Source organism: Phalacrocorax carbo, chromosome 3, assembly GCF_963921805.1.
Source record: "Phalacrocorax carbo chromosome 3, bPhaCar2.1, whole genome shotgun sequence".
Classification (NCBI taxonomy): Eukaryota; Metazoa; Chordata; class Aves; order Suliformes; family Phalacrocoracidae; genus Phalacrocorax; species Phalacrocorax carbo.
Genome location: NC_087515.1, coordinates 40,748,226 through 40,820,314, shown reverse-complemented (window position 1 = coordinate 40,820,314; position 72,089 = coordinate 40,748,226).

Here is a 72,089-nt window from a genome sequence, read left to right as displayed (position 1 = left end):
TGAACAAAGAAATTAAATTTATATGTATCACCTAAATTATTTCAGATTCATGGTTCAGCAAAGAGTTCAGATCCTAATCAAATATGTAGTTTGCATGGGCACTACACCTTTTCTCAATAATAATATGGCAGTTCTATTTACAATGCTTGACTAGATTTTGTAATAATGCTTTTACTGAAATTTACCTTTTGTTTTTTCTGCTGCAGTCTTGGATACCCATTTAGACATGTGCACCCTTAGAGCAAGGATGATGATTGCAAGTAACTTTTCTAGAGAGAAAGGGTGAGAGAGATATCAGGGCTCCTGTAAAATATTCCTACCCCTCAGACTTCTCCAGTGACTACCAAAATACCTGCTGATATATAGGCATCTAGATCTGTATTCTGTGTTGAAAGGAACAGTTTGGATATTAAGGTGGTGAGAAATTATCTGAAAAGCTGTCTTGCTAGAATCACACCAACTAGTGCCTTATCAACATCACTGCCTCTACTGTAGCATGAAGGAGAAAAACATCAACAGAAGATGTAGAGGAGAAGAAAGGAAAGAAGTGAGAGGAATAACAGGTTATTGGAGCTGAGCCTGTGGGAGGATAAGGTAGAGGAGCATCCTTCTTTCACCTGCTGCTTCTGGCCAAGGAGGGAGGAGGTTCCGAAGTGCTTTTTGCTCTTGGCCTGTGCATCAGTCCATCAACAGATTTTGGGATATTCTACAAGATGATTTCCTACAAATTAGGAATGTAGAGGCAATTAATAAGCAACCTTTCCCTGCTTTGTTTTGCAGTGGACCCCAGCTTCCCCACTTGCCCCTGAACAGAGCCTGAATCTGTGAGAATTTGAGTGACTGTGTCATGACCAGTGGAATATAAGCAGCCCTGCTGCAGTGGTACTGCACTGGAGCTGGGTCACGGAGGACTGCATTTCAGTCATGCCTGACCATTACAGGTCATGCTTGCCTAACACACAGTACATGTTCTAGAGTTGAGATTTTTGGATGGCAAGGGAAATATCAGTTCCCATGTTCCTAAGGTGTTGCTATTGCTGGATGCAGCCTTGGCCTTCTTCCTGTCTCTCAACATAAAATACACTTAAAGTTGGGTATGTAAATGCTTCAGCCTGTGTGAGGAAATTGGCCAAGTTTGCTCAGTAAAATCATTGATGCTGATGTGTATTCACAGATGTGCCATCTGATGGAAGCCCAACTTGAGTCCCTCCATGGGCTTTGAAAGAGACCCAGATCTTTACTCAGTCCATATTCAGTACATACCCACGGCTACTAGGATGGTGTCTGAAGCATCCTTAGGATGGGGATTATGAAAGTGCATTGCTGGAGTAGCTAGAGTGAGGGCGTGCATGTGTGAGTGCATATGGTTGTGAGCAAAGAGGTCTGGGATTTTGGAGAAAGTCTAGGCAACATGAGAATTACTCTTGGTTTTGTTTTTCTGCACTGGGGATCATTGTCTTGTGCTGAATGGTTTTGTGCTAAACCCTGAGGTCAAATCCTGTAAGAGATGTTTTGTTATTGGGTTTTTTGTTTGTGTTTGGTTTTTTTAAAGACAAAAGAAAAAAAAGAAAAATTCCTGCTTAAATGCCCATGCCACTTTGAAAGAAACATTGTGCCTTATCTTGGCCCTTTACTCAGAATAGGTTCCAGGTTGTCCTGTTCAGTGATTTCCATCCAGTATTGCACACCCCAAGCCTGCTTCATGCTACAACTACTTTTTCTTAAAGAGCTCTAATTTTGCTTGTTATGTGGGACATGCTCTCTAGGCATGCCTGTAGATCTGAAAAAAAGACAAAGTTGTTTCCTAATGGAGGCGTTTCCTCCTTCTCCAGCCCTTGTTGGGAGGAAATGGCAAACCCAGAGGGGTTTTTCCCAGACCTAAGATCCCAAGTGGCAGAGGCTGAGCTGTGATGATGCGAACAGAGAGGCTGTGAAGAAGTGCACCAGGGACTGCATAGAGGATTTGGATCGCATATCTTACAGCAAAGAGAGTAGAGATCTCTGTTAGCTATACATCAATAGGTACAGGAATGCAATTAAGCACCAAAAAAGGAAAATGCTGGGTTGGTAAATAGAGAGTTTTCTGTCCAGAGGTGCATCTTTGAAAAATCCCTGGCTTGTTCAAACTTTGATCTCATTGATCAGATGTTAGCATCAGGTAATTAAATGATGAAATAGAAAAGGAAGGTCCAATAGAAGCTCTTTTTTTGTTAATGATGATGAACTTAACTTTCTCGTGGCTGTTTTCAAGGGAGAAGAATTACATTTGGTATCCAGTCAATAGCGCATTTGCTTATTAATAGAATGAATGATTTAAAATTAAACAAATGACCCCTCAGATGTTTATTAGTAGGCATGAAAATGCCTCTAGTTCTAATATGGTGCTTAATTTCTTTTAAAAAGTAACTTTCTCCTACTTCTTAATGGTTCCAGTAATGGTTCCTGGCAGTTGTTGCTTTACTGGGAGAAGGAACAGTAAAGGCTTCACAGCCCCATCCACCTTATGCATTGCCTGCTTGGTTTGGCACAAGATGGCCTTTTCTTGTACCATGCCACCATCCCCATACTGGAGGAAAGAAAAAAAAAATTTGAATCTTGGGAAGGGGTTTCTAGAGAGGAAGTGAATAGGAGGCACAAAGACCCCAAACCATTAGTTTTTCTAGGTGTGGGGCCCAGAAGAAGAAAAATACATGTGGCTTCTGGGAATGCTCAATTGAAGCAAGATCAAAAAGATAAATACTGGTCACCCACAGACTGAGATAATTTTTGCGGGGTTAATGGTGCAGCTGGTGGCAAGCTGAGAGGGGAGGGGGCCCAAGGTGCTCGGCAGTGGTGCAAGGGCATACAAAGCACTTTACAATTCTGAGAACCTTTAAACTCTCTTGCTCTTGTATAGGTGCTTGGACAGTGCTGTACCATGACTCTTTCACCGATGTTGAGAGGCTTGCTGGAAACAAATGCTAAGAAAGCACTTAGGAGTGTCCTGTGTGGAGGTAGGAGTGCAAAGCAGTAGAAGTAATACAGGGAAGTTAAGTGAAAAGCTTTTTAGGTGGAGTCGCTGGGCTGAATGGCCCTCTGACACAAGGTGGTGTGATTCTGTTAAAGGAGACAGTGCTGCAGGGACTGGGTCATGCCAAAAAGAATGATTCCCTCTTTTGCCTCTCCTGGTTGTGTGCTGGTTCCCCTTGGTGTCTCTGCCCTGACCCTTGGAAGCCCCAGGATGGGCTTTCCTCTCCTGTAGAATGTGACCGACCCTTTCAGCAAGTGCCATGGAAGGAGTTAAGGATGCAAGTTCAGCCTGAAGCTCAGTTTCCTGGATTATGTTGGTTGTTGCCAAAATCTTAATGTTGTTTTAATGCATTTTTGTGTGCGTGAATCCATTTTCCAGAGCTGCCGATTGCACACACTAACCCTTTTTATGTGACTAAAAGCCAGCTGTAGTATCCTTGAAGAATCAAATGCTCTCATAGTTCTGGAAATTGCTCTGGGTGTGCATGCATGTTTATTTGTGCGTCAGCTCTTTTAATCTTTCTACTGAAAACGTAATATATTGTAACTGGGACATTTTCAAAAAAGAACACTTCAAAACAATTCTAAATATAAATGAAATCCATTTCCAAATGGCTTGTTAAAAAAAATGCAGATGGTTTATATTTATTATATCATTTTTTTTTGTTTTATCACCTTGCAAAATTTTACAGCATAGAATCTTATTTAATGCAGGGGCATTTTAGGCAGCAATATTAGACAGCTGTGTGTGCGTCATACTAAGAGATTTTTACAGGATATTAAAATTGGTTCTGATGTAACCTAGTGTTTTGAGAAGCATAGATTAGGCATTTCCCACATTTGTAATTTTTTTTTTTTGTTAAAAGTAGGTGCTTTTTTCTTCCCTCCTCCCTGCCCACCCTTCAGTGTTTGATTCCAATTGTTCTCAAGGTGTAAGGAAATTCAGGCTAGACGATTGAGAAACTGTTCTCTGAGATTATACGAATAACAAAGCATGGCCCAGATGAGATTATCTGAAATTAGGTATAATTAGACTCTATAGCAAATGATATACACCATTAAAATAAATAACAAAGCACAATGTTCATATTCTGGCAATTTAGTTTTTCTCCCCCTAGTTCTGTTTGCCTTTACAATTTTTCCATTGCAATCAACATGAGAATATGCTGGGTAGCAGCAGCTGAGTAAGTGCCAGCCCATAATTTTTTTCTCAGCCTCCAACAGGCACGGGCAGGTTTAATGTTAACTGAACTCAACTATAGCTCCTCTGCTGGTTCTCACACCCTCCAGGTCAGAGCTAAATCCCCTATTAATTAAACAGAAATTATATCCGAAATAAATCACTTGGTGCAAGAAACCCACTGTGGAATTTTTTGAAAGATGTTTGCAATAATTAAACATTCTGTGACTGGTGACACTTTAAATAACTCTTAAAATGCCGACCTGCGATGATATTTAAAATAGACTCTTCAGTGGAAAGGCAGTGATTCCCATTGAGCAAATAATATAAACAACGTCATCGTACAAGAAGGAAAAAAAAAAAAATCATTCATTAAAAAACCTGCTCCTTACTGTTTTCATATGGCAAGAGTCTTGAAAGAGCTTTGAAGATACAGGTTGGGGGATACACAGTTCTGCAGCTGCTTGTGAAGGAAGAGCTGATAAACTTGCAATATCTGCTAATTCCATCCTGGGATGTTGCGTGGGTATGAGGCCGTCTCACTGGATCACGGGCACGGGTGCAGGAACAGAGCAGGTCATGACTTTTGGCTGGTCTTTTAGGACTTTGCTGCCTGTTTGTCATTTGCTACCTCCTGTACCACACATTTCCTCCTGACCCGGTAATTTCAGGGGTGTTTTGCACAGTCAAGTAGAAGCCCAAGTTTTTTGTCAAGCGTCCTCGGGCAATGTGCCACTCGGGCAGATGAGAGCTTGCAGCAGTGTTGCTGCATGCTTGCATGGTCTTGCCTCAGCCTGTGCCCATAGGCTTTGGAAAGAAATACAAACAAAAGAAATATACCACCTCCACCAAAAAAAAAACCAAAACAAAGATAAACCAAACCAATAAAAACCCACAAAAAAAAACCCCAAAACAAAAAACCCCACCCCGTGTGTCCCTTCCCTGAGTGAATGTTGGGAAATAATATTGAGTCTTGCCTGTGTGCAGGAGAAGAGGAGGTAGGGGCATGGTGAAAAAGAAACTCTCTATCTTGTGGGTGATGGATGACCTTTTTGGCCAGGTGGGAACAGTTCAGTGCAATGCCTCTTGCAGTCTGGAGAGTGGGAGAGATTTGGGTGTCTTGCAACAGCTGAGTTGGGGATCAGCGCATATGTGCTTCTCTCTGGTGACACCATTAACCCTGATGGCCTAAGTGACCACAGCTGCAACTGGGAGGAGGCAGAGAAGAGCAGCCATGCTCTCTGCCTTGAGAAGGCATTTCTGCTGAGAGTTCATCCAGAGCTGGATGCCTCCAGGCCTGTCCTCCTTCTGCCCTGGTCTTGTGGGAGCTCCTGCAGTGGGCAGGGGTGCCTTAAGGTTAAGGTGCAAAACCAGGGTGGGGATGAGAACTGTCTTAGTGCATGAAGTGCAGCCATCTCACGTGGGTGTACTTTCACATTTCCATCGAAGATGTAATGAATTATGGAAGCAGGCTGTATTTACACAGTGACTGAAGACTACCACTGCGTAGTCTCTTAGCTCAGCTGCCCATTGCTCCCTATCTATGTGGACTGCGCCCCTCACCTGTAATCTCTGCTTAACAAGGATTCTGTGTGCAGCCTAACCCAGAACTGACCTGGGTTTTATAGCACGCAATTTCAGCGAGAGGCACAGGGATCCAGGAGTCTGGCGTGTCTTCATTTGAGGAAAAATTGTCTTTTGTACTGCTGCAGCAGCCTGCTGGCTCTATGTCTGGAGTTTCTTTGCTTTTTGCCGGAGCTTCTCTCCCGGCTGCTCACACGGAGTGCAGCCAAGGAGGGTGCATGGCCAAGTAACATGGGCAGCATGGTACTCATTTGGAACAGTCGGGTGGCAGCTCAGACGAGTGGTTCATACCTATGGGTTGATTTATGTGTGTTTGGGAAACCACAGCTATTCTGCTTCTACCAAACCCAGGGCTTTGCCAGGCTAATCCCATTTTTATGCTTGAAGGCTTAGTTGCTAAGATTGGGAAGAATCCTTCTGGGGGAAGAAGAGTAAGCAAATACAACTGTCCTTTGGAACAAGGACTAAGAAGATAAATGCGAAGTGCTAACCTAGACTGATCTAATCACCAAACTGTAGTTCAGGGACATGGGCCATGAAGCTGAGGCTGGACTCTAGAGATGCATGGGCAGGTAAAATACAATACCTTCTCACTGTGCCAACAAATGTGTGTCCTCCTCCTGGTTTAAGGCCTGAAGGTCTGGCAGTTGACAGCTAGTGACTGAGGTTACAATGAACATAATCCCTCTGACACCTGTGGCTCCAAGTCACTGGCAATCTGGCCCCCAGCTCCCTGGCAGAGTGCTTGAGGGAGGGTTTTGAGGGTCCAGCTCCGCTGCCTGGACTTCGTCCTGGCCGTAACACCCCTCCTGCCAGAGGACATGGGCTGGGGACATGTGGTCTCTGGTGCCCATCAAGGTGACTTTCTACTGCTTGCTTAATTATTGGTGTAGGCAAATGTAAATTATTGCTTGTCCCAGTCGCTTGATGCATTTCTGTTGGGGTTTAGTGCTGTGACCTGAGTGACAGTGTGGTGTGTTATCACTTTTTAGTATCAATTATTCTGAAAGGATTTGTTAGGCTAGCGCTGTGAGCGCTACGGAAGAAGGGCCGTGGCTGTGACAGCAGGACTTCCTCCCTCTCCGTGGGCGGCGGGGCCGGTGCTCGAACCGGCAGCCGTCCCCTGCTTCCGGCCGGCGGCGGCCAGCAGAGGGCGCTGAGACCCCAGGCACGGCGGGGCGGGGCGGCCCCGGGGGCGGTGGCGGAGGCGGTGGGGGGTGCCCTCCCTCAGGGCCCGGGGCCGCCCCTGACCCACAGCCGGGGGTACGGCTGGGGCACCTCCTCCTGCTCCTCCCCCTGTGCGCCCTATGGGCATGCTGCAAGATAAAGTCAAAAAAGGAGGGGGGCGGGAGGGAGAAGAAAAAGTTCCATACTTTATCCAGACCGAACCGTCTTCCCCCCCGTGAAGAGCGGCGTGAGGAGGGCTGAAGCGCGCGGCTTCGTGACTGCGGAGCTGGCTGCCTGGGCTGGGGTGCATAAAAACGGTCCTCGCCACTGCTGAAGACAAGAACGCGCAGTAAGCGCTCACGATCGTATATTTTTGTTGGACCAGGTTTTTGGCACGTCAGGGCGCTTTAAACTTGAGCGGATTCATGTACAAATCAATTTGGAATTGGGAAACGATCGCTTCCCTTATGTATGCATCTCTCCTGCGTTACCAGTTTTCCAGCTGGGAAGGCTGGCAGGCAGACGGCTTCAGAGGCAGCTGCCAATGCTGATTCATGACCCAACCCACAAAGGATATTAATATGGTACCATAAGAACATTTTCCCCTCAAAGACAATGAATGTGTAACTTCTGTGATGCAAGTGGAGGTCAGTCTGATGCTGCTCTCCTGCCAGTAAGTTATACAATAAGTTTATAAGCATACTTGTTGGACAGAGCCAAAACCTCAGAATCCATTTCGAAGCCAGGTTTTTACCCCATTTGGTTTACTGTGAGCCCACGGGTTTTGGCCAGCTATAGTCATACTATAAATTAATTTCATTCTGCAACTTTAGAAGGCACTGTAAGGTTTAAGAATATTTTTTTCCAGTTGTCACGTTTCTAAATATGCTTTTTTTTGCCGTAGCCAATGCCAAAAAGCACAGCTTAGGAATGTAGTAGGAACATAGGAATTGCCACAACAGTCCATCTTGTCAGTCTCCTGTCTCCGTCGGCTGCTGGTGCCAGATGCAAATTCTTGAAGCAACTACGTAAAAAGTTCTCCTAAAAAAAAAAAAAATACCGAGGCGTGGCAGGAGGGAAGGAAAGTAAGAGTGGCTAGAAAGGAGAGACTGGGCAGAAAGCCGTTTTACTTATTTAATTTATTTATTCCAGCTACTTACAGATTTGTTTTATAGAACTTAAGGCTGACTTTAGTTTTTCCTTCTCTTGCTGAGTAGCCCTCAATGGTGCCACATATGGGAAGCAGCAAAAAGAGAGATGGGAGCTTCTTATAAGTTCTGTTTCAGGAGAGGGCTTTAAAAGGTGAAAACGATGTGCCAAAGATCCTGGGGAGAGGCAGCAGATCATTTAGCAGAGGCAACAGTGAGGATGCCTTGTGGAGTGCAGTGTTGGAAAGCAGTACATGCTGAATATCCTTAGAGCAAGTTTATCTAGCCTGTCTAATGGCTAGTTATTGTTTGAAATGCTTGCATGAAAGCACAGCACCATGTGAGTGCTAGAAAATTCAGTGGTACAAGGGAGTTATTTAGCTTACGCCCTTGAGATTAATCACAGGCTTGATAACTCCAGAGTGATATCTTTCTGCCATAATGTGACTTACGGGGATCAGATAGCAGCTGAGCAGCCAAGGACTGGGCAGTTTGCAAAAATCACTATGTCAAATATTTTGACGTCAAACTATTTTGATGTCAAGTGGAATCCACAGTTTACGATGCACAGCTTTGCAGCCAGCGCAGTGGCAATACTCCCTCGCTGCGTTGGTTTATCTGCTGGAAAGCAGTATTCGTGTTGCCCTTGGGAGCCTGTCTTGGTTCAGTGTCGACGAGGCACAACAGGGAGAGAGCTGGAGCAGGTACAGATCTCAGGGGCACCACTGTGAGTTGTGAACATTCCCACTGCTGTCTGTGGGATCATTTTCCATGCTACAAATTAGAGTGAAATATACTCCAGGTGTTTGGTGTTCAGGATTGTGATCTGATCTTTTAGCGGGTTCATTAGCTGGCAGAAGTGGACTCTCGCTAACTGCGTTTCCTGATGCTTTCATGTGTAGGAAGCTTACTGGAGAGTTAAGAAGAGCATATTCAGTGTGAAAGGGTACAGAAAATGCAGTGGATTAGAAGAGGCTTGTGTATAGAAGCTACTAACCCTATGATGGATCATATTCATAAAGGATTTTAGGGGTCAACATACTCCTTGCTCAAGAATCTTTCTATCTTAACCAATAAGTGTATTGGATGAAGGCCATCATTAATTTAAATGAACGTCTTGCGCTTATGTCTGAAGCTTACTCAACATGGACCTCGTTCACTGACAATGAAAATAAATGCTTTTTTTTCTTCTGTTCATTGCTGCTCTGTGTGGCGTGGGCCACCTACATACATGGAGGGTTTTTTCCCATGTGGATGTCCCCCCAAAATGTCACCCTAAATGATCAAGAGGAGAAAAAAAAGGACATTTCACATACATAAAATATGTAATTAAAATGATGAATTATTGTAAGATAGAATATTAGCCTTTTGACATTTTAATCTGAGCGGGAGAGAGTGAGAGAGTGCATTCACAGCCGCTCAATTAAATTTAGAATTTTTTCTCCTCCATTGTTATGAATAAATAGAAAGATTCTGTAGCAGTCTGCGGAATTATTAATTGCAAGTACTGTAGAAGGTGCATGCACCGTATCATGAAATGGAGTATCATTGTTAGTGACTATATTTCTTGGTAATTAAGGCCCAGACTAATGATGCAAGTTTTCTTCAGCATGATTTTCATCTGATTATGAGGCTGCTTCATTAAGAGCACTCAGACTAACGAGCTGTAGCTGTAATAAAGTAATTTTCTGTCTTGTGCTCTGATTGATAAAGAGTTTCTATAGCTAAAAGGAATTGAAAATATAATTATAATTAGAAATGGTTGAATAAAGTTATTACAGGATTGCTGAAGGGTAGTGCAATTGACACCATAATGTTTTTTGGAAGTGTGCATCTTAAAATTAGACTTTATAAAAGGAAGGAGAAAAAAAAAAAGTAACCCACAACCCCAAACCCTCCATGCTAATAAATGGGCAGAATGTTGCTGCTTCCATAAAATGAACTGTTAGATTAAAGTAAAATGAGGTTTTCCCACATTGTTCGGAACAAGAAAAACATATGCAGGAAGAATGCTGTTGCCTTTCTTCCCAGCATTCCTCTTAAGTGAAGTAAAGCTTATGAAAATGCTTTTTACTCCATTTATAAAAATTTTCATGCTGCCATATGTTACAAAAAAGATCTTTTTGATTAAGCTGATGTGTTTTGAAGCATACAATGTAATTTTGGAGTTTCCCTTTAAAAATGTGCAGAGTTGTGTGAGTCTTTTCTATATATTTGCATATGTTAACTAGTGGTCTTTAAATAAATTTTTAGAACAGAGAGGTTTCCTTTCTCTCCCTCTCTTTCTGTCTTTTTTTTTAATCTTCTTGCATTGGCCAATATCAAAATATAACTGGGTCAAATACAAGGTCTCCCTTTTTTCTCGAGGGTAAGAAAATCAACTTTTTATCCCAGCAACCTTATTCTTTTTTATGATGTTCATATTACAAACAGTGCAAACTCTGTTAGAGCAATCCTTTGTGCGTATGTCATAGGATATATATGCCGTATTGATATAAAAATCTATAATAAGGGTTTTATTTAGAATTAGCTGATGCACTTTAGTACTCAGAAGTTGTTTGACTTATTCAGTTTAGAGGCTTTTCGTATTGCTGAATCTCCCTCTTTGGAAGTCATGCATATATTTTAAAGCTACAGTTATGCACATTTGGTTATGTAAATCTGTCCTATGCAGACTCAGAGGAACTTTATTGTATTGGATTGAACCAAACAGTAGATCATCTAGATGTATATTTATGCTAATTAACTTAAAGCCATCATTTTGCATTGATTGCTCAGTCATAATGCATTTTGGAAGATTTTTAGAATTTTTGAAAATCATTCTTAACGCATTATATGGTGATAAAAGCGTGTTATTGGAATACCATTAGCAGGAATAAAAAAAGAGCAGAATTTTATTGGTTGTTCATTGAAAATGTTAGCTGTGATTAGTTACATAATCCTACATTAACCTGTAAATTAAAATTCCTTGGTGCAATTTGATGGCTGATTTAATTTTGTCTTTCTTTGTTTGCCGCAGGCTAATTCCATTATGAATTCTTTATACAGCCTTTTCCCTCAATGATTAGCAGCTTCTACTCAAGTTCTGATTACTATTGTACACTTAGCACTACATAAAGCTGGGGATTAATATTCCCCTGAAGAATTGTTGCTATGGATCTGCTCTATTCCTTCTAAGAGATGTTTCTGCAGCTTCAATTGTCCATAAATTATGATCTCTAGTGAATTATCAGTGGGAGTGAACTAAGCTTAACAAGCTGAAGAGAGCACTCTAGTTCTGAAAGAAAAAGGGGGAGAGAGATAAAAAGATTCTCAATTATTAATTGCAAGGTTTCCATAATACAGAAGTGGTGATATTTTCCCTATCTTCATTCCTGTGAGCATGTAAGAAATCAGGGTGAGTCAGAAACACTGAAGTCCTAACCCCGTCCAGCACTTCAAGATAAAACCTACCGGAGGATCTTAATTACGTGTAGACAGAGGTGGAAAAAACAGCCCCGTTGCCCTGGGTTTTTTGTGTATTTTGGCTCTTCTCATTTCTGTTTCACCATCTCTGTGTTCCTGGTATAGTTTTCAGTCTGTCGATAGCATGATTAGTAGCCTGGCTCAACTGCCTTTAAAGTAGAGTTGGGATTAATAGGGGATTTAATTGCAGATGTCTGAGGATCTTTCATATTTGGAGAGGATTTATTAAGAGACAGCTATTCTAGTTCAAGTTTGTGAGCACTTTGCTCTGCTCCCATCTGGTCCCCTTTGTTGGGACTTTAAAGTCGTATTTCTCCTTCTGATTCGTGGCTGTTTTCCTTCTCCTCCCTTGAAAATCTGTTTTGAAGGCTGGACTGCAGCATTATTCTTTCTTGCCGGGTACGTTAGATTTTCTTAACTGAGATGATTGTGTCCTTCTGCCTTCCAGCCCAAAGCCAAGCGAGCTCTTGCTCAAACTTTAGACTGCAGAGTGTTGGGGATAAGACTGCCGCAGATGTGCTTTGCACATACCTCCTTTTCAGGAAAGTCCTTGGGTGGCACAAAGCTGGCTCTGCAACAAACGCGCCTGGCTTCTGCGATGTGGGAGGCAAGGAGCCAGGGAGGAGGTATTGTCCTTGCATCACCGACCAGCAGATGCAGGGCTACCCTGAATTTACTCAATGTACTGGATCAGAATGTCTTGAGCTATTCCATGCCAAAGGGAATATAAATCAGGTGTGGGGTGGTTTGGGTTGGTGGTGGGTTGTGTGGTGTTTTTTTTGTTTTTTGTTTTTTTTTAAATCAGACTTTGCTGCCTTACTTTCAGGCATTGCTATGGCTGTAGTTGAGCTAGGGCCGAAGTGTGTTTGAGGCTGTCCTGAGATATTTTTTTGGATGTTCTTTAGGCTAAAGCACTGCCAGACTGCATCTGCTAGGCTACCTCATGCATTGTGGTACACTATCTGTAGTGATAGATCATGTGTAGCAACATACAAAGTTAGGAGGACTCGGTAACTCTAGGAATTACTGTACTTTCTTGAGGGTTGGCAAGTGACCTGCCCTAGCCCATAAGAGTTGTTTAGGCGCTGGAGCTGACAGTGTTCCAGCCCTACTCCAAGAGAAACAAATAACTTTTAAAGTGTGACTAATAGAAGGTAGGGGTTTTTTTTGCCTCTCTTTCGAAACCCTGCTCGATAATATTCAGAAAATCTGTATATGATTTGAATTAAAACCAGCGGCCGATTCTAACTGGTGTTTTGTGCTTGGAGCTAGTGATGGAAAGAACAAAGGTGGGTTAGTTAAATTACTGGATCTGAATTCTCTGGTCTGCTTGGTCTACTTTGTGGTGCTTACTGAAACTGCTGGAGATTCCCATCAAACAATTCCCTGTGGAGCCACAGTGTTGCCTATTGTCTCGGCCCATAGCACAACCAACAGAAGATGACGTATATAGAGCAGTCAGGACTTTGATTATCCCCAAATGCTAGTTGTTGTGGCTGGGAAAATTGAGGAGATATTATAGTAGTCCCTGCAGAAGGGCAAACAAACTGGGTATTCATGGTTTGGGTTTTTTTTTTCTTTCCCACCTATGTGTTCTCTGCAGTGCTCAGAAGCTCAGTGTAATGGACAATTTGACCTTATAGCTTACATTCAGACTGTCATGTTGAATAACAACTAACATGTTATTCTTGAAGAACCTGATCTTTTTTTCTCCCAACCCACTATATTGTCTTTACAGCACCCTTTTGCAGTGCCTTCATCAATTTAGTTGAAAGCTGTTGAAATTTTACTACCTTTTTTTTTTTAGGATTTTAATCTGCCTAGTGTCTTTGGGTGTTCTGGTGCTCTGTTGTGAAAAATAGGGTCTTGCATATTTACCTCTGTGTCTCCTTAACTATTTTAAAGGTCTCATTGCTATGCCTCCTTTAGATAGCTATTTTCTACCATGAAGATTACTGCCTTCCTACCCTGAGTGTCTCCTCCTATGATCAGAAGCTGATCTTTCTTCTTTATTCCTTCCCGGTTCTGTTGCAGTTTTTTTCAGAGGGAGCAATCGGAACTTCCCACAGTACTCCAGACATGGATGAGTTGTTTGTCATAATCGCATTATCTTGCATTTATTGACATTTTATTGCCCAGTCACCTAGTGCTGAACAAGTTCAGATGGGGTACTCCTAATATTTGCTCTCATGTGCAGACAAGGATCCTTCTGTAACTCCTGCTAAATTGGCAGTGAAGACAATAGGTTGAATGCAAAAATTCCTTCTTATGAGTGTTTACTTGTGTTAGTTGATGCTAAGGTTGCTACAGTAAGTGTCTTGTCTTATGCCCCAGGTGTGTCTGTTGAATTTTTTACCAACAACAGTGGTGTACTAGGCTGTGATGGCCACTACTTCTTTTTTTTATTTACATTGAGTGATGCTAATCATCATTTTCCTGACTTCTCTGTTTTCCAGCTGAGATCCTAGTTCTAGGATCGGCTTTAGCATTCATCTTGCACGTCACTGATTAAATAATCAGGGAAGTGAGATATTAATTGCTCTTATTCCTTTTTTGGGTTAGGGTCTAGCTGTGACTGAAGCTGCTCTGCTCCAGTTTGAATTTAGTAGGACTTTTACCAAGATTCCGACCAGTAGAATAGAGGAAGTCCTGGTCTGAGGTTGTTTTCAGTTCAAGTTTAGTTCTCTGGCAGGGATAAATCCCATAAGCCCTAGGTCTCTGATCGGTCCTGTCTAGCCATCTCAATTTGAGTGCCTGATGTCTCTCCAATGTTATTACTACCTCTCTCCCCCTGTGCTGGCTTCTGTCTCTCTCTGCTTTGTCACATTCAGTGGACTAATTGGTGAAAGAGGGCAGCAGAGATCCTTTTTTATAGCATTTCTACCTTAGCTATGAAGAGGAAAGCTCATAACCAGAGAGGTGTTTGTGAGCAGCCCAGCACGGGGCTGTGGGGGGATGCCTATGCAAACTCCAAGGGAGGAAGTGTGGGGATGGAGAATGGTGCAGCACAGATGCTTGTGTGTGCCTGCGAAGCCATGTTAGTACAAAGCTAGATCAGTCCTTAATTACTCTGCTGTTTCTCAAATGCTTAAGGAAAGGCCTCAGAATCATATTGATGATATAGATAATTCCAAATGGGATGCAGCCGCAGGATGCATGAAACATTCAGGTCTAAAATGTGTGTATGTATTCTATATATGTGCCAAGCCATGCTAGGCACTTATGAAAACAGTGTTCAGTGACTGTTAGTGATCTTTTCCAACCCAAAACATTCCCTGAATATGAAGCTGATGATGACTTAAAAGAGAGGGGAGTATGAATTATGTTGAAGAGAAAGCAGTGAATCCCTTCCCCTTTGTCCCAAAGGATTCCCCTCTAATTCTGTTGACTACAGAATCCATTTGAAATTGGGCTGGAAGGTGTCACTCCCGTGTGTGGATTTACATCAAACCAGGTAGGGTGGATGATTCCTGTGGCATGTTTGCCCAACCCATTCTGAGGGGCAGTCAGTAATGGAGGTTACAAAGCTCCTCATGGCAGTTCTTTCTGGTGCTTCATGATATTTGCTGTAGTCCTTACCTTCTATAAAAGAGTCTTGAGCTTCCCAGAAACTTCATCTCATTGCTGCTCAGTTGCATCCACTCTGGACAAGAAGACATGCTTCTCTTCCAGCGTGCCATAGACGTGTACTATAAGAATGTGAGGGTCGTTTCTTTATTATTTGGTCTCCCTTTTCTTCCCGACACTAAACAAATATAATTTTTTTAATCTTTCCTTGTGGGCTTTGTCTTCTAGACTCATAATTTTTGTTGCTCTCTGGGTTTCTTCTCACTAGTTCCACTTCTTTCTTGAAATGGATACAGTGCTCATTTGAAGCCTTATTGACACTGCAGAGAGCAGGGGAGTTGTTTTGTGTGTTTTGCAGGCTAATGTACCCTGTTTATCTATTCCAGCATTTTTTTTCTTGTCAGCAGAGCCATGTTGACTCTGATCCAGTAACCCCTAAACATGTTTCTGGAGAACTGCTGTTTAGCCACATGCTTCCTGTGTTTGAGCAGTTAAATGCTCCAACATCATTTTATACTTGTCCCTGTTTAATTTTGCCCCATCCTTTTCTGTCTCTCTGGTTTGTCAAGAGCATTGGAATCATCTTCCTTCAGGTCTCTGCTGCTCTGAAACATGCCAAACTTTGTACAAACCAATGTGTTATGGTTTTGCTCTTCCTTGATTTCAAAATAGGGCTGTCAAATCATAATTCCTCTTCTTCTACCATGAGCAGCTGACATATATTGCTCTGTAGAGCCCATTGTCCATGTAACCTTAAAGGAAAATTTTTCTGCCTTTGTTGGTGGCTTTACTTCTTCCTGCTGGAAATAAACCTGGAATTTCAGGGCCAGAGGGCAATTTTTCACATTTAAGCTGTCTTGCTTAATTTGCTGTTTTATTTGTTTCTAAGTCAGATCATGATGACAGTGTGGCATTCTTCATTAAGGGTCTATCTTCTTGTCAGGAAATTCAGGTGACAGTGAAAAGCGGCTCCCTAGAAAACTTCATCTGCACCCTTTACTGACTTCCTCAGGCATTTTTTAGTTCAGAGATTTACTTCACCTCCACTCCTCTCCTGTCCTCCTTTCTAGCAACGTCAATACTTCATGAGGTATCTAGATGTCAGAGGTACTCCTTGAAAGTTCCTAGTTGAGCACCTAAAAATACTTAAGCAATATGACACAACAGTCAGTGCGTTTCTGAGCAATCATTGCACATCTTGCGTATCAGTAAAGGGCATCTTCTGACGGTCTGTAAGCAGCCACCAAGTATCTGAGTGCCTGAGAAGGGCACAGACTTGCTATAAGAACAGTAATAGAGACAAGAAAATGAGAGGATAGAGGCAGCCTAGACAAGATGATTTACAGAGTGTTATGGAAATAAATACACTGCCAACAGCTCGTCACATGTTCCATTCGCGGATCTACTGAACTCTGCAGAAATAGATGTGTTTAATCAAAGAAATGGAACTTTTTAAGATCAGTTGGCAAGTGAACCTCTGCCAGATTTGTTTTCTGGCCATAAAGTTATGTCTGTAGCAGGGTGGAAAATAATCCTTGAGTCAAAGATTTTCAACAGGGATGAATTTACCAGCCAGGTAGATGTTACACCACATTTTTCACATGCATAATACAAAGATTATCTATCTGAGAACAAAACTTCTAAAGTTTGATTCTGAAGTTTTGTGGGCCATATGAATTATCTATTTGGCATAGAGATGTTTACCCAGAGCACCTTTCTCAGAATAGTCCTATTGCCTCTGTTTCCCCATAGCTGGTTTAACCCAGAGGTGAGTACTTCTTTTTGTGGAACAGTACTTCTAAAGGAGAGTGGCTGATTTGGAGTGCATGAAAATATGATAATACTCACGTTAATACCTCTCCTAGATTTGTAGATTCAGTAGCTTCCAAGCTTCTCCGCAGCAGCCCTGATGACCGTGTGGACTCGGTGCTAACTCTCAGTGATTAAAATAGGCTCGGGGCCAACAGTCCTATGTGAATATTTGCAATTCCTGTTAACCTCAGCAGTGCATAGCACACATTAAAGTTACTTCTGGGACCCTCACCATCTTCCCAATTAAATTACTTACCTGTAATGGCTCCATATTAAATGTTAATGTCCTCTGCTCTTTTTTTATTGGGTGTTGTTCACTATTATCTTTCTCCAGTTTTCAGCTTTCTGTCTCTGTATTTTCATATTTAATAATAAACTAAGTAACGATCAGAATCTCAACAGAAACACCAACAGAATAAAAGCCACTGTACTTTTTCAGACCAAAGGTTCAGCAAATCCAGCATCCTGTTCCCAATGATAGCTGTAAATGTGTGTTTGGAGAAGATTAAGCGTGTGTGATGCTTCCTTTCCAATACTCTCCCAGTCCTACAGTACTTTCCAACCAGAGGATTTCCTGCACTGTGTGGTATGTCTAGCCATTAACTCCCAGCAGATCTCTCTTCTAGGTACTTGCATAGTTTTCACCTTGAACCCTTGTAAATATTTTGTAGTCCTAGCATCCTTTGCTAAGGAGCTCTGTGGGTGCCCCCTCATAGAGTGGAGGAGTTAGACCTCCTTTGATTTGTTTTGAATTTCGCTCCCACAAGCTTCATTTGATGACCCTTTGCTCTAGCATTGGAAGATGTGGTTAATAGTCCTTTCCTTCTGTCCTCGTGAGGCTATGTGCAGTTGTTCAGGCTTTGATCACATCCAAAGTAATTTCTCTTGCCAGATTGAAGAGTCTTGGCCTGTTGTATTTTGCGCAGAAATATTGTTCCATCTGCAAGTGTGTGTGTGCAAAACTTAGCTTTCTGGCTGTGGTGGATGCAGATGACTGAGCCTTGTATGAATACGTGTGACTTTGCTGTGGCTTAATCCAAGTTTCATTCATCCTCATACGTATGTCCACTCCAAGCAACTAATTACTGTAATTCCTAAAATATTTCCTGTTCTTCTCCTTAACTGTTCATCACAAGGATTGTTGTTGACCAGTTCTCCAGCACAGAGGCTGAATATTTTGTTCCTGCTGTCTTCCTGCTTTGTGCTAGTGTAGAGGAGTGAATCATGGACAGTTAGCTCTTGCGTGTTGATATGAATCAGCATAGCCCTGTTGATTTCAGCAAAGCAGTAGAGCTGGGTTAGTCAAGTCTTTTGGTGTATATGGGAACTGCTTAGCTTCCTATCATAAAAGTGGTTAAGCATGTGCCTGACTTTAAGCATCTTACAAAGAATTGTGCTGGATGGGAGTTGATGCAATAAACCTTCTCCACAATGCAATATTCCTTCTCCAGTGTTTCGGTATGTGCAGTAGTCAAAATGTTTACACACGCGTTATTATTATAACCCCCAGTGAACTCGTCTCCCCAGCTGGAGCTCAGATATACAAGATAAAGTTAATTGGGCTCCCTTTCAACTGGAGGATTTAGACCTCCTTCTGGCTTCTCAGGTAAAGGAACATGTTTTGGACTGTTGTTATCTCTCACTCCTCCCTTGAGCTATGCTAAGTCAAATACTGTAAACTGATAAACATTATTCTAACATTGGTAACACTTGTATAAACTCTAGTACTGTTCCCTTCTTAACAACTCCCACTTCCTTGCATCCGTGTAAATTCTTCGTCCCGGCATGGTGCACAAAGGTCTGATACGGATCATGTAACATTCCCAATACAATGAACGCTTTCTTTCTGTTTTTGCTGGACTCTGTATCTCTTTTGCTTTACTTCTGTTCAGTGCTGAAACCCAGGCCTGCTTGCCAGTGATTTATTGGGTATTTAGGGCTTCCAGTGATTTACATTTTCCATCTTCCCTCAAAGGTATTTGTGTTGCTTCAGAAGGATGTGGTGGTTCACTTTAATGTAAAATATTCTTTGTAGTGATTTGACTTCTGAATTGAATAAACAGTCCCACCTTCTTCATAAGAATTAAAAGGGGTGCTAGCTAGATTTGGGTCTGAGGAGCAATAAAAAAAAGTTTCTATTTAGAAGCATATTAAAAACTGAATAGTTTTGTTTTGGTTATTCTTTGCTCTGGAAAGAGAGAAAGAAATCTTGGTTTGACTGGCCCTGCTGAATTCATTGGCAATATACAGTGAAGAACGCCTTTTCTTGGTTACTCATCTAATTGGAAGATGCTCTTTCCCTTCTACTCAAGGTCTAGGCAACAAGGGAGAACCCACTCTTCCTTCCCATACATAAGCATTGATGAAGGATCAGCCTTTCTTTTTAGGAGCATTTCTGGGTATATTTATGAAGAGGTTGCGTCCTTTGGTTAAAAAGCAAGACCTACCTATTCCTTTCTCTCCCCCCTGCCCCCCATTCATTTCCATTTTAATGAAAATTGTCGTTTAGCCCTTGGTTCAGGGAACCCCAATATATTTGTTTTAAAGGATTCCCCAGCAACCTGTAAGTCTTGTCTTTCTAAACCTGCCCATAATAGGGTGAGAGGGTCTCTGCCTGCTTCAGGCAGTCAACTGCCAGAAGTAAAATACCCACCCTAAGTAGTACTAGCTTCTTAGGAATGTAAATTAGAGCTTTCTGCTGATGAACTTAAAATCATTTGAGTCCTCCAGCTAGCTGGATGTCTGCAGCACACACCCATCCTTTGTCTGGAAGGTCCAGCTGACCATTTATTTCTATATGCTGGGGAACTAGTGTGCACTGCAGGATATGTGCCTAAGGCTATGCTTCCCTTTCCCCTCTTCTGAGGTGCGGCTTGCCTACAGGCACTGCATGCACAGTGGGAGAAAGACTTATACATTCACTGAGAGAATAAGAGAGCAAAATGGCAGCCATGGCATTAGATTTCAACCCTCCTAAGATGCTGGCAGCCTCCTGGGACTGGCTGTCCTCCCAGGCTTTCTCCCTTTGTAATTTGTGTCTGGAAGAGAGCCCAACCAATCTGTGTTTGGGAGATTTCAGGCACAAAGAGGTATCTTTCAGGGGTGACAACTGCTGCCCTAGCTAAGACTAAAAGGTCAAGTTCTCTGGTGGATTTGATACTACAGTTCAGAGTGGTTCAGCCTCCTGTTTCCTAGTATCCTGTTAGTGGACTTCTGAGTATGGAGGAGAGGGGAAGAAGGAACAGGAAGAAAGGGAGAAGGTGGGAGTTAGTACCATGGGGTAGTACTGCTCCACGGTGGTATTTGTTTTCGTTGTGAATCCAACAGCGCTGAAATGAAACTACATGAGAACATGATTCTTCCTCTGTGATGGTCCACCAATGGTAGTTACAGCAGCTTTCTCTAGCCTCCTGTCTTGAGCAAATGAAAATATCTCTTACGGTGTAATGTCAGTTTGCTTTATTTTGCTCCCACATCCTCTGGCCCAAAGTGAATATCTAAAATCCATCAGACACTATCACTTGTAATATTTTTGAATAAAGCTGTTGAACTTAAGCTCTTGTAAAACCTATATAGCAGTTTGTCTTTCTTTTAATAGCATTGTTGCATGCTATCATTTTAATTGTAATATTCTTTCTTGTAAGGCTTTTAAGGATTACTTCTTGAAAGGTGTTGGAAAGGTGAGAATGATAATTAAATCTTACCTCAAGTGTGATTTTTATGGTTATATCGTACTATTCCCCTGAAGTATGGTTTTGAAATTGTTGTGGGCTGTGAGCAAATCTCTTGGGCATAACTGAGAAGAAAGTGCTAAAACATGTCTCTTTAGCCCAATTATTTTTATGTCTGCATTGGAATGAATTTCCAGCTTCTGGAGCTTCTTTGATCATTCAGCTAGTGTCATTAAGTAATTATATTAAAAGGACTATTCCTATCCTTAAATATTGCTGTGTTTGTCACAGATTTTTGGAAGCTAGAGAGCTGAAAGGATTCTGTCTGAATTCCCAGAACCAAAACATACATGTGTGCACAAATACAGTGACGCCAGTGCTGAGCGTCTTGACTTATTCTTTCTTGGTGTCCCAGTTAGAATTATTTTACTTTTCAGACAAGATTATTCTCAACTCTCCCAAAAGAGAAATGGTAATCCAGTTTTGTGGTTATTGAAATGATTTGCAAGTCTGGATGAAATTCAGATGGTAGTTTGGGCTGTGCAGAAGGATAAAATCTCAGAAGTTTAAAGGAAATGCTTTAATATTTATCTAAATGAAACTTTCTTTACTTTTAATGTTTTTCATTCTTAAATAATATATTGTTTTTAAAATACTTTTGGAGCAATATGACACTTTCTTTCTACCCCAAAAAAGATTTTTGTATTTATTCATTTTTGTGGAGAAAAGGAAATTTGATTTCTAATCATCCTGAACCTATGTATTTTAAAACTTCCTTTCATATTCATGTAGCTGTAGTTAAATCTGCAAGGCTAGATCATGGAGATTATTGAATGAAGGGGAGAATCAGAGGACATTGTCTCTGCAGAAGCTTCTCACAGCGTGGAGCTTGCTTCAGATAAGTCAGTTTGTTAGTTCATGCCTGCACCCAGTTGGATCTTGAGCCAAATCCACCCTGAAGGCCACCCACCTCGAGGTCCTGGCAGTGTCACATCTCTGTTGGTGTCTTCTTCAAGCTGGAGTCAGCATTCATGACCAAGCTGAAGCACCTTCCCATGCACAACCTGCAGGGCAACTTAAAAGCTGAGATTAAGAGAATAACCCAAGTGTAGCAAATGCATACACATCTCTTCAAGAGAGTGGTACTTTTGTAGAGCGATTACCAATGGGAGAACCTTTGTCTTGCTGCAAAGCAACTGTCCAGGAACTAGTAAAGATGTATGGTAAACGTCAGATCCTGATCCCAGAAATAACAGCCTGGCAGAGGCTTACTGGTTTCACCTGAGCACCCGCACAGGCTCAGCCCCCAGCGTCATCCCTCTGAGAGCTGGGGGAAACATTGTGTTTTGGAAGAATTCTGGTTGCACACTTTTAAAGGGTGTAGTGTTAAGTGCTTGCTGTGAGCTTGGCCTGGTCTGGTCCCAAGCAGAAGTGTATTTGGAGAGGCAAAAACCCAGCAATTATTCCTACGCTGCCCCTATGCATGCGTTGCATAGAGAAGAGAAACAAACTGAATGTTTCAGCTAATGATAGTTAAACCTGCATAATATTACATGTTCATCAAAAGCTCATCTAGAATGTAATTTCTTTTGTTACAACTTTTTCCATTTCTTCTTTGTATTTTAGACACTTATATAATTATACTTACTGTCAAAGTGCTTTACAAATCGGGTGTGTGTGTGTGTGTGTGTGTGTGTGTATTTTTTTTTTCTAAGGAGATTTTTAAAAGTTTGTGTAGCTAACTCATGTCTTTTAAAACTTCCTAATGAAATATACATCTAGACAGAGGTTAGTTTTGTAGATATTGGGCCATATTTCTTTTCCTCTTTCAACCTCATAATTGCATGACTTCTCCCTCACATTAGCGGGAGTTACACATTCATAAGGAGAAAGGAGTACATTCCCACCCTCTTGCTTTAAAATGTGTCCAGTAGATAATATGAAAGGCTTTCGAGTCCTAATGATATTTTTTTCCTAATGTTTGTTTTAAAAAAGTGTTCCTCTGCAGGGGGTTGATCCAAAACCCATTGAAGTCAGTGGGAATTTTTCCATAGAATTCAGTGAAGTTTGGATCTGGTCCTTAGACAGCTCCGGGAGGTAGCCTTCTCATTTTTTGCAGCTGTCCTTGGGGGTGTTGGAGGAGAGCTGTTGCTCTGTCAAGTCCACACAGTGCAGAGCATGCTATTGATTATAAAGCAGAACTTCTGCAAAATTTCAGCTGGAAGAGGGCAGGAGGTTCCGCCTAATAATCAATAGCACAATATGGCATTATAGCAAGGAATTGGCTTTTTAACAAACACTTTTAAAGCAACAAAGGAGATGAGATGGTTTTCATTTAAAGGGTGAACTCCCCTCTATTCTTGGGATTCCAGGCAGATTAGCCCTGCTATGTCCTCAAATGCTGTACGGAACATATTAATGATACTTTCTGTTCTCTTTGTAAAAGCAGCACCCAGACTACCTGCCTTTTTAAATGTAGGAGTTAGTCACATGTTTTTGCACCTTACAAAGCAAATTGACAATGGAGTGCCACACAGCAGCCTGCAAGTGAGAAATCTTGAAAAGTTAGAAACAAGATAATTTCAAGGGAAGTAAATTAGAGGAAGGTGATGATCCTGTGTAGTAACTACTTCTTCCAGTTCTATGTTTTCACAGCATTCAGTGACATAGAAGTCCACCACCACTCAAGTTTCGTATCTATACCACTGTTTATATGTTCAATATTTGCTTAAGTGTCTTATGAAGGTGGGTTTGTAAGGACAGGCAGTCCATGTGTACACTTAGAGGATATTAAGGTAATGATCCTGATTCAGCCTCAGCTTTAATCTTGACAAAGACGCTTGGGCCCTTTCTGTTCCTGGAAGCTCCTGTACGTGTTCCTGTCAAGACAAATCTCTGTAAAAGTTTGCATGGAGTGGCTGGCTGCAGAAGTTTACCAGCTGCGTGTAGCCAGATCTCTGTGCTTGCAAGGAGTCCCACTGATTTTTTGCCTTGTAGGCATTGCTCAGCTTCAGCGGTAGTTGTGAGGCGAGGGTAGAGCATGTCTTTGAAGAAATGTGTACTTGCATCTTCTCCCAAATGTTAAATGCATATTTAGGTTGTGGTGTTGTTGGTAATAACGCTATAATTAGTTAGGCACAGGGATAATTTTGTCCAATACAACATTAAAAACCCCTTGCTCCTCAACCAATCTTGTTGATCAGTAATGAAACGCAATTGCATAGGGCCATGATTTTTTACCTTTTCACTATTCATTAAAATACGTAACAAAGGCCCCCGAACCTCTGGATTCTGGTGTTAAGGTGATATGGGAATCTAAGGGTAAACAGTCGTTAGAAGGCAAATGCTCCATCATGATGATTTTCTAGAAATGAGTTATATAAAACATAGTAGTCAGGCAAGGCCATAATTCAGTTCCACTGAGTGCAGTCTTGTCTCAGTCAGTGGGCAACAGTGTATGGAGGGGCAGATTATAAGCACAGGGTGAGCAGATATTTCCTGTAAACGTTCCCGCAGCCTACAGAGGTCTGTTGCGATGGGGCTTCCCAAAGTGCTAGCTTTTACTTAAAATTTGCTGCTGGGGAGTTTTTGTTTCCTCCAGCCCCCTAACTTCTGCGTTCATTTTTTTGGCTGTTAGTGTTGATGCTGTCTTGGGGCAGGACTTCCACCAAGGTAAGCATCTTCCTTTTGTCTTGGACCACTCCCTTCAAAGTTCATTTGGCGTCCGCCAACTCAGGCTTGGAAAAGACTGACCTTCCTCATCACCATCTTCCTGACAAAATTCCTCTCTTTCCAAATCTCTACATGTCAGGAAAGTGGGAGTTACAGGAATGAAGCTGAACCCTTTTACATTTGTATGTTGGCTTGTTCTGAAACAAAGCCATCATTTTGAAATGTTAGTGATTCTAATTACAGAAATCAGTAATGCCTGTGTATTATTAACTTGTACTTTTGTGCTAAAGAAGTTTCCTCTAACCTAAAGCACATTTATTTTTGAAATTTAGTCCTTGGCATTTATTTAGTTTTCACTTAGAAAACTGTAGGTGCATTATTATTGTCATTTTGTTCTCATCTGATAGAAAAATTATCCTATTTTTTTAATGTTCTTATTTATCCCAGTGATATTATGTACAATAGATTTGTTTGGATCTGTTTTGTATTTCTGCTTCTTAGGTCACCCAGTCTTCCATAACCAATTTCAAATTCCTCTAAATGTTCAAAACACTTCTCCTCTCCCTCTTTTATCTGGCTTAGGTGGAAACGGAATAGAGCTGGTTAATGGTTTGGAGGGGTGGGGTGGGGGTTAGGAGAAGGGACTGTGTGAAGCTTCTGATTACTTTAATTCCTTTCCACATAAAAGTGGAAAAAAAATTAAACTAATTCCCAAATATAAAATCAAGAAAGCCACCCTCTCAGAAACAGAAAAGCTACCTGTTGGGTTCTGGGTAGATGGATGCAGGAGGCTGGCTCATCCTGGTGCTCCCCCAGTGGTGTGGTGGGGTGGTCCCAGGTGGTAAAATACACAAGTGAGATCCTTCAGTGGATTGGTGGTGTTCCTGCTGATCACTTACTGATTGACATTTATTTATTAGAGATGGGTTTGATGCTTGGGGCAGAGGAATACAGGTAGATGAGCACAGGTTCTGTGCTGTATCCTTGGTTGAAGGTTACCTGAGAAGCTGCAGCAATGGTTGAAATAATGCTTCCTGCTGCTTTGTGTGTGCTTTAAATCCCAGTGATGATAAAATGGTGCAGGTGTTGAGGAACAGATGTTGGTCGGTGCACCCCAGAGAGCCTGTGGTGCTCAGGGTAAGCTCTTCCCCAGTGACGGGAGGATGGGGTGCTACAGCGCTTCTGAAGGCCTGGTGCCTTCTGCACCGCAGCTGAGAGTGCGTGTGTTGTGCTTCCAGAACGCTGCTTGGTTTCAACATCTATCTTGTGTGTATGACATACCATATTTAATATATGCATGCATCTGTATATACATATATAGTAGTATGTATCTAACAGCTAGATATACAGTATGTTTTTGATTTAGTCTTTACCTTAATTTGTTTCTCTATCATACGCAGCTCTGTTCTGGTATGTTTGGCACAGTTGACCATGTTTCTGTTTCCAATAGATGAGTGTTTTTCACCATCTCTGAGATGTATGAAGGGTCAATGTTTCTGGTTTTGTTCAAATGGATTTAGGGTGCCAGCTGGCATTGCTGATTCTTGAAGCTTGATACATATTTACTTGCACCTATAGATACATTTAAATCTCACTCCTAAGACCTTCTTCCCTCTCTGCTGAAGACATAAATGCTTTCTCTTTTTTCATCAATAGCTCTACAAAAGAAGGAAATTTATATTTAATGAGGGCCTGTCTCCTGGTGTTTACAAATTCCTCCGTGACGAGCCTACAGCACTAGCACATGGAGACATTTATACTCTAATAGGATTTACCTTTACAAATATCTGAAAACCTTTTAAAGCAGAGATTAAATTGTTTAGCTCAATATTTAATCTGTTACTTCCTCTTTAAAGATGCCCAGTGGAATTTGTCATACACTGAGCTGATAACACATAATATTGATCAGTCATAAACATAAAACAGAGAAATCTCAGGAAGTCTTCTGCAATCCTTTTCTTTTTAATTAAATTTTGATCTGAACTGCTTTTGATTAATTTTCTTATTTGTAAGTATGTGAATTCTGGGGGCCAGCAAGTTTCTTAAGTTGCCTGGCATTGGTCTCTGGTGAGTGGCTTAGCTCAGGAACAGTATGATTGCATTTTTATGGTTTTCAGATATTTAATAGCTTCTTCCTGTCATTTTCTGAATGAGTGAATAAGGTTTAGCCCTCTGGGAGCCAGCGCAGCATTGGAGAGTGGAGAAAATGACTCGGATCTGTGTACTTGACTGATTGCCTTAGTCTTAATTGTTCTCTTAATTAGCTGCAGTAGCAACTGCATCTGGGGAGAGATCATGGTATTGGTAAACAGCTCCACCTTGGAGCCCTGTGTAATGCCTTTTGGAAGCATGACAATGAGCTCTATCTCTGCTGAGACACAAACCTGCCAAATCTTCAGCCCCTCAGGTCTTTGGTCTCCTCATGTGATCTGTCACTCTCGTTTTGAGATGCAGGCCCCCAATTGTTTGTTCTTAAACAAATTAAGCTTTAATATGACAAAAGTCACCTTTACGGAGCAGAAGGAGGAAGGGGAAAACAAAAGAGTGTTGGTGCAGGGTTGTTCAGACAACTTGAGGGTGTTTCCCTCTCTCCCACTTCTAATCTGGGATGTGCTTTGGGGAGTCAAGGCAGGCTTGAAATGTTTTACGGGAGGAAACCCAGGCAAACTGAGGTCAGAGAAGATGCCGTGTGTCAGAGCAACCTTTTTGCTGTGGGTGTCCGCTCAAATCATCAGCACAAGGTGCTGGTACAACCCAGCCACGGCCTCCAAAGGGACTTATTTGTCATGGCTGTTGAAAGCAAAAATATTGTTTGGCTGTTGAATTGACCACCAGTCCAGCCTCATTTCCCATCCACTAAGTGACTCTCTCTGAACCAAACTCTGGGACTTGCAAAGAAGGGCACAAGGTTTACGGTTGTGTTAAGATTTGTGTCATTTACTTCAGCTTTGTAATCTAGCCTTGCTACAGTTCAGATAGAGTGAAATTAGGCATGGTGGATTGCTGAAGCTGATAGTTTTAAGAGTCTGCTAATTTCAGGAGCTTTCAGTGCTTAATATCTGTCCCAAGATAAAGCCATCCATTTAGACAGTGAGATTAAACTGAGGTTTTATTCATTACTGCATCCACACGGTGAGCACCTATTTCAGTGCCCATGGCATTTCATGCAACATGGCCCTGGCAGTAGAAAGTGTGAATTAATGTCATTTCTAAGCCTGACTGAGGCAGATTTGGTTCTGGAACCAGACAATGTCCAAAAATATTTGGTTATTTTTAATAAAGTTACTCTTTCTTTTCTTTAATCCTGCAAGCAGATAAGCCTACTGAAATATTACAATATTCCCTTTTCAATAAAGAACATATTCCTTTTTACATGCTTATTCAAAAGAAGAGAATACTGATGCATTGTTTGGTTTTGTTGCTGCCAAAAAGAAAGGCATGGGAAGGCATGAAAAGATTTATTGCTGTCTCTCACCTGGCTTTCAAAAGACATATTTGTAAACTAGTGGGTATCACTTTCTTAAGTGCCATCAGTGCCAGAATTTGTGATTTCTACACCTCACAGAGGTGTAGTTTTATAGTGTTGGCTGTTGTGTTAATGTATTATAACTAAAAACTGATTGCAAGATTACACTTAGTCTACATAGTTAATCTTATCCTTGTTTAGCAAGAATTTGTGGTTATTTTGCATTGCAGCAGTGTTGGTTTTGCAACACTTGACCTACAGGAATCTTTTAGATATCCTTCCTCCCAAAGCTTTTCTGTGCTGAGCTACCCTTCTTAGCCAGTACTGAATTGCGTTTGCCCTAAACTTCTGTTGAACCTCTTGCTGAACTTTTAGCTGTGGAAAGAAGGCAGGTTCAGACGAATAACGATCAGGTGATGTGTATGGGATAAAAAAGGCCATTTAGTCAGGTTTGTAGTAGTTAATTCTGAAATTAGTAGTGATGGTTAAACTACATTTTATTACATTAAGGGCAATAAAATTCTGTAGGGAACTATGTACGCCTGAGTCTAGTATCAGCAGTGGTTAAAGTTTTATGGCAAATTAACCCATCCTATGAAACAAGCAGAAATTAAATCTCGATAGAAAATTCAAGCTATTTAGAATCCTAAGTCTGGCTTTGAGTTTTAATTTCCTGTGGAAAACTGAAAGGACAAATCAGATTTAAAAAAGAATAATATTGAGGTGAAAAAACGAATGTATTCACTGTAACTGTAGTAAGTATCCTTTTTGCTGTTCTGTGAGCAGTGTAAGCATGAAAACCGTTTGCAGCTGCAACAAAGACATGTGAGGTAAGAGGACGTCCAACAGGTCACTTGAGTTTGGAGGAAGGTGGCTCCGAACAAGGTTGTCCTTTGCTTGTTCCTGCTTAGACCCTCTGATAAACCTGTGACAGATGTAGAGGTGATGTGGTATGCACTGAAAGAATAAATGAAGTGTATTCTGTATGTAGGACTCTGAGATTAAGATTAGTTAAGATGTGTAGAATAACAGAGCTGAATAAAATATTGAATTCTGGCTTGGCGGCTTTGGGTTTTGTTTGTTTTGGTTTTGTTTTGCAGTTGGTTATTTTTGTTTGGTTGTTTTTTTTTAAACACACAAACAAACAGAAAAACTACTTAAGTGCTCTGAGTTAACCATTAACCTTCCTCCCAATACAGCAAAGAAGTGTGCTTGGGGATGTGAAAGCTTTAAACAGTGTGATAGCAAATACGTGTTTGCGCGGTGCTTCTGCCATGTGATGCTGGAGGTTGGCTGTTGGCTGCAGAAGGGCTGATGCTGGTGCAGCTCCTGAGAGTGCCCACCCACAGGCAGAGAGCTGTTGCAGCAGGACTGTGCCTTGCCAAGGGGCCCTGTGGCCCAGCTTCTGCTGCTGATTGTTGGAAGGGGCTGCCTTCACAGGGTTTTGCCTTGGCCAACTGAGAAGCCTCATGAGCGGGGTTCCAGCTTCTTTGGGGAACTGTATGACAAAAGTGACCAAATGGGTTTCATGGGGCATGTCTATGCTTTTGATCCTCAGCATGATGTGATTGAGTGGATTATCCTGAGGTGCCAGCAATTACAATGAATCTTAAATTGCTGGATGCCTTGTGTCTTCCCAGCACTGTAGATACATAGCAAGATATGATTTTTATCTAATGCTGTTAGATGAAGATAGTGAAATAAAGGTATATAATAAGGAACTTGTGAGTGTTTGTAAATCAGTGCAGGAAGGTTTTTTGTATATATTCTCAAATACGTTGTACTGCATTTCCCAGATTTACAACATACTTATTTCTATGTGTACGCACTCTTGGAAGATGCTTCTGTCAGCTCATTCTCTCATGATGACTAATGAAAACATTCATACTCTACTATTTAAACCAAACCAAAATCTGAGGAGCCAGTGAGCAGACTACTAGCAATATTGTGCTGGTATAAATCCAGAGTTACCTCCACTGACTTCAGTGAAATTAATAATTGTTGAGGAAAGCTGTAGTGAGATTGCAATATGATCTAATATAAATACTACTATTAAAAGCCTTAGTTAAAAATCATGGGTTACTGAGTAATATGTTCTAAGAGCCATACAGAATTAGCAGCAATATAGCTAAAAAAGCTTCTGCTTTCTAGTTCTTGTTATCAAACTGAATTTACAGTTTGCTTTACATTTGCCCTATATTTAAGCTGATTTGGGCAAATAATGCTTTAAACATCATTTGTCTGGGTGAGTCAAGAAGGCTTTTGCTGGATATAGACACTTGTGCTTATTAGAATAGACATTGCTGATGAATGAAATGGGGAACAGCAGTCATTAATTTATAGTGGGACTGGAGGTGCTTTGTGCAGGGACAGCATTACTAGCCCAAAAAGGTCGTGAACACAGAGGTTGACTCTAAGAAAAGTAAACAGGTTTGGATTGTAGGGTTTTGGGTTTGTAGTTGTGGTTTGTTTTTGTGGCGTTTTTGTTTGTTCGGTTGGTTGGGTTTTTTTGGATAAAGTGAGATGAGGAAATAGTTTGCTGGAGACGTGAGATCTCAGGCTAAATGCAGGCCCTGCGGGGGGAAGCTGGCTGCCTGTGGCCGTGTATTGCAGCTTACCACTCTGCATGTGTGCAGCTGGAGGAGAGCAGAGCCACAGCCCTGCCTCTGTGTGTCTCCTGGCTGGTGGGCCATGACCACCCTGCAGGTGCTGCTTCAGCCCTGGCATAGCCTTTGCTTCATTAGCTGTGTGACTTTCTCACATCTCAAGATGACTCTTCATGTAAAAGAGGTAAAAGATGATGATTCAGAGAAGTTTTATCTTGCTATATAAAGCAGAAAGGAGCAATCCCATGGCACTGTGCCTGCCTGGTTTCCTGGCTTCCCTGAACCCCTTTTGGATGTGCTTCTCTGTGCCGCTGACGTGGAGGTATGTTATTAAATCCATGGTGTTTGGAGACCTCAAGGGCCAAAATCATCCTCTGGCCTCAAGGGAAGCTGGAGTTGCTGCCTGACAGTGTATTCATAGATAATCCAACATAAGAAAAGGGTACTGCTGTTCTCCCCTGCTCAGCCAGTGGGCCAGCATCAAGGTTGCATCCAGAAAAGATGATACAATAGCATCAGAGTAGTAACATAAGGTATTTTTTCTCTTTACCCAGCTTACTGTATGGGGAGGGAAACTGAGGCTTTGAAATCAAAATTTACACTGCCACCTAGTGCAGGAGTTTAGGAGAGGGAGACCTGTGTGTGGTTGTCCTTAAATTGAAGGAGTTTGTCCAGCTGAATTTCACATTCGCATGTTGTTTGTTTAAATGTTACCGTATTAAATGTTAATAGGATTTGGCGTTATGTGTCTAAACTGTGTGACCCATCTAGTTGACATTGTAAGCACATGCTCTGTACATGGCTGAGCATATTGTTCAATAAATAATAAAGTGTTATCAACATCATTAAACTCCTTCCTCTGATTACTAAAATAATCTGAAAGCATAAAGGAAATTACTTTGTGCACCAGTTCCTGTGTCTTGCTGGTGTCAGAAATATTGCTATTAGCAGCTGACTGCCTGCAGCACTTCTGAAAATGCCAGTCTTTGTTAGAAGTTTTGCACTATGGGAAAAATGCAACTCCTGACTGCAGCCTTTCCTCTGGCTGCTCTGAGCAGGGTAGATGCAGATGTCTCTCTTTTGGAGCAGCTAAAAATGGACAAATGGTTTTTGGGCAAATGATGTGTATTGGAAAGAGTGATTTCCATATAAATGGTATTGACTTCACATTCAGCTTTGGAGATTAAGGAGAAAGTGGGGGGAAGAAAAAAGCAGAGTGGATGCAATGATGCCAAAAACAAAGGAAGAGCAAAAGGGGAGGCTAAAAAAACATGAAGGAAGAAGGGGGGAGAGGAGGAGGAGAGCAGAAAAATAGGAGGGGAGTGGGAAAACCCAGTGGGGCAAAAATACACACCCACATCTCTGTGTTAGTTTAGTTTTTGAAAACTCTTTTTGGTAATGTTTATTGCATGAACTTCACTATAGCTGGAAAATAACCGGTTAACTCTTACCAACTTCCGGTAAGATATGCGTGTGTGTGTGGAGCCACTGGATTTGAATTGTAGGAAAATACTGTCTTCAAATATATAGTCTGTAAATTTTAACTAGAGTCGTGGAGCATAGTGACTCGACATGTACTACTGACATTTTACTGAATGGCTGCAATATCTGCTGCCTTCTGTTCAGAATATCTGAATATCATATCCTTCTACATCGGTTTAATTTAAACAGCCATCCCCAGTCTGATATGTTTTACTGGCTTTTTGTGACATTCAGAATAGTACCGAGTTTCTGGGAGGATACTTATCAGAAAGTATTATTTAGGTTATAAAAAGGAAAAATGTTCCTTTATAATGGAATTTTTGCAGAGCTTTGCTACCCTGTTTATGTTTGTAAAACATTTTCTTGCCGAGTGAGAAACGGCTGTATTGGGAAACAGCCACACTAAATACACCAGTTTTTTATTAAAAAAAAATAAATAAAGCAAAAATTGACAGTCAACCCTTGATTTTTGGGAATGCCAATTATGTTATGAGCATAGACACAGATTCTTTCCCTCCCTGTGGTCTGGAAGCAGCAGAGCCGTGTTTTGCGGGTTGCTGTTCTCCCTGGTGTGGGTTTGGTGTGTGTTCAGGGATCCCCGTGCTCCACAGTCAGCAACGCTGCAGATGTTCTTTCTCTGTTGCGTGCTTGTTTGTGTCCCAAATAATGGATCATGCAGTTAACCCTATTCTCCTTTTTCTGGATTATTCCACTATGTTGTTATCCAACATATTGAGAATTCACAATAGCTTAAAGTGGTATTTCTAAACCAGTGATAGTAATCATAAATGTTAGCTGCAAAGACAGGAGATATAGCTTTATCAAGAAGGGGAGGGAAAAGCCCTTTTGCTGCTATTTGTGATCTTGTGTTATGAACCTGCTGCTCATTCCTAGAAGTCAAAGTCCCTTACCCTGGCTTTCCATCTTACTCCTTGCTGTCCATCTTAAGCCCAGATCAGTCTACTGTGTTTATTCTCCAGCCCAGAGAAGTTACCTTCATTACAGACCTGGGCAACTGAGACAAAATGAGAACAAATGAACTCTAAGTTGCTGAGCTCATACAGAAAGTCTTGGAGGGGAGGGCATGCCTTGTAGGGCATTCTAAACAATGTATTAAACACCTCTTTCTTATCCCAACTTTTAAAGAGAATAAAAAGCTGATTATGTTCCCAAACCTGTTTTGCATTTGTTTCCACGAGTAAGTGTTAATGTATGCAGTTATAGTTAGATTTTTCTGAGGCAGTCCATTAATTGGAGGTTTCCAAAATCCCTCTCACATATCACTGTGCTTGTAAAGTACCCCACATTTCCCTTTATGGTAAACCAAATTTGGACTAGATTATGGCATAAATGACCTCAATCTCTTTCTGTCCTGTGCTTGACTACTTCTAATAAAACTATAGTGAACTGATACACTTTTAATTTACACTGTGGCAATAAAATTAGTCAGTGTAATCTTCATAGTGATTAACCAAAAGAGAAACCTAAAGTGGAAGATCCAGATCTGAGTGAATAGTTGATTCGCAATGAATAATTTATTCAATAAATTGTTTGTGCAGATTGCAGAATTCTCTGATTTATTTGCTATAGGAAGTTGCTCACAAAGTTCTCCAATTAATAATTCATTGTTTTAAGATTGTTCATAAATACTTGGTTTTGTGCACTCATGATTTGCAATTCATATTTTATCTTTGTTAGTATTTTAGCCTGCTGCTTGGTCGGACAATCAGCTCTCCTAACTAATAAATGTAACTTGTGAATATTGCTGTTCTATTTTCAGGTGGAAATAGACATGTTATATGTGTTGTTTTTTACTTAAAATATAATACATTCAATATTTGATAACTTGTGCTATCCATGTCTAAGGATCAAAGTTTGAGTGTATGAGTAGGCATTCAAATCCAATTTCCATTTGTCTATTACATTAAGGATGGATGATACAAAAGGTCAGTCAAATCAAAGCCCCAAATGACAGCAAAGGCAGCCAAAGAAAAAAAATTTATGTGTCACTACATTTAAATGCGCGGTCATGGACAGCTTCCCCCCACCTGCCGCTGTCCATTCAGCGCTACAAGAATCATCCTCAAGTCAGCATAAAAGTCTTTATTTGTCATTAATTCACAGGATGATAACAAAGGTGACCGAGGTTTTTCTCAGTGTTTAGGACTGAAGACGTACTTGGTAACATTTTGGTTTTGTAGTGGCCTTTACATATCTGAAGATGAAAATCTGGTACTGTTGAAGATAAGAGCAATCATCATGCTTTTTTGTTTTCTTTTGGGTTTAGATTTAAGAATAACGACTGATTATCAAGGTAGTGTAATAATTACATTTACATAACCTGAGTAACCTGGATTCTGAAAACTCAAATACTGTTAAATATGTTTGTTTGGTTGGTTTTTGTGTTTGTTTTTTAATGCGTGCTTGCTGCCAGTATCTGGCAGAACATTGTCATTCTGAGCTTTTGGAGAGGAATTTCCTCTGTCTATGACAGACCAAACTTTCTGGGTCTTTGAATGTCTCCAAAGCAAATCTCACTTCTAGTGTGTTTGATCAGAAGCCAGAATGTTTCCTGAGATCTGGTAGGAAGAAGAGGTGTGTTAAAAATTTTGTTCCAGGTGTTTGGAAAAGAGGTCAGTGAATGTGTGCACAGAAGACTTCTCACAATGATTCTGATTAGCTTCCTACTGAGCCAGAAGAAAAGGTGTAGCATCTTTTTTACATCCAAATTTGAATCCCTGGTTGAATAATATTAATTTTAGATAAGACTGGCTTAACTTACTGATGTCCCTTTTCTTTATTTTGTCAAGAACAGATTTAATCAGATGTAATAATTATACAAACAAATGTCCACACTGGGCCAACACCCATCTCTGACTGAAGGTGTGTTTGGGATACGATGGCCTACACTCATTCAATGTAAATGTTCCTGCAATTATGATCATTACTTTTTTTTTTTCTCCCCCACTGACTTTCCTTTGTGTTATCTTTGGAAGTGAATTAATAATGTTGAAAAGCTTTTAAAAAACTATATTATTTTAGTGATTATATTATCAAAATTCCTCTGGGATATCCTTGCCTCTTTCTCCTTAACATGCTACCTCCCTAGCTCCTCCTCCCCCGCTCTCTGGTGTTTTTTCTGATTCTCTGAGAGAGCAAAGTAAAACTTAAATAATAGTTGACATCATTTTGTTGGACTTGTGCTCAGATTCTGTCTATTATTCATGCAATCTTTCTTATTTTCCTTTTTCATTCCCCATTATATTTTATTTACTTTAATGAACTAGATGCTGGGCTTCAGCCTGAGACTGTAGAGAGAGACCTGGCGTGCTCTCAAACTATTGTTTTACTGTGGTTGAGATTAACGTCATCAGGATTTTCCTCTCTGTTATTTGTTAAATCTCTTCTTTCCTCTCTTTTCCCTCCCGCTCTCATGTATGAGAAGTACCTTAGTGATGGTAATGAAATAGAAGCTGCACAAAAATGGCAAATACAGGTTTCGGGATTTTTTTATTTCCCCCTTTGCTTAAGGAGACAATGTCAAGTGTAGCAGACCTGCAATTTTACTTGTTTCTCTTCAAGTCTGAGTTGGCTTTTAGCAGAGGAAATGTACATATAAGCTGGGCTTATGTGTAAATTCCCTAATTCTCATTTTAGGCAGAAATTTCTGGTCAGCAACACTATTGTGTAGAAGTAGCCCTAGCTAATGAAGCCAATATATATATGTGGTGTTAGTAAAATGGTGACAGAGGACAATTAAAGGCCTGTATCTCAGCTACAAAGGCTAGAATGGAAATGAAATTGCCTTTGCAGATCCCAGCTGCAGAGCAAGTATGTCTCTTTCTCAATTTTTTGAGCTAAATGTGCAGTTAGGGCTGTAGTCAGCCAGCTTAAAGCCTACCACCTGCCTTTTGCTGGCTCTGGGCCTTCAGAGGTGCCTATCCAGTAGGAAACACTACTCAGAGTTTTAGACAGCATTTATGTAGTTTTGTTTTGTCCCAGCATGCATAATTTTGGAGAAAGGAGTATTTGGGCATAAAATTTGGTATTCATGGGATAACTTTTGTCTGAAAACAGTGTATTCCAAGTGTATAGAAATGTGGAGTATCTCATTTTTGGTTTGATGGCCATGAAAATGAAGAGGATTTACACCTGGGACTTTGAAAAATATTTCAGTTTTGCTAGGTATTAACAGCAAAATGAGGCAGGTGGGTTGACTGCAATAGCTAGAACAGGGGTTCTTTCCTAAAACGGTCCTCAACCTGTACATCCCTCTTTTTAAAGGTACCTGTCTGTGTTGGCTTTTTCTGTTTTGGAGGCAGGATATACTGTATCAAAAGTCTTCAGTGCTGGAACAAAAAGGCATGCTGAGAATGTAATGAAGTCCAAGGCACAGTTTCTCTCCAAATGAAGAAATACTTTTTGGGGTTTTTTTGGCTTTTTATCAAATAAGAAAATACCAGATTCTCAGGTGGGTTCCAGTGGTCTCAAGCCATTTAAATCAAGGTTGTTTTGTCTCTGTTTTCAAGGAACTTGATTCCTAGTGAATATACCTCAGCACATTCAGGAATGTTGATACACATTGCCTTTTTCTGTTGAGCTACTTTGCTATCTGAAATTTCAGTCATTGTGGAAAAGTATTTTTGAATTTGTATTTTCTCAGTGTTAGTCTTTATTCTTAACCCTTCTTGAGCTGGGAAGACTTTTGTATTGGTCCCAACATGTGGATCTCAGGCTGTGAAACTTCCTCAGAGATGACCTATGGATACCTGGTGAATCCATCCTCACTCATTTTAGCACAATTAGGGCCTTGGATGTCTGTTCTGATTTATCCTTTGCAATTACCCTTTTTCCCCAGCCACTGTACCTGGGATAGATAATATTAAAACTCTTCATCTTTAGGTTTGCCAGCCCTCTGGAATAGCATGAGTGCAGATCTTGCAGTTGGATGTGGACTGAGTTGCAGATGCATTGTGAAGGCATCAACCCCAACAGAGGCTTTAAGAAAGTTCAGTGTGATCCACAGACTTCTGGAAAGCATCTCAGAAGGACTCTTTGGAGGGGTTGTTTTGAGAGGGGTGACTGGGTGGAAGATCTGTCAGGTGAGGCTTTCCTTTGTGATAGCTTCTTTGCAATGTGATTTCACAAATTTTGATTCTGCTTGCAGTGTCAGGTGGTATAGCATACCTCTCTCCAGTTCTTCTGTGTGCCAGTACTGTGGGAGGCACTGTTCAGATAAGTATTTGATTTTTTACAGCAGCTGTCTATTGAGTTTTGCATCTACAGCTTTGTCTTTGGTTTGATCTGTAATTCCAATTGAAAACTTGATCATAATTGATCTGTACTGAAACTAGACCAAACCTGTTACTCAGGAAGAAACTTAGGATGTAGCCTTCAGGTTTCTGCCTTCAAATGGCAGCATTAAAGATAAGAGTAAGGTAATGGTGTTTGTTGTTTGTTTTTTGTGTTTTTTTTTTTTATTAAGTATATGTTACTTTGGGCTTGGCACCATGTAGTTTTCAGCTCTTAATGGCTTGGCTTGATTCTGAATACATTCACAGGGGTATTACAGCCACCTTTAGTAATCCCTTGAGCAAATCAGGACATCCACCAGAGTGGTCCTTACCGCTAGCGCTTCAAATTGTTAAGAGGGAGTTCTCCCAAACACTTCCCTTGGGGTGAAGCACGTTACTGCCATGGCTCAATGGATCCTCTAAGAGGTTGTATGGCACTTTTGGCCTGGGCACGCAGTTGCAGCTGACATCCATCAGATGGCATAAGACAATGGAACAACATGCAATTACAAAAAAGTGCAATTTTTTAGTCTGTAATGGATTTAATGTAAGTGGTGCGAGGGAGTGACTGCAGCAGTTGTTGTAGTAGTATTTCTAGTAAATCAAAAAATGCCATTTGCACATTGACTCTGTTTGCGGATAACAACCTTCCATCCATATGTTTCTGGCTTATCCTTGCAGCTCATTTTCTAAATAAAGTTGAAACCTAACTAATATGCTATTGGGCCTCTTGCTGTTTCAGTTTGTCAGACTTTCCAATAAAAAGGCCTGTGTGTGATGGCTTCATGCCTTTGGTATGTGTCAGAAACAGTTCTATGCATATACATTATGAAATTAGGGTTTAATTTTTGTTGTGTAGCCATAAAAATTAGATTATATAATTATTATGTTTTCCTTTCTTATCTTTTATATTTTTAATATAATTTTTGAGGATGCCACAGGGCACTCCTGCTGTGAATTAGCTGCAATATACTCTCTTAAACAGATAAACATCAAAGAGCAGTAATGTTCTAAAACAAAGCAACCTGCATTCAAAAGCCAATTGCTTTATGTTGTAGATCTTGAATGCTTCAGCTGCTAAAAGTGAATGAGGTTTCTCAAGGGCACAGAGGAGTCACATTACTGGGATTTTAATGCATCAGGGGTTATTCTAGAGAAGTTGCTAGCAAAATCCATTGATTTTCATAGGAGCAGGCTTCCTTCTTGTGTTTTGTGGGTGGTTTGGTTTTGTATTTGGGTTTGGGTTTTTTTGTGTGTTCCTCATGGAGATTATAAAGATGTGAAGAGATCTGCTATTACCGTGAATCCTACAGTTGTATTTAGACTGTTAATATTGAAGGGATTAATGAGACTTATCCACATCTTCTGGGCTCTGTGGCAACATCTGGTAAAGCAATTGATTAGCTACAAACTTTGGTGGGAATGTTAACTAAGTTAGGAGTCAGAGATATTCTCCTTCTTAATTAGATTAGAGGATTTACAATAGGCTGTCATTCACTTTGAACCTAGAGCTGCCACCAAGAACCTGAAGTAGCCAAGTCTAGTTCAAATGCTGTCAATGTTGCAAGATGTCCTAAATTTGGATTGTCTGCATTTCTGGACATCTGCTTTATATAGCTAAGACACTTTACTTCCTGGGGCTAAGGCTGCTTGGAAAAAACAACTCCTGACAGTACTGTGAATGCAGTTTCAGAAAAGCAGGCACCCATGTAATCCCAAAAATACTCTGTGGAGGTTAATAAGACCTTGTGCATAGAGTGGAGGGTGTTCAGGGTCTTTGCATCAACAGTTATGTTTGCACTGAACTCCTCAAGAATCCTCCTCCAGTTTTCAACATATCCGGGATAACAGTTGTGCTTTGGAGGTGCAAAGGTAAAAATATTTACATTTGGCTGTGCAGCTACATTTGGTTCCTCTATATTTTTGATGTCACTTTAGCTGTTTTGCCTTTCATATAGTTTTCTGGTGATCCGAGCTCCTGAAACAACAGTTGGTAAATTGGTACTTGTCATTATTGTTTAGTTTTAACTTGAAACTAGATTTGAGGGTGAGGCAGAAACAGAGTTGAATGAAGTTCCCTATTTCTTTTTACTTAAAACCTGTGTTGAAAGACCCAACCTCTTCGATACAGTAATTATAGGGTTCTATCCTTAGTGATGTTAAAAGACTCCCTTTAGTGCATCTGTTTGATCTTGAGCTGTGAATTCCCTTTCTTTAGTGGGTGTAACTGTAAACAAGAGGATTAACATTGCTTCAGTGATGTTTTGCTTAAGTGAATAAAAGTTGAAAGGGTGTCTTGAATATCTGTAGAAAGCTTTGTGTGTCGCAGGGTTTCTGTTCTATATGTATGCACAGTGCACCTTTCATGCTAAACTTCAGTGATGCTTTAAAGTTTGAGAAGTTCACTTCAAGCTTTTTATATTTTGGATGCTTTTGTGGAGCATTGTGAGCAGGATGCTCTGTCTTTGTGGTAGTGGGGGACCACAAAGAGGCTGTGAAGTTCCACTCTATTATATCCATCCTTTTAGCTACGTAATTTTGTTCGAGACCTACCATGGAGTACAGGATTCCCACTGTAAAATGCGTGACAGATTTTAGGCTTTTTGATACTGCAGGGATGGCAAGTAGTTACCACACCAGGGATGTGGATGTCCACAAGAGAGTGGAAGTCATAAACCACTGTCTTCCACTGGTGCTTGGCACACAAGCAGAGAGAGAACTGTTTGTTGAAGGGAAGGGCCACATGTACAATGATGCTCTACCATGGCTCAGCGCCTCTGTGTGCTGTGCATCTTGTCCATAAGGCTCCTCATATCTTTTTTTGCAGGACTCTGAAAAGGAAAAAGAAAATGGGGAAGAAAAGCATGAATAATTTCAGTGCAGTCCCTACCTAACATGGAGAGGCTCCTGTGTCATGCCATCAGCTGGGAGAAGAGAAGGACCAGCATCCCTAGAAACTTGTCCTTCCTCTGCAGGACTCCCACCTGCTGCTTATCCACCCTTCAGCAGATGAAATTTAATGTTAGAGCACCCTCTGTTTGCATGCAGTTTTCTATCAGGACTTTGTTTAATTAGAAAATACAGACCTCCTCCCTCCGCCCAGTTTCCCCAGAAAAACCTAATATCATTATTCCTTTTTTTTTTTAACCTTTAACTCAGCCTAGATTCTTACTGTACAGGGTGCCTTCTTTCTATGGCATGATTGTATAGAGGGTTTCCCTGTTACCTCTTACCTTAATCTGATGTTACACTCAGCACTTGTCAGTGTCAGAAATTACATCTGCCTCTTTAGTTGTGGCAGGAGCCCAAACCGTGTCTCTTGGATGGGACTCCTACATGATTCCTTTCCAGGTTGTCAGTTAAGCCTGTTGTTTTCATTTCAGTGCACCTGGTTCTTCTGATCTGAAGAGGATACTCTGCTCTGCTCTGAAGCAATACTTTCAGGAGGACAACAGCAGTTAAGACGCGGGCCCTATTTCCCATCTGAATCCTGCAGGCGAAGAAATGTTCACATGCTATTAATTTTTTCAAGATTATTTAAGAAAGTGCTGCTATTGAACTAGCAGGGGATCTTTCTTCTGTGACCTTTGCCAGAGCAACTGATTGGTGTGCCCCAGCTGCAGGCCGTAACTTTCTTGGGAAAGTTGTAAGAGCATATGAAAAGTGACCATCTTCTTTCCTAGCCCTTACTGACATATACAAGCTTTTCCTGGCCTTTCCAGCTCCAGTGTGGAAGGGGTTGTTTGTTTTCTTTTTAAATGTTATCCTGCCTTCCTCCATTTTTAATGAAGCTGTATATACATGAAGACTTGCTGCGCATTCAGCATGGCACATGGATGGAGTGGCCTCTTTGAACTGCTTTTGCAACAATGGATTCTGCTTGACTGATAATGAAACCATGGGATAGACCTCAGGGAGGTGAGTCATATGTTAATTTGTTCTTGAAAGTTTCCTTGGTATGTTAAAGGCTGTGATTTTTCAGAAAAAAAAATCTTAATTTTTTTTTTTTAAAGCTACTTCCTTGGGCCATGGCAGATGCTGTTTTGGAATGGCACCCAATGAGTTGTTCTAATGTAGTCCAGCACTCGGTTGGCATTCTGCTATTGTGCGAATATTTTTGGTGGTACTTTTACCGCAAAGATATTTTATTAAGTGCAGCACATTGTTATACACATGTGGTGCTATGGAGCTCCAGAATATGCATGGGACATAATGTTGAGCTGCAGAAACACAATAGCAATGAGTCACTGGAATCCCTTGTTGGTCACAACAGTTTGAACAACTGCAGTGGTAATCTTTTGAGACAATGTATAACTCCAGTGGTATTTGCTATCTGCTCTGTGGTCTCCCTCAGTTAGCTGCTTGATTGGCTTGGCTTTGTGAGTATTCTAATCATGTTGGCACAGTCACTTTGATTAACAGCGACATGCAACTTGCAAGTCTCTGGGCTTGTGCTGACCTCAATAAAGTTGTGTGCTTTTTCTCTTTTCAAATTTCATCAGCTTCCTGAGGGCACAAGAAGTGCTTTGCACAGTTTTCCACAGTGGTTGGTGAATATTGAAGTGTGGGGTTCAGAGGAGTACATCTGCTTCTCTTTATCTTGGAGGCTGAGAAAAGGAAAGAGTAAGGAAAAAAAATATTAAAAACAATGAGAGAAGGGAGGAGTACAGGATTCTTAAATCTGTGTTATTTTTTCACGGCCTTTCCAAAAGGTCCCAGTCAGTGTTAATCATCAGTTTTAGTCCCTTCTTTGGTACACAAGAGTAGTCCATCAATGTGACTTCATTTATGGCTAATCTGGCTAATCTTCACCTGCTACTTCTGCAGGATGTTTTTAAGAGGCATGCTGAAAGCACTCCTGATCTTATTTAATTTCTGTAATGCTCTGTCTTATGAGGGAGAGGGGGGTTGCTTTTACAGTCAGATAAACAGCCTTGCAGGTCCTTTGGAAAAATGGGTGAAAGCTTAATTCCCATTATTTCCCAAACCTGAAGAAACAGAAGTTCAGTATCTCGTTTTATACTTTGGGAAACTGATGGGACATATAATCCCTGTGGTGCTTTTAGTAGTGGTTATTCCTCTGCACATTGACTCTTGACCATATTCCCCAGTCCTCTGCTGGTGTTTTCTAAGGATATACATTTTCAATAGCTACCACCTACTACCATGTGGTCCTTGAATACTGTCTCCATCACTGAAAGTAGTAGTGTCTTCTAAAAGACAGCTCACAGGCTCGCAGCTCAGTCAAGCCAGTGGGATATTTAATTTAAATACTGGAAAATACAAAATGTCCAGTGCTTAAATTTGGAATAAGATAAGATTTTGGAGGGGAGAGATTCACATCTGTTCAAAGATATTTATTTCTTTTTAAAATATACTTTGGATGGGGTAGTGTTCCCAGCTGTTGAAAGTGTTTTAACAACAGTTCGTAGACCTGTGCAGTTAAATTTAAGGTAGTTTCCAGGATGTATTTAACTCGTGTCTTTGTTTCTGAAAACCTGAAGCTTGTTTCTTGGATACCTCTTTCCACTTTAATTCAGTCCTGCCTTGCCTAACAGGGGTTAGTAGATCAGATGCTCATTTCTAGGTAGTCATCCTTCAAACTCTAAAACTTTCCCATCCCCTCTCTGTGATGATGATGAAGTTGGGGGTCTACCTCACACTTCTATTCTGCGTCAAAAAAAAAAAATTACTTAAAATACACCATAACACCTGCTTCCTTGACCTGCTTTGCTATAAGCTCTTTTTATAAGACCTCTGACTAGTGGTAAAGAAGTGAAGGATGCTGAGGTTACTGTGCCATATGGGACATAAGGTGAATGTGCCAAAGAGGTGAACCCATCAAGGAGGCTGCTCACAAGTGAGTAGTTTCCTATTGTCACGATTTCACCTATTTACAGTTGTCCTCCAATTCATCCAGTTTTTAAGTCTTTAAAAATTCCTTGTTCTTTAATCAGGACTTGTAATAGTAATTTGTTCCTGTCCAGAATAACTTTTATTAGTGACTACTTTGCATATTCTAGCAATAGGATCTGCATTTTCAATCTTTTCAGGCAAAGGAAGAGGATCACCTTTTTAACTTGTTTTGCCTCTTGGTAAAGAGACTGATAGTTCATTTTTCCTCTTTGATTCTGTCTTTCTGTTACCTTCTCCTTTTCTCCCTTCATTCACAAGAACATTTGGATTTATGTCTTCATTTTAGTTTTTATTGTCAAGTTATAGAAGCTGCTGTCTTACCATACATATTAATTTGACATTGTTAATCCTATACAAACACATTTGTGGTATTGACTATTTAGGAGTACAAATCTTTAAGTACATTAATGCAAACAGACTTTGTTCACCTGTTAGTCAAGAAGTCATTATTTCACTTGACTCTCCTTAGTCACTACTTTTTGCATCTGATACCCACTTTTATGCTCTAATTTATTGGAGTTAGGGAAAGTTAAGCACACAGTAGCTGTGAAAATAGTCTCATTTTGAGCTACGGGTGCCATTACATCTTTAAGCAGGCAGATTCTTTGCCTTTCTGAGTACTCTAGCTCTAAAATGAGGTATTTACTTTGAAGGGAACTCGTGTAGGTGTAAGACACTTGCATATGGTAGGAGAAGCCACATGAGTAGCTGTACTAGAAAATAATTCTTTCTTTAAGGAAAGACCAAAAAATGGGGGAGAGATGGAGTTTTCTTTTGGTCTCTGCATGTTTTCAAAATGAACCCTAAAATAAATATGAACCCTAGAAACAATATTAGAGATTGTGGTGGTGGTACTTAATGCCCTCTGCCTTCCCTCTATGCTGCCTCTGCTTGCCAGTACTTCCTTGCTTAAGTTAATAGATCATTCACCTTCATAAGAGTGTTGGAGGGCTCCTCCTGGGGATGCTTCAGAGAAGAAACAAAATAGGAACTTCTGCTTTCTGCAGGAGTCTGTCTCATCCCACAGAATAGAAGAGCCCACGGGAATCTACATGCATAAATTCAGAGGATGTGGGTATCCTGTAAAGTTTGGTTTTGTTGTGTGATGGTAACAGATTTGCACAAGGAGGACTGTGGCAGAGTTGAAGGCATTATTTGTTTTACCACCCGTCTGTGAAGTTGATGTATGAAGATGTCTCAGAGGGTATAGAACTGTGAGCCATTGCAGAGAAGCCCTCAGAGAACCCTGTTGTGACTTAACAGAGAAGTGCCCAAAAGAATAATTGGCTTCAATTTATTCTGACCCTTTTGGAAGATATTGGGCAAGAGTAGTTTCCCAGTGACGGGAGGGAAAAACGAGGAAAACTTGGTTTGGTTCAATTTGACAAAAGCAGGGAAATGGAGAGTAAAGGCTGTAATTAACGCCACTAACTTCTTTTTTGGCCTGGAATGTCCTAAGCTCATCAGTTATCCTTCTAAAATGAACAATCCTTTACCAGCCTTAATACAGGCCAATGCCTCATGAGTAAAGACTGTGGGCAGCCTGACAGTGATCAGAGATAGAAAATGCTTTTGTCAACTGAAGCTGGAATCCTACCTTATTTTAACAGAGGATATTTTCATATTACTTTGGCTGGGAGCTCAGTGTGCAGTTGCATCTCAGCACAACACTACTGCAGATGCTGGATGGGAAGAGGGCTTGATGAGAAATGGAATTGAAAATACTGCAACCAAAGCACTGGGCAGCTTGGGATGCTTGAAAACCTTGTGCATGAAACTCTGGCTCCCGCAGAGTAGCTGCCAGTGTTCCTGTTGAGTTCAACAGAGCCAGTATTTTGCCCTATATGTTTATTCTGATTTATGAAAAGATCAGTCATTGTGGTGTCTAAGCACTGATATATGGTATTTAGTTACAAGCAAGCATTTTAAGAGTGATGCCAAAATCTACACATGCATTATACTTGGAGATTAAAGAACATGGAGCCTTGGCTGCATGTGCTTCTCCAGTTGGAATTATTCTTCATCTCAAACACTGCAGACCTCCGTGCTGTTGGGTACAGAGGAGCTTCAGACTGAGACGAATCAGAAAGATTAGCTATTTACTACATTGCATATAAATTAATAGATTTTGCTGGGATGCTAATAAGTACCTCAGTTTCCCTGTCAGCGCCAGAGGAATTAATTCCTCAGGGTTTAGCAAGCCATTGCAGAAAAGAATTTTAATCTTCTGCATTTTTTTAACCATAACTGGTTACCTTATAGCACCGTGTGCTTTCCACTCTGATGCTGCATGACAATAATGTGCTGCAGAACAAAGCAGATTGAGTTCAAGTGAAATCCATCCCAAGGAAAGAGTATCTAGAGCAGCTGGTTTCATTTATATATTTTATTTCTGAAGCTCATGAGCGTTCCAGTGAGAGATGGTATAATTGACTTAAATCAAATTATGAAACACTATACTTTTTATTCTAAAATGCACTTTTCTGGCATTCAATTCTGTAATGTATCACTCACAGGTAATACGGGGCAAGGCTGAAGAGGCTGAAAAATACTCTTTCCATCATGTAGTCCATTGCTACTTGTTCTTGCTTTGGAGCTGAAGCCAAAGTTGCTGTTTGTAACAGCAAAGATCATATTGTAAAGGAATCGAGGCTCCATTGCTCCAGGTGAGACACAAAACCTATTCCTTCAGTTTCTTGGTGATAAAGACTGCTGCTAGTTTTTGGAGGAACATCTCAGTTCCGTTTTTTCCAGCTAAAGTTAGAGGTACACAGAACAAATAAATGGCAAGGAGAACAGAGGTGTTTTTAGAAAGGGATAATGCTGGGCATTCCTTGCAGAGCAGGTTAATCTGCATTTTAAGAGTTTCAAAATTTTCCAAGCGTTCAATTGTTCACTCAATTAGCTAAGTGTTTGCTACAAGTGTGTTAAAAGGTTGTTAGTGTGTTTGTTTTCCCTAATAACTCCTGAACTGGCCCATTTAAACCAGATTTTATGGCGGTAATGAAGTTCCTAAGTTTTCTGAAAACTTTTGGCTGAGCAGAAAGAAGAGAGAACAACTGGTGCCACCAGTAATCGAAAGGCTACAGCTGGAGCTCAGCTGTTCCCTGCTTTGGTTTGACCACCCAGCTTGGCTAGCTGGGAAAAAACAGATCTAGGTGGCATGCATGTGTGCAGCTCTGATCTAGTGCCAGCATATACCTACCTGTGTGGGGGGCCATGAAGGAGGGATCATCTGTGAGGGTGTAGGATGTGTGTGCAGAGGAAACATGTCTTTCGTAAGCAGCACAAATAAGGAACAACTTTGTGTTTTAACATGCTGGATCTGAATCTTACATAAATGACAAGGGGATGATACACGTAGGAAAGCTCTCTAACCTCACTTGATTAAAGTAGCTGCTGGAAGATGTCTAGATGCCATGTGCCCTGACCTCACTGGCACCATGCTGCTGTACGCAAGGGCGCCGGGGCTGCCTGTGACTCATGCCCTTGGTTAATATGTAGTACAGTAGATTGGGAGGTGATATTGCAGCCTGAGAAGCAATTGTACCTGGAGGGATATTGCTTCATTAGGGGATGAGTATTACTAGCTTTAAGGAGCTAGTCATTACAAAACACCCTGACAACACAACACATTTGTATTTATTTACTGGCAGCCACTCAACTTGAATGTGGATCGATCTGAGTGGTGTCAAGTTTCAGAACTGCTGGTGCTTTTCCAAGGAGTCCAAGTGCCGCTGGTGTATGTATAGATGGCAAGTCACAGTCCTGCATTTTCCACTTGTGTGCCTCACTCTTTGTGGCAGCTACTGTGTGCCTGTGGGTCTTGGGCATTAGTTTGCTTGCAACTGTGTTGCTTGGATAGGCTGGTGAGTGAGCAGGAGTCCCAAAAGGGAGTGTTTGCCTTTGAAAAACATTTTGCTAAAAGCTCTTAAAGAAAATGGTTTGTGCACTGGACTGCCCAAAGCTTGATGTGGGATGAAGGACTTTTCAGTGTTTCTCCCCTGTTTTTATTTTCCAGTCCAGTAATAACTTTTCTGCCAGGCTATGTCCGCAGTGAGTCAAACTTAAGTACTTTTCACAGGTGCTCTGTTTAAATGTATTTGGGAGCCATCCTGGGAACTTCTGTTTAGTCTCCTAAGAGGAATCCCTAGCAGTGCCCGTGTACCCAGGTTCCCTTCGCAGACCTCTTGATGACTTTGGAGAAAACATTTCTCTTAGGAGCTGAGAACTCTCTTGCCCATCACTCTTTAATTTGCATTTATTTTGGGACACCTTCCAAGCAGGTTTCTTGGTGGTCTCCAGTGGTATTAGGTATACCAATCTGCTTAGGAATAGACTGAGAGACTTGCTTTAACAAAGGCTTCTGGAAGGATATGAATAAACCTTTCTGATCACTATTTACACCATCGCTAGCTGGATTTGAACCTGTTTCCAGTTCAATACCTGACTACCAATACCTCAAGCTATCTCACAGTCAGCAAAGTGGCTTCGTAAATGAAGTATAAGATGTATTGTACCAGTGGTTTAACATACTAGCCCACAGCCCAGTTCAGTTAGTTGACGGGCCAGCTCCATTTATTTCAGCTGTTAAACACTCATGCACGCAGCCACTGTAAGTACTGATGCCATCAAATGTGGTCAACACAGACAGTTCAGCCTGTAAAAGTGAGCCAAAAAAGGCATTAAAATGCTTAGTCTATGACATACTTCCTTATTTTTGTCATTTTGACATTTATGTGTTGTATCACTGAGGTTTTGAGAAAGAAGACCCAGTTCCTGAAGCAAACCTAACAGAGATCTTCAGTTTATAATGCTGCAGCCGTCTGTTTTGCATTTAATTCAAATTGACCACCTGCATGCTGTTAACCTCTGGAAGGTTACTGTGATCACAGTGTTGTTGTTGTTTGTTTAAAAGTTTTGTAGCTCAAGGAAAATATTAGTAACCAGTTACTTAACGTACACTGTTTACTGATCTCATTGAACTTGCAGATGCAGCTTTGCTAGCCAGTGAAAACTGGGAGTCATCTGGTGCCAGTAATAGCTTGCGCTTATTTTTCAGACAGCAATAGGTTGAGCAATTAGGAGATCTTTTTTTTAATGTATATAATTATGCTTTTTTTGTCTGTTGGCTATTTGTCTTAAATTTAAAAATCCAAAATGTAACTTAGTGGATATGGAAAGTACCTCTAAATGAGCCAAACTTTCACAGAGGCATGCTTGAATTCTGAATGCTGCTGATTACACATGCAAACCCCCAGAGGTGCATGTGAAAACGTACAGGAATTGCAGAGGCAATTTAAGTGAATAAGACAGATGTGTTCATATTAACATTCTCTGACCAAGAGTATTTAAATTGCTGTAATGAAGCATTTTACTAAGTGAAAGCATGCAAAAATTAGGAATTACTTCTTCAAAGCACCAGACTTTTTAAAAAATGTGCTTTTTTTTTAACCTTCAGAGTTCACTCAGTTGTGGATTTTCTGCTTTCTTTTACAGCAAGGAATAGAAATTCACTTGCTTTAAGTCTCACATATTCCTTTGATTGCAAGAGGGGGGGCTTTACAGTGAACACACTCAAAATTGTGAGAGTTGGCAACACATCTATGTTTAATCCATGACATTCCTGTGAGGTGGGCCACCTTCTTGCTTCTCAAGTCTTATAAAACTAACACCTATATAAAACTGATTCCTTTTACAAAGCCCAGCACTTTTGCAGAAGCAGGAATATGACCGACCTTCACTCCCGTGCATCAGCTACAGAGCTCTGTTGCCAACACCCACTTAGGCCTGTGAGTGCAGACCCTGTTGTGCTTTCAAGCCTACCCTTTCCTCTAACAAGAGCAAAATGTCAGGAGTTGGTTACTCCTAAACTGTGAGTTCAGATACATCCTTATTCTTAGAAAATCTTAGCACGCAGTTGATACAGTGGATGTTCTCCAAATAGATGAAAAGTGTTTGATGTTATTGCAAGTGTCACCTAACATTTGATGCTGGCTGTGCTCTGTTGGTATGGGCTCTTGGAAAAGCCTTTTGAGGTAGGCCTGATCTGTGGTAGGGGATAAGGTGGGAGTGTTTTTCCCCCATTCAAAATCTTGAATTTTCAATAACAAATCAAAGGCCAAAAGTGGTTTGGTCTAAAATAGTAAAATTCATTTGAAGCTGGAATACATGTTGTCTGCTGTACCTGGGTTTATGTGGCACCCTGGTTGTCCTTGACCGTGGTGTCTGGGGCCAACCTCTCAGACTGCAGACTGTGGGGATATGTGACGTTCAACCAAAGAGCACTGCAGCAGCATTTCAGGGCATCTTTTAGAGAAGGGATTTAGTTTCCAGCTGAAATTTAGGAGCACTTGATGCCAACACCTTCTTCAAAGAGACTATGTGTTTGAAAACCAAATTTTCTATCAAAAAGCCATGAGGTAAAACTTTCTGCCAACATACTCTTAACCTCTCTACTGCTTTATTGGGTTTTTGTTTGTGCGGGTGTCTGTGGGGATACTCAGGCATGTGGATTCAAATGAGCTGTTCAAATAGATTAAACAACTTTAAACCCCTCTGTGGTCTTTGGAAGTGAATTAGATTAAAGTGAATTAGAGCTGTTTTAATTCTGAATGAGTCCACATGGGCTTAATATAGTTGTATATAGAAACCCATTTTAAAATCACATCCTTAGTTAACTCAGATTGTTTCCCATGTAGACAAACCTATCCTGTCTCTCTCTCTTTTTTTTTTTTTTTTTTTAGTAGTGCATGCGGAGCTTGCTTCACCTGTAACTCACACTATCAACAAGCAAAGGAGCTAAATCAAAAATGCTATTGTTTTTGTGCTAGTATAGATGGTTACACAAACAATAGGCCAGTAATGCATCTGGCCTGTGATGTGTCCAGAGGTAGAAGCTGGGTCGGAATAGCTTGCAGCTATCATCATTGAAATCAACAACACTTGCCAGACAAAAACCTTCAGCATTAATTCCATAAGCTATAAATTATTACAACGGTCTGATTCCTTGAAATGAAATGCAATAGATAGATGGCAGAGAAATATTATTAATGGATAGTTTACCACATTACTAACTGCACTGACTTCATGAGAATACTTTATATTACTATCTGGAACAGCAATACTAGGGATTTATTAAAATGACTAAGTACTCATTGCTAGCTAGAATACCGTACTATATTGGAAACATAAAGTATTCTGCATCAAAGCATGTAATCTACATTTTTGCTTTTCATCCTTAATTTGATTATGAACTATTACTATGCTTTGCCATGAAATAAGAAAGTTGTACGTTTTGATGGTTTCTCAAATGCTGATTTTACTTTCCACACAAATACTTCGTATCTTTTCAGCATAATTATTTAGCAGCCATTTCGGGTTAATTATTGTCATTAACAATATGAGTCCTATGAGGGAATATCAATTAAAATATGCACAGCTGAACTTTCAAATGAGTAAATAATTTAGTTTTTGAAAATGACTGGAAACAGCAGGGTAACAGTCAAAAGGGGAACAATTATTTTAATGCTTATTTGACAAATGAGTAATTTTTACAGCAAATTAGTTTCTTATCATAGCACCCCTACTGGTAACAAGAGAGAAACTGTTAACATGAGTTTTAAAAATAAAAGCTGCTAAGTTATGCATGCAAAGTTAAGGAAATCATTTGTATGAAGAAAAGGTGATTATGAGACACATTGTTAGCTGAAGAATGTTGCCATGGGAATCTAATTAGAGATATAAATCACACAAAATTCTGTTTATATATAGGGCTGGATACATTAAAGTGATATGCACATTTAAATATCAATTTTGTTTTTCATTGTCTAAGTATTGAAGACAGACCTTCATTGCACTTTCTTCTTGGCCCCACTAAATACAGCGATTGAAAGTTAATAATTCGGTGGAATTGCTTATAAATAACAACAGCAAGAAAAGTGAACAAACTAAGTACAGAATTTCAGGTTCGAATTTATGATGCTCGCTCATTTGCATAAGAAAGAATGTAGAAAAACTTTGCAAGGTGAGTGAGTGTTATCCCTGCTTTGGGGGAAGTTTTAAGGTACACCTTGTCTTTAGTCCACCATTCTGCGTTGTTTGGGCAATTATTCAACAGAATAGGAAAAAACAGGAGGGCAGGGGGAAGAAGTAAGAGAAAGTATATAGAAACCAGAGCTTTTGAAGGTGTTTGTGGTGTTTTTGGAGCACTGAGGAGATTTTTCAAGGCCTTATATAGGAGTTACAACAGAAAAGGAATTTCAGCAAAGATGTCGTCTTTCTGTTATTTGCATGCTCTTTTTCATTTGATTTTCATGTTCAGCCTGATTATTGCCTGAAGTCAGCACCAATGCTACTGATGGTTTCCCACAGCAATGATCTGGAGTAAGTAGGTAGTTTATAGTGAAACAGTGATAACCAAGGACAATTCAGAATATCTTTTTGGTTCCAATGTTTTTGTTTTTTTTTTAATCCATCTATGGAGTGCCAAATTGTACTGCTGAACTGCACTGGCTACTACTGAGAACTGTGCTCAAGAAACTTTCAGTGAAGGTGACCAAACCTTTAATAATACTGGGGCCTGTTGGGCCAGGGAGTGAAAATCAGGTATGTCTGGCTATCTTACTGTGCACAAGGCCCTGGTGTGGTAAGGAGTTGAAAAGCAAATCAGGAAAAAAAAAAGTAAATTTTTTTTTCTTTACAGAATGTTGACCAAAGCTGAGCGTAGAAATTAGCCAAAGCTTACAGCTCTAAATACCATGACAATTAAAAACTGAACTTGCCAGTTCTTGATAGAAGTTGGCAGTTGTGTCTCTTCTCACCAACTGGCCAAATTCAGTTTTGGGCTCTGTTACTGACAAACGTTTTGCAGTCTGTATTTTCTGGTCCAGAGTCACGTTTTGGGACTTGACTCTAACTTGCTAGGACCAAACCTTTCTTTTCCACATAAGCTTTGTGTAATACAGGGGCTAACAGTATACCCAGTGTGGTCACGTGCCTTCTGATGATATCGACAACAGAGCACGTAATTAAAGGTGTAGATTTAGTGCTGTCTCCTTTGAAAAGCTGCTTAGAATTGCAATGTTGCTCTGACAGAAGTATTTCCTCACTGGGGTGTATGTTCCATATCTTTTTTCAGTGATGTAATATGACAGAGGGGAAGAACAATATAAGATGTTGAGAAACATAATATCGTCCATTAGAGCTAGGACAGGACTGTTGAAGGCTGGAACTGGGGAACGGCTATAAGCCAAAGAACAGCCCATCTGATCTGTTTTTAAGGAGTCTTTCTGGGGTTTTTGTGAACATTTATTTTGCACTAAGGCCTACGTAAGACAGTTTCACATTTTATTTTTTTGTTTGCCCACTTCACCACAACACTGTCTCCCACCCCAACTCAAGCCACCACACAGTTTCTCCCTGAAATCTCACAGCACAGAAATTCCATAGGAAAACAGAATGATGTCATTTCAGTCAGACCATAATTTTCCAGCTGTTGGAAGAAGGCACATTGTGGTGTTTATTTCACTACTTATAAAGATTTGTGGCAAGGAGGGAAATATTTCACTTCCAAGATCATTGTTCAAGTAATTGAAACTGCTCATCTGGAGCTTTGAGCCATAGCTGGGGGAGGCAGAGGGGACAATGGGGGAGCGAGATTGTATGTATGGTGTGTAGGTAACTGCCTGTATGGAGCCTCAGAGGAATTAAGAGATTTTTTTTTTTCAGCATTGTTTTTATGATGAGAAGGAAAGAGATGTGGAATGGGCAGCCTTTCAGCGTAGCTGTGCCAGTGTGAACCATTGGCATCTCTGCTACTGGCTTTGCATTCCACAAGGTGTTGTGTGGATCAAGCAAACTCTCACCTGGGCTGTGCCTCAGGTTGCCTCTTGTATCTAGCATGGACAAGGCTTTGTACTGTGCTGCTGGCTATGTATAAGCCAGAGTGCTATAGGTGGTGGAAATTGCATATGGTAATGTTGGTTAACATGGATTTGAAAACCTGTTGACAGAGATTTCCAAAGTCAGAAGCTTAGATCCTACTGAAAATTAAGATCCACGTGAGTTGCTTCAAAAAAACCACAGCCCTGAGCCCTGGATTATCTCCTCTGTTAATAGTGGCAAAGCTGCATCATGCTGTACTACTGACCGAAATTTTCTTCATGCTTTACAAAAGCCCTTGTGTGTGTGGTAGTCTAGAGATATGTCCTCTCATCTTTGGAGGTGACCAGGTGTCCTCCAGCACCTGGGGAAGGGAGAGGAAGGGGGCAGGTATCTGAGAGATCTCACATACTTTGATACGTACATTAGGTTTTAAGTAGTGTAGAGGAAAGCAGGGTAGCCTGATGTGTGAAATCTTTGAGTCAGGCACTCCCAGTACTTCAGTCAGGAAATGTTAGCCAAGCTTGCCCTCCAGTTTGTCTGAGCACTCCAGAAGGGCTGGATGCAATAATGAACAAAAGCCTTTTGGATGCTGCTGTTGCTCATTTTTTCACTGTGTGGGTCCATTAAAGCATTGCTGCCTTTTGGGAACTCAGCTGGAAGAAGAAAACAGTCCTGGAAAAAAATAACTGCTTTATGTGAGACCACTGGCTACTACTGGAATCGTCTCAGTTTGTAACACGTTAGGTAGGTTCCCTTTACATCCGCTGCAAAGCTTCTGCTGACAGGACTTGAGCCCTAGCAGTGAAAGCAGCCAACAATGGGGGCGGGGGGAAGCTGTGGGCTCTTGTATCCTGTGTGATCCTAGAGGCTGTTGGTAGCGTAACTCGGTAGGAGAGAAAATGAAACTGGTCAAATGTTCCCCTGATGCACCTTGCAGCTTGTAAAGGCAATCATCGGATCAAATGTGTGATTTCTTGGATGAAGGGAAGATGTGTAGGTGAGTGATAGGCAAAATAGCTTCAAGTTTGAATTAGCCCCCTGCCCCCCCCCCCCCCCCCCATTTTTTCATTACAGTCAATTCCACACAATTTAACTTCGCTCTTTTCCCTTCTCTGCTTGCCTTTTCTGTCATGCTTGGCACTGTGCTTTCCACTCAAAATGCTGGTTTAAGAGAATAAAAGCCCAGCACAGAAATGTATGCTAGCTGGACACATGGTAGTTACCACTCCCAGGCTATTGAAGCATGTACAGAAACAGAGCTGAAGTTTGTCATCATTGATTGGGTCTAGAAGTTAAAACAACCCCTTGAACTTGATGCATAAATATAGTCTCTTCAGCTTTTAACCCTGCTCCCCATTACCTCATCGTATTTTACCGTGAAGGAAACATATACTATAATGTATTCTTTGTCACATATGGTCCACGCCCTTATGTAAACTGCATTTTCAGTCCTCTTCCCATGCAGACACATTACCCGACAGGCATTCCTCAGACATGCCAGTTAACGCTTTACTGCTTAGCAAATCTATTGGATTAACACAATTACAGTAAAAGCACAGGACAAAACAAATATTCCCCAAAGAACCTTAAGGAGGATTTTGCCATTTCTTGGTTAGTAAGAGATGATCCCTCAACAGACACCAGACTGGCCCTGTTTTTGTTTCTCTTATTTCATCTGTCCCAATGGAGCAAGACAAATATATCAGTGCATGGGCAACAGAAGAATAAGCAGCGTGCTATTATCTGTACTTTTTGATTCAGTCTGCAGGGAAAGCTGAGAGTCAGGAGAAGAATCAGGGAACTTTGTGTTCAGCCAACTTCCATAGCCTTTGGTGTCTGGCCAGATTTGCAAAACTTAATTGTATGTTTGCTTTGTGTGTTGCAATACCTTGGAGGTTTGCAAAGCAGTTCTCATGTGTCCCTTTTGGGTGCTCGGCTACTTCAGACATGCACATTAAATGAATGTACAGCTTTCATGGTCATTGTACAATGTCCAGTATCCCCACACTCACTGGCATGGTGGTCCCTTACCTGTCTAGTAGTACAAAGGGAGACACAGAGGGAGGCTGAATTGCTTTCTTGGACAGCCCAGAGCTGCCCTGAGGCATGTTTTTCCCTGGGGTGCTGGTATCAACTCCTGCTTACCCAGCAAGGGAGGTAGCAGAAGTGGGCAAGAGCTCATCAGACATGACCCAGTGTTCTCTTCCAACGTGCCTTGAGGCAACTTTGGCCATTTATCTTGAGTTGTTGATCATTAATATTTTCCTTTGAATTGTGTTGTGGTGGAATGGTAACGCTGCTTTTTCCTTACAGACACACCACTGGTGGTTTTTTCCACCACACTCTAACTTTTTGGTCCAGTTTGAGTCATCCAAGCTTGGAAATCTCCAGTGAGTTTGGATCTGAATGTGACTGGATTGATCTGTGCTACTGCCAGTACTACTTTGGGGGAGAGGGGAAAAGAGAAAAAGAAAAAATCCAAGGCAAGCATTGAATTTATAGCACTCCAGATGTCAGGGAAATGAACATAAAAGTGCAGATGCCTTATAGTCAGGCAGACTGTTCAAATGTATGCAAATGGGTGACAAGATTATGTGAATATGGTTGAAAAAAAGAAAAAGCAAGGAAAAAAATGCTTAAATAATCCTGTTCTTATTGCTGTGAGTCTTGGGCACTGAGTTTGGTGGAAGTCATGACTGTGATGACCCAAAGAAGGCCAAGGCCCTGATAAACATGGCCAGCTGGGTAGACTTTGATTGGTCTTAATGTTCTTGGACATACCATTAAAGTAGCATAAATTTGTACCTTCTAAGTTATGGGGCCTATTGATCAAGCTTTTTCTTGCACAGCAATATTTAGATTATTCTGCAAATCATCTTCATGGCTAGCTATGAGAGTTGACTACAGTGTCTTCAGTTAGGGTGGCGTAAATGTATGGGATTTAAGTGAGAGCAGATGTACTTGCATGTACGTTTCACGTATGAGCTTCTCAATTGTTTGGGGGTAACAAAACAATTTTCTCTGTCAAATATGCTTCCAACTTGTGAATTAATTATATCTGCCTCCCTGCAAACTGTTTAGGAGCAGCTGGTCTTCCTGGCATCTTTATTAGCGTGCAAAGAAGCATGAAATGCCAAAAGGAAAAGCCTCTGGCCAAGTCCTACCACGGATACTCAGAATTGAGTGGTGTCTGTCTGCAGTCAGGTGAAGAAAAGAGCCAACAGTGGCCAGTCTAAGGCATCCCTCTGCGCGTGATCTTGATTTGCTTTCTATCCCTTTCTGCTGTTGGATAAAAGTAACTTAGAATTATAGTCATAGGCAGCCATAAGGTTAAGGAAAACTGATACAGTCTGGATAATCTGCTGCTAAACAGCTTGTGTGGGTCTCTGTCCAAACCCCATGTTTTTAAATAATGTTTCAAGGGGTCTAGCTTTTCTGGATCCCTTTGCTTAAAATGCACAAGGGATTTATGGATGGCAACTGCCATTAATGTTACTAAGCATTGCTTGGGTATGTTCTTTGTTCATCTGTGAAGGAAAAGACCTGCCATATATGTAGTCCCATGATGCAATACTAAAACCTTTTAAAAAGTTATTAAACAGGTAGTAAAATTCCCTTACAAAATACACTTTGATTTGTACAGTTTTTAGAAATGGCAGAGGACAAACCAACATCCTTACCCCTATTAAACCCCGAAACAAATCCACAGTGCAAAAGAAAAAAAGCGCCTTAATTTACAATAGCTGAGTTTTACTGAACAGGGAAGGTGAGAAAAATAATATGAGTTATACAGCACACTTCTTACAAATACCAGCTTATATGAGCTAACACTGGCGGTTAACATAGATTTTTCTCAGAAATAAGCTACATCTGCAGAACTTATGGGTTGGGTTTTATAAAGTTCACAATTCAAAAATGCCTCTGTGCTAAAGTGCTTTGGCTCTCTAGCTCAGGGTTACAGACTGTAGCATATAAAATTTGCCATCTTTGTTTCTAGAGAAGTATATGCATGGATCATGGATTAAAACATTTTACTATGTGGCATGTGGGTTTTATTATCAGAATAGATTATATCCTAAACAGGTCAACTACCTCTGATTTAAATGCATGAAGAATGGGAAACAGCATTTATTCATACAGCACGTTTATCATGTGATACTGCAGCTATACTTCACTCCCAGCCACTATCTGAAAGGGAGAGCAGGATATAGGGTATCCAAAGTCAACATCAAAACTAATCCCACTTTATTTCAAAAGATGCAAGGGTTGATATAAAGAAATAAATCTCAGCAGCCATTGCAATGATGAGAACTTGGTGCATTCTCAGCTGGTCACAAACCTCTGAGTCTCTGAACGTGTTACAAACAGAAATGGGCTGAGCATATCTGAAATAGCTGGAATAGTGGTAGATATGGAGTATCTGCTGGCTTACAGCCTGTTCTCTTCCAGACATGTCAGTTTACCAGAGTTATTTGAATGGAACTGCATCAGATGAAATTAGTAAATGGGGAGAAAAGTAGAGAAGTGACAAGTTGGAATCAACAAGGGCTCAACCTCCCCTGACAGGCTGTGGTCTGTATTTTAGGCATTTCAATATAGATATACTGACGTATCTAGGCAGTACCTAGATAATATTCAAATTTACCTTTGCTTGGACTCAGCCGTTTGTATGCATGGTTCTTGAGGATATGGTTTAGCAGTGGACTTGGCAGTGATAGGTTAGTGGTTGGACTCGATCTTAAGGGTCTTTTCCAACCTTAACGATTGTATGATTCTATGTATATTTCTATGTGAGAGTGTGTGTATCATACATACCAGCGATGGTAGTGGAAGACATTAGATTCTTTCATGTATAAGTGAAGGCATTATATATGGCATTATAATGGAGGTGGATACAGCAGTGTTCTTGTTCTCCCTTCTCCTACTTGCAAGATCACGTCTTTGAAGATCTGTCTCTCCACCCGGAGTGAAAGTATGGGAGGCACTTTGTATAACTGCACCCAAAAAATAGGTCAGGCATTCCTAGCCTCTCCATGTACGTCTGTAGATGCCAATGTGTGTTTGTGATTGTGTACAATGGGAAACATGAAAAGTATGAGCTTTTCAGAAACTGGAGGAGAAACACAGAAGAATAAGTAGGTAAAATACCTGTAGATGGAAACAAGTTGTCTGAATGGGACAAAGAATGGAGGGTTAGTGTTACTACTACATATTTGTTGTCACAATTAGCTGCTATTGAATATGCTTCAGTATTGCATTATTATTTTCAGTGAGACCAGAATGAATATTATATAGCCGTGCAACAGTTTCCCAAGGGAAGGGGGGGGAAACTATTTACTGATTTGCTTAAATATCTGTTGAACAAAGCAGTGGAAAATAGTCTGTAGGAAATAATTATCCACTGGCAGGATTTTGGAAGAGGTTACATAATAGCGATCATATTTCTGTGACAATGAATGATTCTGTTTATATAATATTTTTTTCTGGTCATGTAGCCTAGACTTTGCTTATTTTTGTCTCATCTCAAGATAATGTGATGGATAAATTCAACTTACCAATTCTGCCCATGCTTTCTAGAAAATAGTTAAATCTTTCTTGCCTAAATTTGTGCACATGACTATCACAATGCACACAGTGTCTTGTTTTCCTTGAAGGCATGTCTCTTTCTGCACTGAATTTTTAACAGACTGTAGTAGCTGTCTTTAAAAAGGGGAAAGGGGAAGGTCTTGGGAATTATGCACCAGTCAGTCTAACCTTGATATCTGAAAAGATACTAGAACAAATTATTAAGCAGTCAGTGTGTAAGCACAATCGAGATAATGAGGTGATAAAAAAGAGTCAACACATATTTGTCAAGAACAAATCATGTTAAACCAATCTAATTTCCTCCCTTCACAGGGAAACTAGCTTAGTGAATAAGGTGAAAGTGGGAAGTGTGATACACCTTGATTTAAGCCAGGCTTTTGACACTATGGCATATTATATGCTCACGTGTAAACTGGGAAAACTGTGGAGGGCCTGATTCTCTGAAACCCCACACTGAGAAAGTATTTAGCATTGGTATTTAGCTCTGCTAAAAAGAGAATTCTTTTTTGCTCTCAGAAGAGGCTTAATTGTGGGCCTGGTTTCAGTCAATATTTTCATTACTGACTTGAATGATGGAATAGAAAGTGAACGTGTAAAATTAAGGAGGACACTAGGCTGAGACGGTACAGAAGTTCTTTAGAAGACAGGATTAGAAGAACGAATGAACATGATACATTGTGAAAAAAGTTATCAGCATGACAGCACTCAGATTATAAAACTACAAAGCAGTATGCCTCAGATAATCTGTAACTACACAGTGACTTGGCAGCAGGAGAGAAGATGGAGTTTTAGTGCCTTGGTGAGTAGAACGGGAATAAAAGATGTGACAATTCCATTAAAAGAGCAGCTCTTAGCATGCAGCATGTGAGCAAAGCTGTTGTGTGCAAGACATCTCTGTTGAGTGCTGGGAAGTCAGAAACTGAATTTTTGGGTCTGGTTTTTTACTTGTTTTGAAAGTGATTCAGAAAAATGGTATGTAATCCAAAAAAATGACCTGAATGATTCAAGACTTAGAAAATATGATCTGTGCTGAAAGAATGAAAGATTTGTGCATGTTTGTCTAGAAAAGATATGTCTGAGAAGATAAGTCTTCTAAGCAAGTGTTGTTAGAGGATGCAGATCTATCAGTCACCGTGTCTATTGAGCATAGGATCGGAAGTACTCTGTTTTCACACAAGTTCAATAGAAGGTAATAGAAGGCTCTGTGTGAAAACCAAACTGAACTCAGATGTAGCAGATCAGTGCTTTACTTGCTCAGGCATGTGAAAAGTGTATCACACACTACCTCTCAATAGTGCAACTGACCCTGATCTGTGCTACTTGCTCTCTTTCCCCAGATCATCAGCATGCCTCTATACTTAATATCTAAAGGTAAAGTGTATCCCTCAACTTACATTCAGATGTCAGTGTTTTCAAAGATGTGGAGTTACCTAAGGTGTGGATTAAAGATGTGAAGATAAACTCAGAGATTGGTTTTGCTGGTAGCAAAACAAGGCTTTTGGTTGTTTTAAACATATCTGTCTCTATAGGATTGTTGATCACTGGAACAGGTTATCCAGGGATGTTGTAGACTCTCTTCTGAAGGTTTTAAGAAGCTTGACAGACATCTGTCATGGCTGGAAATGAACTTGATACTGCTTCTGCGTAAGAAGATAGACTGGATGGCCTCTTAAGATTCTTTTTAGTCTGACATCGGTATGATTTCTGTGACATAATGTTTTGTAATAATATATTTTTATATTGCTGCAAAAAAGCACAGAACTGGCATAATCCAGGCAGTTTTGCTTTATGATGAGAAATGAAAATATACGTATGAATTCATAGAAGTCTCAGGAAAATAAATGCCTGATCTGACTTTAAGTATAAATGAACATGGAAAAAATGATATGTTGAATAATGATCCTGCAAAACAAAACTAGCTCAGTTCCTCAGTACTAGCTATCACAGGGCATTGATTATCTATCATGTCTCATTTGTGTGATAACATAAGAATTTAAATTGTAGCCTTACCCAAAACAAACACAGATGCGTTTTTCTCTAGGTGTTAATCTCCCAAAGGCTCACAGTCTTGTAATGTAAACAGACCTCTGAGCCCCAGCCTGGTTAGCTTTGTATCAAATAAGCTGTATTAATATCCTGGGTCAAAACTCCTTTCAGGCAGCCTGAGGGCAGCAGCCGTCCAAATGCATGCGCACTGACACCTTTCCAGGGACGAGCCTCTCTGAACTGGGCCCTTGATTTATGATTTGTGTGTTTTCTATTTGTAAGAAATGTAGTGTTTATTCGACACACAAGGCTTCTGATAACTCTGTTGTCGTTAAATCTCACCTGGCTTCTGCAGGGAATGCTTACCCTGCCCCAAAGAGAAAACCAAGGGGGAAATGAAGGGGAAGGTTGTAAAGAAACCAGACTGCACTCCTTAAAACACTGCTCTGAAAAAGGGTCCTTGAGCCTTGGGGAGTCAGAAAAATCTCTGCCCTTTCAAAGGAGGGAGAGCTGGAGTGAGTCTTGCTATTGCTTCTGTGGGCTTTTATGGTAAAGTGAGGGGAGCATCGTTTGCCTCACCTTCATCCTCAGCTGGTGACTTTCCCCAACTGCTCAAGACACCTTCTTGTTTCAGCTCCCACTCTTTGCATCCTCTCTGTAATGGAGAAGCTCAACCTGGCAATGATGAACTTAATACACCCTGGGTGTGAAACTGTCCCTTTTCCCTCGTCATTCACTACTGTATAACCTCTAGCTCTTAAACTGGAGTACGTGGCTCCTAAATCAGCCATCTAGGGTCATCTGTTCCAGGTGCCCTCCAGCTCTTTCAGGGAGGCTCTTTCCATTGCTGACATGCTGGTGGCGGGAATTAGCTTGGGTGCTGTTAGAGCCTATTTTGGGATGGTAATACCCTTGCCATCCTCTACTTTTTGCCTTGTTTGTGCTATGAGTGGCCTCTGAAGACAGAAAGGCAGAGGGCAGTCTTCGTCTTCTGTGCGCAAGGCCTGGGAGCTCCCTCTGCTCCACCGCGGCGTTAATACATGGCACACATCCACAGAAAACAATAGCTGCACAAGAGATGGCTGCGTCCCATGGGTGGCCTTACAGGAGCAGGGAGATTTTGAAAGAAAAATGCTGCTGTGCCCAACTTCCCTTGTGTACATGCTGCTACCAGAAGCTTCCCCTATGAATCTGTTTTCTTCAGAGCCAAAGCCAAATCCTGCTGCAGTCCATAACCAGAGGAGCATCCTGCTGGCTTCTACAAGAGACTTGTCTGAGGGTGGCATGAAATGGCTCCCAGACAGCAAATCATTTTAGCTCCCCTCTTGTGAATACTCTGTACTCCTCTGCTAATCTGGAATATCCCCCCAGCATGAACTGGCCAGGGCTGGTTAACCCTTTGTGGCCTGCCAATCCTGGCGGCAGGTCCTCACTCTATGGCCACAGTGGAAGGACAGAGTGGGTCATAGCCCTGGGGTTCAGTACCACCATTCGTGGGCCTGGCCTCTGCTACAAAGCATTACCACAGCTGGATGTAACCACCAGTTGCAGCTGCCAGAGCCAGTGCTGAGCATGTCGTCGCATTGTGGCAAACCCCAGGAGAGAGTTACTTAAAAGTAGTCTGTGTGAAGCCCCTGACCAGCCTCCTGCAGAGGAAGCAGCTCCTGTGTCCTTGTGCAGAAGGGTGGGCTGCCCTCTGCCTGCCCTTCCCCGAGGACAAGCTGCAGCATCGCTCGCAGGGAGAAGTCATGGGCCGATTGAAACTCGGCACCTGGATTAAGCTGTTGCATCTACCTGTTTGCTGTAGAGTAGAATTATATCCTTGAATCACAAATGTGATGTGTTGGGGACTTTATTTATCATACCAATTCTGTGTTATTTTATTAAGTCTTTATTCTTAATTTAGAGTGCTTACAAGCCCTGAAGAAAACCTGAGTCCTACATAAAGGTAATTTATATGAATTTTAAGGAAAATGCTCAGAAGATTTGACCCAAAGAAGAGCTTGCACATGGTTTTTTACAGGTATTTTTGCACAGCTTGTCTGACTTTGAAGTGTAAGGAACACCAGGTCTGGTCTCTAACAGCTTCAGTGAGGGATGCTGGACCCTTGGACAGCCTGTTACTGTCTGTTAGGTTGCAGCTTTCTGGAGTAATGTATTGAATTTTCAGAATAGGCTTTCTTCCCTTGCAGTGTTGATTAGCACTTGGAGTTAGACGGATATTTACCAAAGTAACACATCTTAAATAATTTAACAAAATGGAAACAAGTAAAAACCTCGAAACATAATACTTTCACTTTTCCAAACAGGTTGGTAGTTACCATCGTGGTGTGAGTGGCTTTGTCTGTTCGGTCAAAGTCATTGGTGCTTTTTCCCTGGGCCCTTTGCTAAACACCCCCCAAAACTTTCAGCCTTCTAATTACACAAAAAATAAAAATAAGACAATGAAACACATGATTGTGATGTATTTTCAGTTGTACGTCCCTCCTAATGAAAGTCATGTGTGCGGAAACCTCAGTGATATTGTCCTGGCTTGCTGAAATTAAACAAAGACTGATACCTATTTATAATCCTGAGACTTCTGCCAGTAATATATTTTATCGCTATGGCTGCAAAAATAAATAGCCACTAAGGAAGTATTTTTCACAAAAATGAATGAGCTTGCAGGATCCTGGGGACAGACTTGCTGCTTGTGGTAGGGCAGCGGGGAAATGTGAAGCAAGTGAGGCAAAGTAGTTAAAAGCAATAATGGACTTTACTTTTATTATGGTACTGATATTTACTGTCCCCTTTCATTTCATTGGTTTGACTTGCAATAATCTTCTGTCACTTATATAGGCTAGTTTTTCTACTTTATTTTCAGCAGGGAGGAAAAGTGGGGTATTTTAAATAATTCTGTTTATTTTTAATTAGAAAGCAAGTAACTTAATTGCTTGTTCTTTTCTTGTCTTGATTACATTTAATAAATACAACAGAGTGCTTACCAAAGTGTTCTCAAAGTAACGTAAACCACATGTACTACCCCACATAGAAAGGACATCAAAATTGAATTTCTGAATGGTTTTACGTAGATGAGTTTGTCGTGGCTAAATGCAGCCAGCCTCCTTTTCTGCTGCCCTGTCGTGTTCAGAGCTTACCAGTCAGCATTAACTGCGTAATACGGTCCCTCAGAGGGAATGGCTGAAATGCTTTAACGGTGATACAATAAGGCTATAGGTAAAAGCAAACCAGGAATCTGTCCTCAAACTCTGCCTGATCAAAACAAAAAAAAGCTTATTGCAGGCAATATGCTCTGTGGGACAGGACTGACAAATATAATGGCAAGATTCAGTCCTGGTGCTCACACATGTTAGTGGTGTTCATGTATACTCACACACTATCGAGCTCTTCCAGATTCTCTTTTCTTTTTTTCTACTCAGTCTCTTAGCTGAGTATGCTATACAGGGCATTTTGGGTAAATTTGTCCCTCTTCTAGGAGGCGTGCATCCTGTCTCAGGGCCAGGGATCATGAATAGTGTTCCTTGGTGGTGGCTGCTATTCTGGGAAGGCTTCTGCACGCCATTGGAAAAGTGGGACCTGAATCTTTAACAGGGTATTCAGGGTTCAGGAACTACTCCCCTCATCTCCAGTGCTAAAAAGCCTGAAGATGCGGTGTTCAAATCCTGTTTGTCACACCTGCAAGGACTCCTCTAGATGAAATTTTCTTTGCACTTGTCATCTTCTGAAAAGATGTGATTTCTTCCTAGGGAGGGAAAGTTTTAATAGAGGTTTTCATGATGCAATTTGTCTATTTTTTTGGTGATGCGGCTCTTTGTCACTTGCAGATATGAATAGCTTGTTTAGGTCTGGCATCTTTCATAACCCTACATTAGTACTTGCCTGTCATATCAGGTGTGTAAAACCAGTCTGCCTATTATACAGTGAGCTGTGATTGAATCCTTTATTTATGACTTCTGCCCCCCATTGCATTAATTAGAATGCAAATCAAGGGTTTCTTGGAAAACCGCTATTTAATTCTGCCATACTTAACATGTTTCATTAGTCTTAGGACCCTGACGCAGTCAAGTTTTGTCAGTTTAACAAGTTATCAGTCAGCGGGGCCATTGTAATGGCTGTGAATCCAGTTGGCAGCTGGTCACAAGCAGAGTTCCCCAGGGCTCAGTTTTGGGGCCAGTCTTGTTTAATGTGTTTGTCAATGATCTGGACAAGGGGATCAAGTGCACCCTCAGTAGGTTTGCAGATACCACCAAATTGGGCAGGAGTGTTGATCTACTTGAAGGTAGGAAGGGTCTATAGTGGGACCTGACAGGCTGAGGCCAATTGTTTGGGGTTTAAAAAGGCTAAGTGTTGGGTCCTGCACTTGGGCTACAACAGCCCCACACAATGCTATAGGCCTGGGGACAAATGGCTGGAAAGCTGCCTGGTGGAGAAGGCCCTGGGGGTGTGTTGGTTGACAGCCAGCTGAACATGAGCCAGCAGTGTGCCCAGGTGGTCAAGAAGGCCAACAGCATCCTGGCTTGTATCAGGAATAGTGTGGCCAGCAGGAGTAGGGAAGTGATCGTGCCTCTGTATTTGGCAATGGTGAGGCTGCATCTTGAATACTTTGTTCAGTTTTGGGCCCCTCAGTACAAGAAGGACATTGAGGTGCTGGAACGTGTCCAGAGAAGGGCAATGAAGCTGGTGAAGGGTCTAGAGCACAAGTCTTATGAGGAGCGGCTAAGGGAGTTGGGGTTGTTTAGTCTGGAGAAGAGAAGGTCTCCCCTCAGCCTCATCGCTCTCTACAGCTACCTGAAAGGAGGTTGTAGTGAGGTGGGTGTTTGTCTCTTCTCCCAGGTAAGAGTAATAGGACGAGAGGAAATGGCCTCGAGTTGCATCAGGGGAGGTTAGATTGGAGATTCAGTGAAGTAATATTTCCTAAAGAGTTGTCAGGAATTGAAAGAGGCTACCCAGGGAAGTGGTTAAGTCACCATTCCTGGAGGTATGTAAAAGACATTTGGATGTGGTGCGTAGGGACATGGTTTAGTGGTGAACTGGCAGTGTTACTTTCACGGTTGGACTCGATCTTAAAGGTCTTTTCCAACCCATATGATTCTCTGTGTGTGTATTTTGTGTAATTGAACATATGCATGCATGTAGTCTTCCTGAGCTGCAGCGTGATGCATAGTTAGTTTTGCCTCCAGTGAAAGGCATTTAAGCTTGTCTTGTGTTTAGCTACTGGGGCTCAGCTAATTAGAGGTAACTTTTTTTTTTCAAACAACATATCTTGATCCTGCACCTGAGCCTCTAATTTACATCAAAGCTTCTGAATATGACTTTGTAAGATGTTTTTAACTGAGATGTTTTTAACTTGCTGCATTTTCACCTATGCCCCTTGTTATCAGCCTTTAGTAGCTGACCCCCACTTGAAGAAACTGACCACGTTCAGTGCCTCTGTAGGTCCTACGGCATCTGCTGAGGTTTGGCAGCATGGCTGGATCTTTTGCGCAAGGCTCCCTCACCTTCCCAATGTGAACCCACATTGCTCTGTGAGGGCTGGTATCCTGTGCAGAGCATCTCTTGTCTCTGCTTCCTGTAGCTGTGCAATATGCAGAATTGAAAGGTAACATTTTCTGTTTCCTAAAATATTGGGAATAATGTCACTTTGGAGGGAAATCTGTTTCAAAAATAGCTGCTACTTTCTTAATCTTTCAAGGTGCTGTGATGAAAGACTTATTTCTGAATGTGTTTAATCCCCAGAGGAAAAATTTTCACGCAAGCTGCTCTGAAGGAGCTTACACCAAAGTAACTAAGAATTTGGCCCCTGGCACCATTATTTTCCTCAGCTCCTGCAGTGACAGAAGGGGGTGGAGGAAAGTAACCTATCCCATTTCTGTTTGAAAATATTTAGCTTGAGTGATGTGAAGATTTCAGTAGATCTGTGACAAGATCAAAGACTATAAATTATTTAACAGTGGTTCTACTTTTGTGGAATTATTTAAAGTATCATAATTGCAGCTCAGCTTCCCAGCCTTCATTTTCAAGTCTGGAATTCTGTTGGGAACTATCATAATCACTGAAGAGTATAATATTACAGCCTGGGTATAAAAATATCTTTTTAATGACTAGCAAATTAGTGAAATGTCTTGACCTGAATCTAGACCAAACAGAAGACAGTGTTTTTATGGAGGGGGAAGAAAGACTAAATTGTCACCACATTGTTATTCTTCTTAAATTCTCCACTACTTAAAATGTCAGTTGATTAGATAAAATTTGTAACACTGTGCATCAATGCAAGTGATGAAGGGCTGTGTGTTACATAGTATCTTGGCATTTCTGCACTTTTGTTTTCCTTTTAATGCTAGCATGTGCATTGTGTGACTGAAACTTGGAAAAATAAAGGCTATTCATTACTTTAGTACTCTGTGAACAATAGAGATCATGAAAGGCATTGCGGGGAACTCCTCTGTGTTGGCTCTTCAAGAAGCAAGATGAGCCCTTGGAGGGTTTTCTCATAGGCTTCAAGTAATTGTTGTGTGCATGATCTGCCTGGCTAAACTATTTGTGTCTGACTTAACTGAAATAGGATCTAGAAGAGACAGGAGTTTCCCACTTGATACCATGTGATTCAAAGCATTAACTGAGCCTCTGTTTACCTAGGAACAGGAATTTATTCTCCAAATTCTGGTTTGCAAATGAGCCAAAGGAAACAGCCCTTGTCTTCCTTTGTGTAATCAGGTGTCAGGGGTGAAATTCTCAGTTTGAGGAATTTTGACCATATAGTGAAGATGCCATGCAGGTGTCCACAGATGAGGATTCTGTTCCCAGTTATGATCTGAATTTCTGCTGTGATTTCGGACAGGTCACTGACCTCTGTTCTTCGTTGCCCCCAGATTAAACCAGAAGTGATAATACCAACTGTTTTACATGGTGAGCATGATGTCACTGTGGCTGCATTTGCAGTGCAGAGTCTCCATATTGAAGGAGTGAAATCATAATGGTAGTGCAGGCAGTGTTACACCATTTTGCCTTCATGACAGGCTATAATAGATATTTTTGGGATGGAGACCACCTCAGTGTCCTGTGCTCACAGGACTCCTTATGCAATGAGGCTGTAGTCTGTAACTCTGAGCACCAGAGCTGTACTTCGAACGAACAGTGGGAGCTCCAGGGACAGAGGTGGTCTCCATTCCTGCCTTTCTCTCCATATGGCCATGGCCCATGGTGCTCTGCACTCTAAAGACAAATGAGAAATTTGTTCAGTACCTGGCTCCAGTGAATGTGATTAGGCTTTAATTAATATAAGCATGAAGTAGATTCATAAATTAAATGAGAGACTGTTATCCTGGGACTTTGTATCCTGGAAGGACCTGTGTAGCAGGCTGGAGGCCATCTACAGTGAGGTTACACTCAGTACCTGCATGTATTGTGGATGCATGTCATATTAGTAATGCCTCCCAGAAGACAAACGCAATGTGAACAATCGTTTTTACTGGCAAATGTCGTCTGTTAGATATCAGCCTGATTTTCTCCAGTGACACAAAGCACACTTCATCCTTGCTATGTCGAGCACTTTGTTAGCCTGTATGCAACCTAGTGCTCTGGCCCAGCTACTCTTTCAGGCTGCGTGTTGACATGCACTGGGGATCTGGAGTCTCCAAAGCATTTAGGCAAGATTGTATCCTGGTGCAGCCATTTCTTTCACTTCTCCACACTGAATTACATCCTCTTACTCATTGGAAATACAGTAGAAATATGCTGCTTGAAGAGCTTACTCATTTTGTTACAGTTTCTTGCTGTCTAATTTTGCTGAAGTTGTGCTGACAGATCAGGAAGGGCTTAGAAAAAAGGTCATTAGGAGAATGATCAGAGATCTGGAAAACCTACCCACAGAAACTCAGTCTTAGATATTTTATCCAACACCATAAGCTAATGGTATCTTAGATGTACTTTGAATGAAGAGCTTTCTGATTAATGAGGCTTTTTCCTCTCCCAGGAAAAGGGTTGACAAAAGTTTTAAGTTGGAAGAGTCATTAACCGCTGCTTTCCTGGATATATGATGTCTTCATCACTGTCAGTCTTTAAGGCTTAAGCTTGTTATTTCTGGGGTCAGGAGAGGGTTTTATGGCCTGTGGTGGTAGGAACTGATGTTCAAGCAGACTTGATGCTTGCAGCTGTATATAACTGGCTGCAGCGACCTTTCTGGTCCCCTCTAGCATGATACCCCTAAGCCTGTGTCTTCAAAAAAACCCCATCCTTTGGTTTTAAAAAAGAATCAAAGTTGAAATGAAGCAGCCTCTGGCTTATGGTCCACAATCCTTCTACATGGCCATAGATCGGTGACTCTACAAACTCAGCCTAATAAGTGGTGGAAGCTGCTTTTCCACTGAGGAACCTCCAAAACCCTTGCTTTACCAATAAGATTTTGCCAGGAACTCCATTAGTGAGACTGTGCTGTACATAAGCAGGCTTTGGAAAGCTCCCAGATACATTCTCCACTGTACAGAGACTAGATAGTGGTGAAATTTCATCTAGTGTGCGCCCTGGAATTACTACTCATCCCTCTTTATAATAAATGAGTGCTATTTGGCTACAATCTTTCTAAAGCTGTAATGCACTGGGATCCTGGAGTGCAAGAGTCCTATCTTAGATGGCTACATTCAAAACATACCCTAGGGACTGTTAGAGAAATTTATAATCATCCCTTTAGAATCCCAGGATTAAATTCTAAGTGGCAAGCAAATAAATAAACAATGCCTCTCCCTAATGCCCATTTATTTACTGTAGATCAATGGAACATTCAAGGATGAAATTGGTTTTCGTAGAGGATTAAAAAAATATTTAAAATAGGTTTTATTATGAGAATTAATATTGTGGATTCTGGAGGTGTGAAGGGTTAGTGTGAGCCAGTTTATCATAAACTGTTCCATTCTGAAAGAAGTATTTAGGGGTGGGAGAAGAGAAATGAGGTTAAAGGACACCAATTTTTGGTTCTTCAGTTTGGCATCCTGCTAAAAGTTGTCTGTGAAATTTCCTACTGTTGCTAGGAACTGGGCAAACAGTGTGGAAATGTTCACAGAAGAAATGCAATGCCACACTATGTTGTGCCAACATACATAATTGCAATACTTGTTTGGGACAGTACTTGGTCGTCTTCTTGTACCTGGTCCGCTCTAGCAGGTGACATCTGTACGCGTAAGAGGCAACCTCAGCAAGGGCAAAGCCCAGCTGCTAGGCTGTTCTTCCATTCTTATCTCCCTGACCAAAACACATGGGTACAAGGCGGGTTTCTCATGCTGTTGGACTAGGCTGTGACTGTTGATGCTGTTTTCCTTCTCTGCATTTCCCTGGAGCCTGCATCTGTCTGAATTTGGAAGGGAACAAACAAATTACTTTTTAATCCTGGTTTACCAAAAGGACAGAAGAATAGCAACAGAAGAGGATTTAGGGCTGTCTAGTCAAGTTCAGAGTGGTTTGGAGTGCTATGGATTGGGCAGTAGTTGCTGTCATCTCAAAAAAGAAGAGCGTGCTCTTTTCTTCTTTGGGAAAAACAAAAAAAAAAAAGAAAAAACAATATTGGCAACCACAGAATGAAAGAACAGTCAATGCAGTCTATAAAAGCAGAATTGTCAGACCATAACAACAGCAAATGTCCAGGTGAACTGAAGACTTGTGAAATGAAAATCTAATCTTGAAAATATATTGTGGGAGAGAAGAAAACATTCTATACAAACACTCTATTTTTTTTCTCTCCATGGTTTCTGAGTAAGTTTTAGTGTTCTTGAAGACTAACAGTATTGCAGCTCTGTTGACCAGGATCTAGATCTTTAGGGTAGTCTTTACTGACAAGAGAATGAAGTGTACCTTCTGTGCTGCATACATTGAGTCTATATGGGCATATGTAAGCTCTCTAAGAGCAACTCTGTATGCTGCATGCATCTTCTATACCCTTCCTTTCTTTAAATGTTGCTTTCTCTGCAGTGCCTGCACATGTCCCTTTTTTTTTTTTTCCAAAAGTCCCATTTCTACTGTAAACTTCATCCAAGTTGCTTGTGTTTCTGCCAGGGTGGGGGTATTATCAGGATGGTTCACTTTCAAGGCTTTAAAATCCTCCTGTTGGAGCTGTGTCTATAGTACTGCTTTCTAGTGCACAGGTGGTCGGGTTTGCACCAGGGATTCTTGTCCTTTCAAGGTAAGAGAGACCCTGTTACTAAATTTTGCAGAGGCAGTAACAACTCATGATCATGGCAGGTCAAGAAGGAAGGTTCCTTTTGACTAATTCTTTGAGCACAGGTCTTGTTTTCTGATTTAAAACTCATGATCCACGGGAGGAGATGCTCCTGCCAGGCTGCTGTGTGCCACTCCAGCCAGGGTAGCAAAAGAGGTAAATATCGCGGGACATCTGTGAATCACAGGCTCCATGTGGGAGACAGGGATGGTAGTGATGGAAGCAACTATGAGAAAGAATAACAGGGTAATGATGGCTGAAATCTTCTGGAGAGGAAGGAAGGGAAGAAATTTGAGTATTAGATAGTGAATAGGAGCCTGAAGGAATGTGGAAAATATGTACAGTGGCAAAGAGAGAGACTGCAGAGGTCTATAAATGATGCAGGAAATTGTGAAGGCTAAGATACAGTTGGGGGACTGATTATATATATACGATGGACTTAAAAATCCTTACAGGCATCTGGAGAGGTTACGTGAAAGAGAAACTTTGCATGATGGGACTAAAAAGCATTGCTAATTGATAACTATAGACTCTGCTTTTGAAAGGCCATGAGTATTTTAAAAGATGGGAGGGACGATTGCAGGCTTTGCAAATGAACCCTCTGTGTGTCGGGGGAGGTGAAATATTTCTCCACACTTTGTTTGAGGACTGGAGTTTTCAGGTTGTTGTCAGAGAAATGCTTATGCCTGTAAATTGCATTTTTTAAACTCTCTCTTTAATTTAAAACTCCTTTGTCCCATTTGCTGCATTAGTCTCAACTGTTCTTGCTTTAGGCTTATATTAAAAGTTGGCAGTCTCGGCTGGAGGAAAACTAGGGGATAGGTCAGATGCTAATTAATTTCATGCTAATTGTGCCATAATTTGAAATCCAGTGGATTAGTTTCTGTGGGAGAGCTGAAATATATGGAAAGGCAAAAATGAATAAGGATAATTAATCTCTGTAAAATTGCTTGGGATGCTCTAAGAAAAAGAGGTTTTGTTATTGCTTTTATTTTTTGTTTGAAATGTTTTAAAGGAGCCTGTGCTGTGGATTACATGAAAGATTCGTTTCTGCTGAATGACACCTCTTTGTTCCTAAAACACCTAAAAGAAACACCCCAGCAGCTGGCTGAGCTTTTGGTGAGGGTTCTCTCCTTGTAGGATGAGCAATTGGTTTCAGACAGATTCACAATGGATGGATTAAGCTGGGTGCCAGCTGGAGCCCCGTGCCAGGTGGGAATGGCACTGCTCAGCCCCCTGCAACCCACCGAGCTGAAGGACAATCCCAGCAGTTCAAGGTGGATTTTATGGGCTGTATTCTTGAGCATGCTATAGCACAGAGTTCAGCAGAGCCCCCTCTGCAAGAGGAGCGAGCACCGGTGGGTTTGCAAGCAGTTTCAGCTGTCAGGG